Genomic DNA, 63,224 nt, shown 5'->3' with positions numbered 1-63,224 from the left:
TTGTAAGTGAATTGAAAACTGCCATCGTTTGTGAGGGAAATTTAAGACTGTATTTGTAAACTTGTTTGTAGATTTTTCTGTAAGAAATTTTTACTTAGATTTCTGTTGTAATCACTTACTTGCTGTATGGTATGTGATTATTAAATAATCTATTAAGAGTTAAAAATACCTGAATATTTCTCTTAGCCTGATACCAATACCTAAGACACATTTTCTAATAGCATGAAAGATACCAAAGCTATATATTTTAAGTATAAATAGTGTGAAATAACTGTTTCTGAAGCAGGTCCAGAAATGAAGCTGGTTCCTAAGACAGTTGTCTTTTTCCTGTTAGCCTCTCCCAGCTTTGGAGAAATAGGCCTTAGTCTAACTAAGCATATTATTAAGGATAACAGTTATATTTAAGGAATGGAAAGAATCAGAAATACTTCTTTTTTCATAAACTGCATCTTGGCAAATGCTATATTTTGTTGAAAATCGTAGCACACCTGCAACAACTGTTTGCTGTTATTCTGTGTTGATCATTTACTTTCAAAATAAGGACAGGAAGATGTTTGTGCTTCATTATAGAATCATAGAATAGTTAGGGTTGGAAAGGACCTTAAGATCATCAAGTTCCAACCTCCCTGCCATGGGCAGGGACACCTCGCTCTAAACCATATCACCCAAGGCCTCGTCCAACCTAGCCTTGAACACTGCCAGGGATGGAGCATTCACGACCTCCCGGGGGCAACCTATTCCACTGCCTCACCACCCTCACAGTAAAGAACTTTCTCCTTATATCCAATCTAAACTTCCCCTGTTTAAGTTTTAACCCATTACCCCTTGTCCTATCACTACAGTCCCTAATGAAGAGTCCCTCCCCAGCATCCCTATAGGCCCCCTTCAGATACTGGAAGGCTGCTATGAGGTCTCCACGCAGCCTTCTCTTCTCCAGGCTGAACAGCCCCAACTTTCTCAGCCCGTCTTCATATGGGAGGTGCTTCATGCCCCTCATCATCCTTGTGGCCCCTCCTCTGGACTTGTTCCAACAGATCCATGTCCTTTTTATGTTGAGGACACCAGAACTGCACACAATACTCCAAGTGAGGTCTCACAAGAGCAGAATAAAGGGGCAGGATCACCTCCTTTGACCTGCTGGTCACGCTCCTTTTGATGCAGCCCAGGATATGGTTGGCTTTCTGGACTGCAAGCGCACACTGAAGCTGGCTCATGTTCATTTTCTCATCGACCAGCACCCCCAAGTCCTTCTCCACAGGGCTGCTCTGAATCTCTTCTCTGCCCAGCCTGTAGCTGTGTCTGGGATTGCTCTGACCCAGGTGTAGGACCTTGCACTTGGCATGGTTAAACCTCATGAAGTTGGCATCAGCCCACCTCACAAGCGTGTCAAGGTCCCTCTGGATGGCATTCCTTCCCTCCAGTGTATCAACCGAACCACACAGCTTGAGGTCATTGGCAAACTTGCTGAGGGCGCACTCAATCCCACTGTCCATGTCCCTTCCCTCCCTGCACTTTTAGTTTGATAATAAATACTCTTCACATGGGAGCAAGTATTTTTCCTGCTTCTCCTTCCCCAGTTATATGTATGTGATTCATAGGCTAGAAGGGGTGTTTTCTTTCTGAGTTTACACTACTTTACTGAATAAGCAGCAGGTGGTGCTGTAAAGTTCCTGTTCAAACTTGTTATTCGAACATGGGGTGGGGGAAGAGAGTAATTAGAGAGTTGTTCAGAACACTAAGCACAATGTTTCAGCAATGTTTTTCAGCATTTCAAGAGTTCCTAAAAAAAGAAAAGTCTGGGAATCAACCACGGTCAAAGCACACAAATTGCAATCCCTGTGTAAGCTATAAGATTTGCTATTTGAGTAACAGGAAATGTGTAGAGATGTTTTCTACTATAACTTAAAGATAATATTGCTTGACAGAGCAAGTAAGTTGCCTAGGTGATTCCAGGTAAGTTGTAGATAAAAAGCCAGTTATTAAACTTGGGAGATGGAACTGATTTTTCAATATACTTATGTAGAATTTTGTGTTTAGTTGATCTAAACATGTTCTGTATTTCAGCAACATGTTCTGAGCTCTTCAGTCTTGCTGTATTTGAAGGTGGAAAAGTCAAGTTATCTCTTCCCTGCAGCAGTTCAGGTAAGTGATCTACCTCAGGTATATACCTACCCTGCTGAGAGTGCATAGGTTTTCAAGGCTGAAGGAAGGAGTACTTTGGAAAGCAATAAAATGATATTGGAGTTTCTTGATGTCATTGGGACGCACATTGTGGCTGCTGCCTGAATTCATGTAGTACCCACTTTTCGAAGTGGGAGAGCTACCACGTGTCAGATTTCCTTTATGCACCCAAGAATTAGAGCACAACCTGCATCTTGTGATCCTGCACTCTCTGAGCTGTGATGAAAAGCATTCTCTATTAATTTTATCTTCCCCTAAAATGGAGGCAGTATCAGCACATGTCAATTGATGTCAATTTTAAAGGGGAACCTGAACATTTCAGAAAATGTTTCCACATGACCTTGTTCTAACTCATTGTTTGGCAGTGTTTTTTGTATTCATCCATCTGTGCATCTGTTGATTAAAGGTCCTGATCTGTTACCATTTGTTAACCATATTTAGTGTCAGCTAATTCTGGGAACATTTATCAGTGAAATAGATAATTTCAGTTAAATATTACTTGTACTGTAATATAAGTAGTGTGGGCTAAGTTTCTGAAGCAGTTGCAGAAATGGAGCTGATGTATAAAACAGTCTGCTTCTTCTTTCTGTTGGTCTCTCTCAGCCTTGGGATAGATGGGAAATTTGCTCAGGGTTTTATCGCCATTGCAGGACCTCTACCCAGTGAGTTTGCAAATAGATTGTATTTTCAGGACCAAGTCCTATCCAAGAAAGATCAGGGCCCTGCTGTGGCTGAAGCCCATGGTTACCTTTGCCAGCAAGATCTTGTGGCTTCTGAGCTGCTGCAGTACTTCTCCCACCTTTGTGAGATCGGGGTGACACACTACAAAGTCTTCCTCTCATGGGCACACATTCTTCCCAAGGGGGATGCCAGGAAGCCGGATGAAGCTCAAGTGCAGTGCTACCAGAAGCTGCTTGAGACCCTGGTTGCTGCAGAGCTCAGGGGAGTGGTAGTTCTGCATCACCAGCATGTCCCTGATGCTGTGGCTGCACAGGCCATGGGTCAGAAAGCCAATGCTTTTGCTGACCTGTTTGTGGAATATGCTGAGTTCAGCTTCCGTGTTTTTGGAGACCTGGTTGATGTGTGGCTCACCTTCAGCAACCTGCCAGATGTCCTTAAAAGCCTGCCTTATGATGACCCCCAGTACGGAGCCTGGGCCCTAGCTGCAGCTCATCAAAGAGCTTACACCATCTACCATGAGAAATATGCACCAGCAGGTAAGGAGAATGGGGAGAGGGATTGTTTCTATGCAACCTTTTCACAAATATTTTGTGATGCGATTAAATGGCAACTGCTACATCCAATCTTTGTGTGAATATGCTATCAATGGTTTCAGAATTACACAGAGATCCTTGAATAACAGAGTCCTTCAAATCCCTTATGTTGATAATTGGTTTATAATTTACTGGTAATTGCATTTTACTGGATATTATTGCCAAAGTAGTTGGGGACAATATATATGTGTATGTGTGCATATTTATAGTTAATCTTTTAAGCATCAGGGAAGTTTTAAATAGCCTCCAGTTAATTTGAGCAGCAGAAACCAGTACTTCAAACCCACACGTTATAATACGTCTATATGCTTTTTCTCAGTTTTTCACAGTTGTCCATGTGCTCTTAATTTAAAGAGCAGCAGATACAACTGATTAACTGTTCATATAACAACAAATGTGTTGAATAATAAATGTGGGACTGAGACTTACGAAGAACCTTTGATCCCTGCACACTCATCTCATTTTTAAAACCTTATTAGTTATTTCCATGTCATTGAAAACTGGGATTGCAATTGCTACCATTTCAGCTAAGAGAGGAAGATCATGCTGTCCGTCAGCAGCTGTGCTATAATCTCTTATGTGTGATGGATGCAGGCTTTTTCATTAACACATGATGTGTTCCAAAGGAATACAGCTTTAGAGGTCAAGATCTAACTGAAGAGTCAGGTCAAATTCAACTATCAGCCTTCCTCCCAAAACATGGAAATCTTTGCAAATTTATTGATAAAATCCACTTAAACAAAACTGATCATGGTTTAAAATCATGTTTCTCATTTAATCAAAGGGAAGTTATTTTATTTAACTTTAAAAAGTTGATTTAAAAACTTAAACAAAGCAACATGAAACACAGTATTTACTTTGTTGCTTAAAATGACAATTACCTCTACCAATCAGTTGCAAATTACTTTAAAATTACTCAAAACCAGCCTTACTCTATTTTTTTTTGTGTGTGCATGTACAATGACAAAGTCATAATAATCTATCTGTTTTGTAGATAAGAAAGTATTTTTGTGTATTTCTTCCTGACCCACAGAGGAAAGACTAAAAAATTCCTAAATGTACCTCAAACCATGAAGAAGCAAGGCACAAGAAGTCTCCTGTGAGATAGCAGTAGTGTGAGGAAATCTGCAATGTCCTCTGTTTGACTTTCCTCATTGCAGACACTGGGGTTTTAAAGTAATTAAATCTTAACTGTACCTGTGTTACACAGAGCAAGAGAATTTCACCTCTCCTGTGGATGCGTGGGATATTCCAACCTGCTGTCCTCTGAGGAGTGCTTCCTTCTGGGCTGGAGTTTTTCTGTCCCACGCAGATAACCAGTAGAGCTCGCAGAGTCATCATTTAAAATAAATTAATTTATTTTTAGTTCTTGCACTTGTCAGGAGTACTTTGCAGTACAGCTCACACTACCTGGTGATAGCCCTAAGAAGTTGTCCAGCTTTGCTCCGACAACACGTCCCCCCAGGTTCCCAGCATCCAGCACAATGGATATAAAAAATAGCCACTGTAGAACCACCTCAAAGGCGTGAAAATAAAAGGTATTCCTTATAATTATGCATGGAGTGGAAGAGCACCCACTGGAGAGCTGTATTCAGATCCACCTTCCTGCAGCCAACAGTGCTCAGATGAGCAGTCATTGTAAGAGCTAGTGATAAAACTCCTTGAACTCTGCCTTTGAACTCCTACCTTCTTCAAATCTCCTTTAGAATCATGGTGGGTATCTGAAATCAGCCACCTATGGCACTGTCTGATGTTCCACATCTTTAAACATTTCCAACTGTTTTTAAAATAACTGAATGAACTGAAGTTTTTTATTTCCCCTTATCATCCTACTAAGGGACTGCCTCTTTCTTTTTCAAGATGGAAAGCTGTCCATTGCCTTAGGAATGGGTCATGCCTTGGATAGCGCTTCATCAGAATTGCTTTCAGTTTCTCTTCAGGTAATACCTCAGTAGGAATTATTTCCAGAATTTTATGAATTTGATATGATTCAACCTGTTTTTTTTTATGTATGGGATCAAGTGACCTGTGGTGAATTAAAATTTTAGCAAGTTGACCAACTGACCAATTTGTTAAATTTTACTTATTTGATTAGTTCACAGATTTTAAAAATGACTTCAGCATCCTTTCTTGGCTAGTAAGCACTGATTAAGATATATGGAGACATATTTGCTCTCATTATTGGCAGTTTTAGCAGTATCCATGCTTAAATGACAAGGTGTTTGCAAAAAGTGTAGCCACTGTAATTTTCTTTGCAAGTCTACTTAAAACACCACCAAAGGAATAAATACATTATTTGAAATAACTGCTATTTTAAAAATCTGCTTTATTATGTTAAAACACAGACTGAGCTGTGCTAAAAGTGATCTAGCTGCATGGGGATGGCATGAGGAGAACATAATCTCTACAAAGATTGTGACATCTTTTCTGTAAAGACCAAACTCATTGCTTGTAGTTATCTTCACCTGGAGGATGTTGATGTATGATAAAGTGAACAAATGACAGCACAGGATTTTTGCTTTTATTCACAATCCTTCAAAATTTAGTAATATGGTAAGCAATGTTGTAGGCATGCCATTGCAAGGATACCAGCAAGATGTGGTTTGTAGGGAGAGGGAAAGGGGTATTAGGTGGGCTGACTAAACAAGAAGAAAACCTTGGACTGAAAAATAAACTGAAAGCTTATCAGGTTTTTATTTTCCAACTTCATCAGCTGGCACAATCTATTCCCTTGAACTTGATGACTGCTAGTGGGATAATGCTTATAGTTTGGAATGGTTAAACATTTCTGCAGTGGACTTTCCCCAAAGGATCATTGATAAGGCCTATCTGAATCACATACTTGCAAAGGTTTCTCTGTCTGATTAATCATAGACACTCTTACTAATTAAAAAAAACCCTAAAATATTAATATTAAATTCATAAAATGCTCTCAAAATTTCACTTTACTGTTTAAATTTTACTTTGTTTAGAAAGAGAGATACAGAATACATCTTCCCATACAGTATCCAGTTTGTACTCGTCATATTGTCCAGAGCTCCCCTATAGCTGTATGTGTTCTTCAGCAACATAGCTTTATCAGACATTTCGCAATTTTATATGCTTTTAATCTAATACCTGCAAAAAAAATATATTTTATTTTAGGATTATTGTTTTCCTTTTCTTGTTTCCAGGATTCAGTAGATTTTCTGTCTCTCAGCCTTCAGTATGGTTGTGGAAACAAAACAGATTTCTACAAGAAATTGAATGAATTCCAGGTAACATTTTGCACGGTGTTAAATTATAGCAGCAGGTGACCATAAATATAAGGGGGATTTCATGTTTCTTGATGCATGTCTAAACAGTTCCAATTTGCTGCAAGAGGTCAGACAACAGCTAAACTAGGGAACAGCTTCATAGTATTTCCTTGCTTCTCTGTTGTTATTCTGACTTAAAAACGGGAGTTCAAGAGTGCTGAAAAAGATCATCTTGGTCAGTACTCATTACTGATGCATTAACAACTAGAATGGCATCATCGTTTTGTCCAGGTCTGAAAAACCTCTCTCACATCGTGTTTTACAAGCTGCTAATACCTATGCTCTTAGACACTACTGTATGCTAGCCTTCTGCAGTAGTCCCACCAAACTTCACAACTCCCAACTCAGTAAAGGCAGTGCTAGAAATGCTCATGAAGATGAGTTTGTGAAAGGATTACAGCAACAATGTCAGTTATAGGCTAGTACCTAATATTAAATCTCTGGTAGTTTAATGGATGAGCTGCATTCTTAATCATTAAGACCAGAGTAATCCAGCAGCTGTGCAGCAGAATGAGGAGCTACCCATGTGACTCATTCTCTTTAGGGTCCTGGCATGCTGTGGTTACTCAAAAACCTGGAGTGGGCCATTTATGGCAACAGATTCTTACTAAGTAAGCTCCCAGAAAAGGACGTTGATCCTTGTGCCTTTTCAATGACAGGTCAAACACAGTGGGTTTTGGGGGTTTGCTTTGATTTGCATTGGGCATTTTTGAACCAGAGAAAAATAGTAGGTGGTAGTTAATGCTTACTGTCTTGATTTATTAATTTAACTTCAAAGAACTGTATGACCAATTGTCAGTTTTCTAAGTATTTCCTATTCTGTGTTGAAAGTAACAAATTTTCAGACATGTCTCTGACTTCTGGTTTTGCAGAATGTCTGGAAGGACACAGACATCTTGGTTTTTAGTCTGAAGCTCCTTGATTGTGGTTCCGTGGAAGAGAATCCTTTCATACCAGTAGCTGCCATTGTCACAGGTGAGTGATGTATTTTGAGGAGGAGGAGAGGTTTTTAACTAAGCCCTTCGTGGCAAATTATAGAGGAAACTAAAAATTGTTCAACCCAGAACACTGCTATTACATGAAATAACTCTGGTTTCTTTCATTGCCTTTTCAGAAAATTAAGGGTGGATAGTGGGTATAGAGCCAGAAGCTGGAATCTTTCTCCCCCAAAGCTCTAAATTATTTTCATCAGCCTCAGAAGTTTATACTGGACATTAGGAAAAAATTCTTCCCTGAAAGGGTTGTCAAGGTGTTGGAATAGGCTGCCCAGGGAAGTGGTGGAGTCACCATCCCTGGAGGTATTTAGATGACATGTAGATCATGGTTTAGGGACAGGGTTTAGTGGTGGACTTTGCAGTGCTAGGTTAGCAGTGGGACTTGATATTTTTTAACATGAAATTGTAAATATCTAATAGAAACTCAACATGTTTGTTCTGAGAAAAGTACTAGTTATGAAAAACATGTTGTTTCTAAAGGTGTAACTGTATGTGCAAGTAGTGTCATGCAGTCCATGGCATCTATATTGTGACTAAGTCCATCATTTACCTTTTTTTTTTCAGCTATTAATAAAGAAAAGACACATATGATTGGGTATGATGTGACTGAATTCTTGAACTTCTCATCTCATCTTTTAAGGTACAACTTTTGTCCCTTAAATCAGATGGTCTCCTCTAGAAATGTGTGTGCAGGCAGACACAACACAATTCTAGTGGTGAAGTCATAGAATTATAGAATCATAGAAGAGTTAGGGTTGGAAAGGACATTAAGATCAAGTTCCAGCCTCCCTGCCATGAGCAGGGACACCTCACACTAATCCCTGTGACCCAAGGCTCTGTCCAACCTGGCCTTGAACACTGCCAGGGATGGAGCATTCACAACTTCCTTGGGCAACCCCTTCCAGCGCCTCACCACCCTCACAGTAAAGAACTTTCTCCTTATATCCAATCTAAGCTTCCCCTGTTTAAGTTTTAACCTGTTACCCCTTGTCCTATCACTACAGTCCCTAATGAAGAGTCCCTCCCCAGCATCCTTATAGGCCCCCTTCAGATACTGGAAGGCTGCTGAGGTCTCCACGCAGCCTTCTCTTCTCCAGGCTGAACAGCCCCAACTTTCTCAGCCTGTCTTCAGACAGGAGCTGCTCCAACCGCCAGATCAACCTCGTGGCCCTCCTCTGGACTTGTTCCAACAGTTCCATGTCCTTTTTATGTTGAGGATACCGGAACTGTACACAATGCTCCAAGTGAGGTCTCAAGAGAGCAGAGGAGAGGAGAAGGATCACCTCCTTTGACCTGCTGGTCACACTCCTTTTGATGCAGTCCAGGATACGGTTGGCTTTCTGGGCTGCGAGCGCACATTGAAGCCGGCTCATGTTGAGTTTCTCATGGACCAACACCCCCAAGTCCTTTTCTGCAGGGCTGCTCTGAATCTCTTCTCTGCCCAGCCTGTAGCGTGTCTGGGATTGCTCTGACCCAGGTGTAGGACCTTGCATTTGGCATGGTTAAGCTTCATGAGGTTGGCATCAGCCTACCTCACAAGCGTGTCAAGGTGCCTCTGGATGGCATTCCTTCCCTCCAGTGTATCAACCGAACCACACAGCTTGGTGTCTGCTGCTAGTTCCTGAAAGGAGTGGAAAGAAATGTCTTTTTCCTGAGCCCAGTCTCTTGCTGCTGCAAGCAATGTAATCCTCTTCCACTCTCATCCTTTGCCACCCAAATTGCACCTTCAAGCCAATAGATAAAAAGTACTTCTCCAAGCTTTCTGCTCTTTTCAAGAGGAAAATAGTTAAAATTAAGTAAATAAATAAATACAACAATGGCTTTTCTAGGGGACAAGCCAGCTAGGCCTACAGAAATGTGGGAGGTGTCATTGTGCAAGGAAACATTAAGGATTAGATAAGAAACAGGATGGATTAATTTTAACTTTTCCCGTGGAAACTTGTGAGATCTGTTGTAGCTTGTGAAGTTGCTACACATTGTGGGGGTTTTGTTTGCATCTTTGCCCTAGCTGTAGTGAATTATGAGAAACTGCCTGCAAGGAAATGCATTGGACGTATAGCCCTTGAGCTGCTCTGCAGTTAGCAATTTGCACTCCACCTTCATCTGCCAGCTGTATGGCAGTAGGTTGTACTGACCAGATGAGAAAGAGACTATACCCTAAGCAGCTTACATAGAATCATAGAATCATAGAATACTTAGGGTTGGAAAGAACCTTAAGATCATCTAGTTCCAACTCCCCTGCCATGGGCAGGGACAAGCGTCACACATCTGATTTGAAATCTGTCATATGTGACATGGGATTTACTTATCACCCAGTGTTAATAATTCTCTTCCTTAAAGTTCAGATTATCATGAGGTTGGCATCAGCCCAATTCACAAGTGTGTCAAGGTCCCTCTGGATGGCATTCCTTCCCTCCAGGGTATCAATTGAACCACACAGCTTGGTGTCATCGGCAAACTTGCTGAGGGCGCACTCAATCCCACTGTCCATGTCAGCGACGAAGATGTTAAACAAGACCGGTCCCAACACCGATCCCTGAGGGACACCACTCATTACTGGTCTCCAGCTGGACACTGGGCCACTGACCACAACTCTTTGTGTGCGGCCATCCAGCCAGTTCTTTATCCACCGAGTGGTCCATCTATCAAACTGATGTCTCTCCAATTTAGAGACAAGGATGTTGTGTGGGACAGTGTCGAACGCTTTACACAAGTCCAGGTAGATGACATCAACTGCTCTACTGCTGTCCATCAGTTCTGTAGCCCCATCATAGAAGGCCACCAAATTGGTCAGGCAGGATTTCCCCTTAGTGAAGCCATGCTGGCTGTCACCAAGCACCTTGTTGTTTTTCATGTGCCTTAGCATGCCTTCCAGGAGAATCTGCTCCAAGATGTTGCCAGGCACAGAGGTGAGACTGACTGGTCTGTAATTCCCCGGGTCATCCGTTTTCCCCTTCTTGAAAATGGGGGTTATATTTCCCTTTTTCCAGTCATCAGGAACTTCACCTGACTGCCATGATTTTTCAAATATGATGGCCAGCGGCTTAGCAACTTCATTCACCAGCTCCTTCAGGACCCACGGATGGATTTCATCAGCTCCCATGGACTTGTGCACATTCAGATTTTTAAGGTGGTCTTGAACCAGTTCCTCTCCTACAGTGGGCCCAAGGTCTTCATTCTCACAGTCCCTGCGTCTGCCTTCCAAGACTTGGGTGGTGCGGTCAGAGCATTTGCAGTGAAGACCGAGGCAAAGAAGTCATTCAGAACCTCAGCCTTCTCCAAATCCTGTGTAGCTAGTTCTCCTGAGAGCTTCCTGAGGGGGCCTATGTTGTCCCTAGTCTGTTTTTTATTTGCTATGTACTTGCAGAATCCCTTCCTGTTATTCTTAATATCCCTAGCCAAGTTTAATTCTAACTGGGCCTTAGCTTTCCTAACCTGGTCCCTAGCTTCCCAGACAACATCCCTGTACTCTTCCCAGGCCTCCTGTCCTTGCTTCCACTTTCTATAAGACTCTTTTTTCATTTGAATTTTCCTCAACAGCTCCTTATCCATCCAAGGAGGTCTCCTGACCCTCCTGCTGCACTTCCTTCTAGTTGGGATACAACACTCCTGCGCTTGTAGCAGGTGATCCTTGAAGACCAACCAAGAGTCTTGGGCCCCTGTGCCCTCTAGGGCTATATCCCATGGAACCTTACTAAGGTTCCTGAAGAGGCCAAAGTCTGCTCTCTTGCAGTCCAGGGCAGTGAGCTTGCTGCACGCTCTTCTCACTGTCTTGAGGATCTCAAGTTCAACCATATCATGATCGCTGCCTCCAAGGCTGCCCTGGAGTGCCACATTTCCAACCAGCCCTTCCCTGTTGGTGAGCACGAGGTCAAGCGTGGCCCCCCTCCTTGTCGGTTCCTCTATTACTTGCAGAAGGAAGTTGTCTTCTACACAACCGAGGAACCTCCTGGATTGCTTGTGCCGGGCAGTACCGTCATTCCAACAGATGTCAGGGTGGTTGAAGTCACCCATGAGAACGAGGGCCTGTGAGTGTGAGGCTTTTCCTGTCTGCCTATAGAGTGCTTCATCCGCAGATTCCTCTTGATCAGGCCGTCTGTAACAGATCCCCACTGTAATGTCTTCCATCGCTGTTCCCCCTTTAACCCTGACCCACAAGCTCTCTGTTGACTGCTCACCTGTCCCCAGACAGAGTTCCATACTCTCCAGCCTATCCCTAACATAAAGGGCAACTCCCCCTCCCCGCCTGCGAGGCCTGTCTTTTCTAAAAAGCCTGTAACCTTCCATTCCAACACTCCAGTCATAGGAGCCATCCCACCAGTTTCTGCAATGACTATTATATCATACCCCGTAGATGTGCACAAATCTCTAATTCCTCTTGTTTGTAAATGAGCTAAATGTAAATGTAAATGTTTGTAATATGAGCTGAATGGGAAGCAAACAATTCTTTTATCCTCTGTGTTTGGAAGTTCTGTGGCACTAGTATCCACCCTGGAGGTTATAACTTCTTTTCATTTTGTTTGCAGCAAAACAAATACTCTACAGGAGAACCCCGATGCTGTTCTTGCCCCTCGCTCCTCCTATCAAACAGTTTGGGAAATGTTTGCTAAGCAGTCTGAATTGGAGAGGGATTCTTTTCTGCAAGATGTTTTCCCAAGTGGTTTCCTCTGGGGCACATCCACAGGTGCCTTTAACATTGAAGGAGCCTGGGCAGAGAATGGGAAAGGAGAGAGCATCTGGGATCAGTTTGGGCACACAGGTCACGTCTACATGAACCAAACAGCAGATGTGGCATGTGACAGCTACTATAAAACCAGTTATGATGTTTATCTACTTAGGGGTCTTCATCCCCAAATGTACAAGTTTTCTGTATCCTGGCCTAGAATTTTTCCTGATGGTACCAATCAGACCATCAACTCCAAGGGCGTTGATTATTACAGTGAATTAATTAACAGGTTGCTGGACTCTAACATTGAGCCCATGGTGACTCTCTTCCACTGGGACCTCCCACAAGCTCTTCAGGTTCTTGGTGGCTGGCAGAATGACAGTATCATAGATACTTTTGTAAACTATGCAGACTTCTGCTTTTCCACTTTTGGGGATCGGGTCAAGTTCTGGATTACTTTCCATGAGCCTTGGGTTATCAGCTATGCTGGCTATGGCACCGGAGAGCATCCTCCAGGAATCACTGACCCAGGAGTAGCATCTTTCAAGGTAGGAACACAGGAATAACTGGGATACTGCAGCTGCCATTGTTGTGTTGTTTTCCTCTAACTCTGTACTTTCCTCCTTCTGTACTTTAAGCCTAATGTGGCCTTTGAGACAACTATTTGCTTGTTGGATTTATGATGCTTGCAAAAATTTGATTAGTTATGCTAGATGGATGCTAGATGGCATTATTTTTTCTATTGGGAAAGCCGGTGTTGATGGATAGCCAGATTCTTCTGTTTATTCCAAATCCACTGCACTCTCTGGCTATGGTTGTTTTGTCAAGGCTTTTTCTTTTGAATGGAGATAACATTATGTGGCAATAATCTGAATGCTTAAGAGTTCTTGTGCAAAGCAGTGTTACACATATTCCTCTGTGTTCTTTCCCCAGGTGGCTCACACAATTCTCAAGGCTCATGCAAAGGTCTGGCACTTGTACAATGACAAATACCGTTCTCAGCAGCTGGGGAAGGTGGGGCTGGTGCTGAATTCAGATTGGGCTGAACCGAAGACTCCAAACAACTCTGAGGATGTGAGGGCATCTGAGAGGTACCTGCAGTTCATGCTAGGCTGGTTTGCTCACCCTATATTTGTTAATGGTGATTACCCAGATATCCTGAAGTCTCAGATCCAGGAAGTAAACCAGCAGTGCTCCACAGCAGTTGCACAGCTGCCTTCGTTTACAGAGGAGGAGAAGTTCTGGGTGAAAGGGACTGCAGATTTTTTTGGTCTTTCCCATTACACTTCCCACCTGGTCAGTGCTGTGACTAATGGGACCTGCACACCAGACTACAAGAATATTGGGAACTTCTCCTTGCATGTGGATCCTTCTTGGCCACAGACCGCCTCTTCTTGGATCCATGTGGTCCCTTGGGGATTAAGAAGGCTGCTGAAGTTTGTGTCCCAGGAATATACAGGGTCAAAGATCCCAATTTACATAGCAGGAAATGGTATGCCGACAAAAGACTCAGGGGATCTTATTAATGACACTCTGCGAGTGGATTATTTCCACCAGTACATCAATGAGGCTCTGAAAGGTATGGAGAAATATAATATACATACATTTTTTTAAATGGCACCTAGTTATTCTAACCCTTCCATGGTGGTTAATTTTAAAACATCACTATTTGTGCAGTGATATGAGGTCAGTTGCCTATTTTGTATGTAGTGTGACCTCATATACTTCAGCCTATCTGGTGTCCAGATATGGAACTCTATTCTGTTAGATATGGGAGCAGGTTTTTCATATATGTGGGTTGATGTAGCCTGGAACTAAAATCAGTCCCTCTGCGAGAACAGCGTTTATACTTCAGCTTCCCTGAAGATGATTTGCCAGCAGGCAGGATCTCACCTGTAGAGATCTCATAGGTCAGGACTGTCTTTACTGATTAAGCAGATCTAACTGGCAGCATCCTGTACCATTTCAGGTTAGATTTTCAGGTGGGGATTTTTGCCTAAAAGACCATTCATAGATGTTTGGTTTAACAGTTACCCTCAGTTGTGGTGCTTATGTTGTGCTGTGCTGTGTTCAGAAGATGCATAACAGTGTCTTTAACTGTTCCTGTGACAGCGGTAAAACTAGATGGCGTTGATGTTCGGTCATATATGGCTCGATCCCTCATCGATGGCTTTGAAGGCCCAGTGGGGTACAGCCTAAAATTTGGGCTGCATCATGTGAATTTTGAAGATAGCAACAGACCAAGGACTCCCAAGGCATCTGCTTATTTCTATTCCAGGATTATTGAAAAAAATGGTTTCCCACCAGAAGTCTTGGACAGATTTACTACACCGGCAGTGTCTGACCTACCTGTGCCATCCAAGTTGCCAAATTTACCAGCATCAGAAGTTCCCTCCAAGGCAAAAGTTGTCTGGCAGAAGTTTTCATCTCAAGTGGACTTTGAAAGGGACACATACTTTTATGGGACATTCCCAGAGGACTTTTCATGGGGTGTGTCTTCTTCTGCCTACCAGATAGAGGGAGGTTGGGATGCTGATGGCAAAGGACCCAGCATTTGGGATAATTTCACCCATATCCCAGGGAATATCAAGAATAATGACACTGGAGACATAGCCTGTGATAGCTACAACAAGGTGGAAGAAGATATCTACCTGCTGAGAGCCTTAGGGGTAAAGAACTATCGTTTCTCCCTGTCCTGGTCTCGAATTTTCCCCAGCGGAAGGAACAACTCAATAAATAGGCATGGAGTTGACTACTATAACCGTCTTATTGATGGACTGGTTGCAAACAACATTGCGCCAATCGTCACTCTCTACCACTGGGACCTTCCACAAGCTCTCCAGGACATTGGTGGCTGGGAGAACAGCACACTGATTGACCTGTTTGATAGTTTTGCAGACTTCTGTTTCCAGACCTTTGGGGACAGGGTGAAGTTCTGGATTACGCTTAATGAACCCCAAGTCATTGCATGGGTTGGCTATGGCCTTGGGACATTTCCACCCAACATCAAAGACCCTGGCAGTGCTCCCTACAGGGTTGCCCACATCTTACTGAAAGCTCACGCCAGGGTTTACCACACATATGATGACAAATACAGAGCAAGTCAGGGAGGGGTCATTACTTTGTGTCCCAACATTGAGTGGGTTGAGCCGAAGACACCAAGCGACCCTAGGGACATAGAAGCTGCAGACAGGCACCTGCAGTTCCTGGTGGGGTGGTTTACACACCCAGTTTTCAAAAATGGGGACTACCCCGAGGTCATGAAGTGGAAAGTTGGGAACAGGAGTGAGCTCCAGAACCTGCCATCATCTCGCCTACCAGTTTTCACAGCAGAAGAGCGTGAATATATCAGGGGCACGGCAGATGTGTTCTGCTTCAATACCTACACCTCCAAAATTGTAACCCATGCAGTGACCCAGCTGAGGCCCTTCTCTTATGAGTATGATCAGGAAGTCTCAACAAGTGTTGACAGCTCCTGGCCTTCCTCCGCTATTTCTGACCAGCGGGCTGTGGCTTGGGGGCTGAGGAGGCTACTGAACTGGATCAAAGAAGAATATGAAAATCCCCCAATATATATAATTGAGAACGGGGTGGGGGTAAAGAGCACATCAGATGTTGATGACAATACCAGGATATTTTACTACAAAACGTACATTGATGAAACTTTAAAAGGTACCTGTGTTTGCTATTGTTCTGTTGGTGTTGCATATGTCATCACCTCTCTAGATTGCTGCTTACTTCATTCCTCTGAAGAGTAGTTTTAAAAAGTGGTTGATGTCAGCTTTCAAATATTCTGAACATGATATAAACATAGTGTTTCTTTTTCTGATCTCCTTTGCATGGCCATTTGTACTTTGTATCCTCCAACTATGAAGAGTCTCTTAATGATCTTAGTTGATAAATGCCAGCTTTATGAAGCTAGAAGATGGATGTGCTTGCATGTGAATTCTATGGAGTTTGTTTAATGTATGATTTTCCATTTCTTTCTGATCTTTCAGCTTACAATTTGGATAATGTTAATCTGAGAGGATATAATGCTTGGTCTTTTATGGATGACTTTGAATGGCTGAATGGTTATGATACCAGATTTGGATTGCACCAGGTGGACTTTGACAATCCCAACAGGCCAAGAACCCCAAAGCGCTCTGCTGTGTACTATGCAGAAATCATCCGCAATAATGGTATCCCAATGCCAAAAGAAGATGAATTTTTATATGGAGAGTTTCCAAATAACTTTTGGTGGAGTGTAGCAACTTCAGCATATCAGGTTAGGAAATGGATTTTTAAAGTGTCTGTGGACAGTTAATTCATTTTGTATGAGACAGCTACAGCTTTTTTAATGTGACGTTTTACTGTAATTGAGGGTTAGTGTAGCAACTGCTGTAAAAGGGAGGAACTTGGAGATGTTTATAGGGCATAATTATACCACAGGAATTGAGACAGGAGCATGGAATTCAGAAGAGTCAGCCAACATGAAGCAGCAGGTGAACAGAAACAATGCCTGGTCTGTGACACTGTGCTTTGCTAATATGTCTTGCCTTGGGGCCCAAGAGGTCTTACTAGTTTGATACAGCAAAATCATTGCTATTTTTAGTCTAGCTGATAAGTCAAGATATTGTGTAATGCTGCAAAGACTAGCAGGCTGAATTCTTTGCTGGGCCAAGACCTATATTTGGAGTTTACTGATAGTATTCCCCTATCTTCAACTACAGGTTGAGGGAGGGTGGAGAGAAGATGGGAAAGGACTAAGTATTTGGGATCAGTTTTCTCACACTCCCTTGAAAATCAGCAATGGTCACACTGGAGATGTAGCTTGTGACAGCTACCACAAAATTGAGGAGGATGTGGAAATGCTGAAAAGCCTCAAGGTGTCTCACTACCGCTTTTCAATCTCCTGGTCCCGCGTTCTCCCAGATGGGACCACCAGATACATCAATGAAATGGGACTGAACTACTATGAAAGGCTTATTGATGCTCTTCTGGCAGCTAACATCATGCCTCAGGTAACTCAAAATGGAACTTTCAAGTAACTAAAAGATGGCAGAACCCAAGTCTGATGCTCAGAGCATGTGCATGTGTTTCCATCCATCCCTCAGATAATGCCTTAGCAAACCTGTGCCTTCATGGCAGTGCTCTAGACCGGTGCAATGGATGTACCGGACCACAGAGGTGTTCTATTGGATTGTATTTCATCAGAGACTTGGTGCAGGCACAGCAGTTCTTCACTGACACATTCTTGTGATCACAAGGTTGTGGTGGGTTTTGGTAAAGGCTTCACCTTCACCATCAGGCAGTCTTAGAGTTCAAATGATTTCCCCACATCCTCAGGAAACTGAAACACTGGCAAGAAGGTATTTTATTTGAGCACACAAGTGATCACTGCAAACTCAAACGCCATTAGGAGCAGGTAGCTGCAGATCAAAGCATGGTTTATTTATGTTCATATGAGGCTAGCTTGGCTGTGCTTATTTCAGAAAGTAAGAGTGACTGGTTGAGTCCTTTCTCTTGCTGTCTTTCACTTCAGGTAACTATCTACCATTGGGACCTCCCACAGGCGCTGCAAAACGTTGGGGGGTGGGAGAATGATACCATAGTTCAGAGGTTTAAGGAATATGCTGAGCTCCTTTTCCAAAGACTGGGAGATAAAGTGAAATTTTGGATAACCCTCAATGAACCCTACAACACTGCGTATTTTGGTTATGGCGTTGGAACAGCTGCCCCAGGTAAGACCACTGGGTATAACTTCAGAGCCTTCACAGCACTGTAGGCACAGCTGTTTCATGCTGCAGCAGAGTAGATGCTAGGGACTTGCAAAGGCAGAGCAAGAAAGACGGTGTGGTAGGAGGATACATGGGTCTGCTGTGGTGTGGTGAAGAGGTCCTGCTTTCACTTTGCCTGTCACCTCCTAGACCCATCTTCTTTCCACTCCTCTAATCCAGTGCTCCTCTGCAACATCCAGATTACACTTGCTGCCTGGAGCAGACCTATTTTCAGACCAGCCCCAGGGACTGTAGAGATGGGTTAGGGCTGGAGTAAATCCAAGCTTGCCTGTAGGGTAGAAGGATGTGGAGGGACAGGAGCTGGCCTGAACACACAGCTGTCTGCTCTCCACACTGGCAGCATCTTCAGCTGTCTATACTGAAGCAGTGATTTCATCCCAGGGCTGGGCCCAAGGGCACCAGAGGCTGCACACTTGCTTGTTTACTAGTGGGCAGTCCTGGCTGTTCTGGGCATTGTGTTGGCCTGGGAAGCAGCCGATGAGAACACTGGGAACTGCTGCTCCACCGCCTTTGCTGTCTCTGTCTGCAGGCATTTCCATTCGACCAGGGCGAGCTCCCTACGTGGTGGGGCACAACTTAATAAAAGCCCACGCAGAAGTCTGGCACCTCTACAATGAGACCTACCGGGCAAAGCAGGGAGGTTTAATCTCTATCACCATCAACTCTGACTGGGCGGAACCAAGGAACCCACACAACCAGGAAGACATCAATGCTGCCAGACGATTCTTGCAGGTACAGAGACACCTGGTCACAGCTCTTCCTGCTGTCCTGGGTTTGTTCATGGTGACACCCCATCTGTGGGTGCTGGAGATACCCAGAACCCAGGTTAGCATCTCACTGGAAGAAAAGGGTGAGCCAAAGGTATCACTGCAATATATCATCCTCTTCTAGTGGCCAGTAAAGCTGCAACGGAAATGAGACAAAATACGGCTGGAGTGACAAAAGCTCATTAAATTTACGGCCATTAAATGGGCATCCCTGGGTATCTCTATGTGCCTGTCCATTATAAATTCAAAAGCAGCACATGAAACAGAAACCCCTTGTTTTGATACATAATTTACCATTCTCCCTTGTTTCCTGGCTTAGTTTTTCTTAGGTTGGTTTGCTCATCCCATTTTCAAAAGTGGTGATTATAATGAAGTGATGAAAACGAGGATTCGGGAACGCAGCCTGGCTCAGGGTCTGAGCCAGTCCCGGTAAGAGCTCAGGCACACACCTGCCTCTCTTTCACCTGCTGTACTGAAACCTGCGTTACTGGTAGTTGGGTTGAATTTCAATGATTCTATTTCAGTATTACTGTAACTAACTTACTGTATCCTCACAGAAAAACTCTAGTGTACGTTTTTCCTGATCCTTGTCTTTACCTCCCTTGCAAACTAAATTTACTAATTGTCCTGGGTTCAGCAGCAGCAGTCATTTTTCTCCTTCTCAGTAGCTGGTGCAGTGCTGTGTTTTTGACTTTCAGCCTGGGAACAGCCCTGATAACACCGATGTTTTTAGTTACTGCTCAGTAATGTTTACTCTGACCAAGGACTTTGTGAGTCTCATGCTCTGCCAGGGAGGAGGGGAAGCCAGGAGGAAGCAGAGACAGGACACCTGACCCAAACTAGCCAAAGGGGTATTCCATACCACAGCATGTCACACCCAGTATATAAGCTGAGGGCAGTTACCCAGAAGGGCTAGATCACTGCTCAGGTCAGGCTGGGTATTGGTCAGCAGGTGGTGAGTGGTTGTATTCTCTTCCCTTGTTATTTCCGTTATCATTATTATTATTGGTGGCAGCAGTAGTGGTTTGTGTTACACTTTAGTTACTGGACTGCTCTTATCTCAGCCTGTGGGAGTTACATTCTTTAGATTCTCCTCCCCAGTCCTCTGGGAGCTTGGGGAGGAAGAAGAGGGGTGTGAAATGAGTGTCTATGTGGTTCGGAGTTACCGGCTGGGCTTAAACCACGACACTAACATAACCTGTCTCTGGGGTGGTAAGTTGGCAGCTCAGGAAATGCTCTGCATTAGACACAGTGCTTTACGTGATGACTGGGGTAAATGTGTTTTAACTTTTCTTAACATATGTACTGAATTTGAGCACTGAGAACTCACTGGTCCCTCCAAATTATGTTTCTTATTTTGCAGTCCCATGAATTATTCTTAACTTTATTGTGGTAGTAGTGCTCCAGTGTGAATGTTTTTTCTTTTCTCTCCCTTTCAAGGCACACACAAGGAAAGTACTTTTTTCTCTTAACATTAACAGCAACTTAATGGGGTGCATTAGATCTGGGCTATTCCTGGTCACTCATTTGTGCAAATGGGAATGACCACTTGTTTTGTGGTATGTGCTCTGCAGCAAAGGCAGGTCTCTTCAAGATTTGAGTTATGCTTTTGTATATGCCTAAACCACTTGCATTCTTAGGCACTTTCTTTGACATGCTATTTCTTTTCTGGTGGTTGCTGTCATTAATAACAGAACAAAGTCATGTGTGTTGATTTATGAGGTAACGTGCCCAAGCATCTCAATATTCCAGAAGAATTATGGTACCTTGCCTTTTGTTTGTGGTGCTGGTACCAGGTATACCAGCATTACACAAGGTGTGTTCAGTGTGGATCTCAGAGAGAAAGCTCACAAGTTTTTTTTCCTGTGCAGAAGCCAGAGTTTATGAGACAACAGTGTATTAGCCTCTGCCACAACCTACCAAGTGCTACTACTGCCACACAGAGAAGAGCTCCTCTTGTAGCAGACACCTGTTCCCCTGCTGCTGGGAAGCACGTTAGCAGAGGTGCCTGGCTGTGTCTTCAGTATACACAAGCAGGAGTACAGTGTTTTGATGGGCTCATGACAGCTCCCCTGAGCAGGGACAGGACCCCCTGGATGTCGCTGGCTGCTAGCAGGCACTGTTTAATGCTTACTTCTGTCAGAGCCAGTTGTGCTTCTGCAGGATAGTGGGCTTGAGACTGGTCACTTGTGAACACTGCAGCTCTGGGTCTCCACGGGGGTTTGTGACAAACTCCATAGGTGAGCATGTGACAATGAAAATGATTATCACGATTTCCTCCCATTTCCACAGTCCTTACTGGGCAAACATTGTTTCTTGTCTTATAAAGCAGGATGTTGGTCAAACTTCTTGTGTGACTTTGAGCAGGACTTCTAGCTATCAGGTGTCTCTCTTCTGGTCAGAGAAAGGTCTGTTCTGCCCCTGAAGAACATCAGAGCAGGCAGCATGAGCTGCATAGTCTAGCAAAAGCTGAATTTAGACAACAGCACTGGGAAGGGGTAGAAGCAAAGGAAGGGGAAATCCTGAGAAGACACACAGTTTGAGGGGTTTATGCTTTTCTCTGTTTTCTGTTGCAGGCTTCCAGAATTTACTGAAAGTGAAAAGCAAAGAATTAAAGGCACATATGACTACTTCGGCCTGAATCATTATACTACAGTATTAACATACAACATGAACTATCCTGCTGGTGTTCTGTCATACGACTCTGACAGGTAAGATATGCACATCTGGAGCCTGGGCCAACTGAATAGTGTAAACTATTAGCGCATGGTGCTGTGAGACAGGTATTTTAACCAATACTAACAAAAACATCCACGAGAGGTACATGTGGTACTGTTATTTTCACAAAAGGCCGGCACCAGCCTGTTTTACAGACCTGATGATAAATATGAATGCTAAAAACAGGACAAAGAACATTAGAGGATCTACTAAAGGAAGGACTCTGCACTTGTGAGTCTCCCAGTGGTTTGGGATCAGCTGTCAACCATATTTATCGTATCTCCTGCCCCCAGTCTGCAGTTTGATTATCCTGGGTTATTGATACTGCTCCATTTGCTGTTAAGCAGTCATTAGTTCCCTAACCACAGCACATAAATATAAGTTCAAAGCCTAAATGGCTGAGTCACTTCATAGTTAAATATACACAAGTCAAGGTATTTGTTTAGGTAACAATTTCTTTCCCCAGCTTACAAAGATAAACAACAGGAGCTCACTAGTTTTTCCTATGAGAATTGAGGTAATGGTGGGACAACATAGGCTGTTTTCTGAAGCCTTTCCATAGAGAATAAATTAAATAATTATACCTTCCCTTTGCTGCTGCGTCTCCACTGCTATGGTTTAGCCCATAGTAGGACACTGGGCTCAGTTTTACATTCCTGTATGTAGCTGTAAACAGCAATTTTGTGTGCTCAAAGACTGCGTTATACACACTACAAAGATCTGGAGCTAACATCACATCCTCAGCCATAGCTGGTTTAAGCAGAATACCGTTGTGAAGCAAAGTATCAAAGTGTTGTCTAGAGGCTTGGGAGCTCCAGCACCACCCTCACCTGCTGTCACAGCCTAACCAGCTTGCTACAGTCTCCCCTCTGGTTCAGTGTTCTACAGAGCTCTGTTTCTCAGCCCTGCAGCAAAGATGTGCCAGGCGCAGTGGCAGGCACTTGGGACTGGTCCCTTGATCAGCAATTCCTCCTTGCAGGGGTGTAGCTTCAGTAACAGACCGCAGCTGGCTGAACTCAGGTTCCTTCTGGCTAAAGGTGACACCCTTTGGTTTCCGAAAGCTCCTGAGATGGATAAAGGAAGAGTACAACAATCCTCCCATTTATGTGACTGAAAATGGGATCTCGGAAAGGGGAGCCTCAGACTTCAATGACACTTGGCGATCACGTTACTATCGGAGCTACATTAACGAAGCACTGAAAGGTGAAAATGATTATTTCAATCTGATCATCCAAATCTCTAGAGAGCAGAAATGTCTTGCCTTAAGACTGTTGTGTATAAAACAAGTTGGGAAGAGCTGAAGCAGCACTGTTATTACCCCTCACACAGGTTTACTCTTATCTGCTTCTGAGAGCCTTTGGGTTTAGCAGCAACTGCCCATGGATAGCCATGACATTGCAGGGAAAAAGTGGTCTAAGGGAATAACAAACCCTGGGTTCAGAAGGGTAACTGCAGCTTTGTTGCATAGCTGCATCTGGCAAGAGAAGGTGCTACTATTACTTGAGGAATACCTATTTTGATTTCTAGTTTGACTACTGCCATGTCAAAAAGTTCAACTTGTTTTAAACAGTTTTCAGTTACAGCACTGATCATACATATAACACTGGAGAGGGGCTTTTCTAACATACTGGGTGCTGCCAGGCAGATATTCAGAATGGGGTCATTTACTGTGGTTTAGCAGTGAGGCCACACAAGCACTTAAAACAATACTTGTACGCTGATGGCTTTTTTCCTTTGTTCCTAAGCTTTTGTTTATTGGACACAAGCTTTGATTTTTGGACCAGGCAAAAGCAGTTTCCAGCACTGGCAACTACCCTGGTTGCTTGTTAGCCATAACTTGGCAGCTGACCTATCTCAAATCACCCAAGAAGCAACACAAGAGGGGGGAATGGGGAGACAGCGAAACCAATGGTGCCAAAACAGTAATAACCCCACTGTGCTTGGCACCCATCTTTGTGTCACTGCTGGTCTAGTGGTGACATCTCCAGTCACTCGGCTGCACAACCAGTCTCTTCTTTCTGGTCCTGGTAACAGCCATTGTGCTTGATGGTGTTGACTTACGAGGCTACACCGCATGGACACTGATGGACAACTTCGAGTGGGCAGTGGGCTTTGATGAGAAGTTTGGGTTCTACCACGTGAATTTCACAGACCCTGACTTGTCGCGGCGCCCCAAGGCCTCTGCCAGGTACTACTCACAGATCATAAACTGCAATGGGTTTCCAGACCCAGCAGCTGGCCCACATCCTTGTCTGGAACTGGAGCCTGAAGGTAAGCGACACAGCGGAAATTGTGCTTTTTCTGGTTTGTATGTGCATCTGATTCCAATCCCAAAAGATTTCCATAATGTAAAGTCTTTACAACACCACCATCTTCTGCAGTATTCTTTTTAAGAGCTCTAGTGGTGCACTAACTGATAACTGGTTTTGTTGTGACTGAAGACATTCACATGGAATTATGGCACTTTCATGTGCCAAACCAAACAGTGACTAAAATTTTGTGTGTTCCTTGAGACATGCAGCAAAACAAGTTATTCCATTCCACAAGTTATCCCACATTTCACTTTATCAAACTGCCCAAGATGTTTTCCAAACCACACACATTCAGTATCCCCACACCGTATTTTCCAAACAATTCTGAATACTTTATGTCAGTCAGTGTTTTGGGTAAGCCTTTGGAAATACTAATTCTTTTGTCATTTACATTTTTTCTGAACTAGAGGTGTGCACCAAACAGCAAACACTGCTACCATGGGCTTTTGGGGATAACCATGGCTGCTGAAGAACACTCACCTCTCCTGGGGTATTGACAACCGCACTCTTGGCCCCAGCTATGCCTTTACTCTGAGCTTGAACTGTTGTCAGTCACTGATCCACACCATTATGGCCATGGCCACAGCACTGAGCCCCAGCACTGAGCCCCCTGTAGAGGCAGGAAGTGGCCATGCACATACATACATGCATGAAGGAGCTCACCCAGGCTGTGTACTAACACCTTCTCATTGTTTTCCCATGGACAGTGCCACCAACAGACACCACACCAGGACCAGCTGCCAGTGTGCTCTTCTTGGGATTAGAATTAACATCACAGAGAGCAGAAATAGCACTGTATGTGCTTTTTGCTCTTTCGGGAGTTGGAGCATTGGGCTTGGCTCTTTTTGCATATAGGTACGGAAAGTTATCTAAAAGATCCTGTAAAAGATCACACATGGAACTTAGTAAACTGTAAAGCTTCCAGTTACTTATTAAAGTGCTTCATTTTTTATTGAAAGTCTACAGCATGAGGGGAAGAAACCTAGTGCTTGTACTGCAGCAACTGTGATTTGCCCTATAGACGGCTCCCCACCATTTTGTTGTTTGCTCACCATCTTCAAAGTACAAAAATAAAATGTAAGTGGCCCTAATACTGAGTCTTCATATTTGAACAGTGTGGGATAATTAGATTTCCTTTAACTAGAAATGTGAAGCTGCACAGAACACCTGTAGTATTTAGGTCTCTAACACAGAGATGCACAGCACATGGTACAGGGGAGAGGTGGTGATGCCCATTCCTCAAAAATAGCAGCTACCAGGCCCTTGTTTTGCAGCCCTATGCAAATTTTCCATTTTACCAGATAGAGAGCCACCTTTTTTTTTTCCTGTACCACAGCCTGGACCCCAAACCCCATTTCAGATCTGTTTGATGAGATTTTAATATGAACAACTCCCAGGTAAGGTCATTTCAACTGGAACAAGAAGAGTTCCATTCTATTCTCAATTTCAATGTACGATCCTATCTGCTTGCTTCCTTGTGACACAAGTACTCCTGAGGAACTTTGCAAAGGAAGACAGTTCTGTTTTCTGGAAAATAGTTTATTGAGTGCTTGGGAATTAAAAACTACAAGGTTTTGCTTGCAGTTGCAGAAGCAAGAACAAAGTTAAACATAAATTAGTTATCTGATTTACTACCTATAGTGCTTTTGAAACCCTCATTTTAATCAGTCAGTACCATGACCTTTATATTAATATCTGGCTCTTAAATTTATGCAGCAGAATATTTATAGATTTAAAAAGTGCCTTTCTATGGCAGTAGGATAATGATTATGAAAGCTGATGAAGATTCTCAGTCTTTCCACCTTCTTGCTTCTAGGCCTCAGCTACATCCACTCAATGTTTCTGACTTAGGTGACTTTATTCCATACTCCACTGTAGGAATAAGAATGAAGTAACTCAGTCAGGGTAAAATTAGCCCCACTTGACCTGAAGCTTTAGTTGACTTAGGTCAAATAAGGGGAGAGAAGAAAAAATAACCCTAAAACAGACAGTGATTACCGCAGTTGCTCAAAACTACATTTGTTGTGTAGAATTTCCATTCCAGGTATTGTTTTCATCTTCTCCATCATCTTGAGTCCTCAGTCTATATATTTTTCCTTCTTTTTTGAAGTCTTCCCCCCGCTTTTCCAATACTCGTTTCCTGACTGCTTGCCTAGGGTACAAATGACAAATACAAATGAGGTTTGACAGTTTCACTGGTAGTAATTACACAACAGAAGTGAACGCAATAAACAAAAATCATGCACCCTCCCTTCCCTGGAAAGTACCTGTCACTGAAGTGCTAGGTGGTTGCTTCATGTGAAACAGCCCAGCAAACCAAACTACCAAAGCAAACCCTGAACTGTCAAAATCAGTCTTCAGTTGTTCAAGTTTCTTTACAACCATACTATAACAATTCAACATCCAACTGCCAATTTTTTTATCTTCCAACAGCTGAAGTGGATACATTTGTCATTGCAGCTGAATTCCCTATTCATAAATGAATGCAAGGCAGTACTTTTTCTACTCTCTAATTGGAAATCTAAGCAAACAATAAGGAGCTTGCTTAATCACACACATAAAAGAAATCCTGGCTGGCGGTGCCATGCAGTTTACCAGACACCAGGTTATCCCTTTTAAGCAAGTGGAAGGGTGGTGACCAGAAACTGTAAGGAGAGGGCAGCAGTTAAGAGACAGGTAGATATACTTTAGTGAGACAGACAGTTTAGTTCCCCACTGCACTATGAGAACGACTCCAGCAAGCAGTTTGAGAAATAGCTGCTTTTGACAGTTTGATTACCTGCTTTGCTCAATGCTGCTGGATGCTGAAGGACTGGGATGGTCTGGCTGATGAGCTGATCTCACAGCAGACTGCGAAGGGGGTGGACTTGTAAACAGGAAGTTGCTAATAAATCTCCAAACCGCTAAGAGGGGATAAAGTATTGTGCCCAAGAACTTCCAGAGATCACCGCCAGATGCCTGAACCACAGAAGTAGCAGGTCTTCCTGCCTGGTCACCAACACATAAAGCAGTATCGTCAGATATCAAAATCGTGTTCTTGCAGACAGAGTATTTCATCCATAACTTAGACGCAGCTCAACAGACACAAGAGAACTCCTTTGGTTACACATTAGAAAAATACCTATGCCAGTGCTTATCTGCTTCAGAAAAAGTCCTCCTCCAATTTAGTTCTGACAAAAATGAAAAGTAATTTTGCAATCTGTCTTAGACACAGAAAACACCAAAATTGAAGCCAGATATTATCATGGCCAACCATAAGCAAATATACAGCTCAGTACTGCTGCTTGTAAGAAAATGAGGATCAAACAAACCAAAGGCCAACACCTACCGGCAGCAACACAACTGAAGCACTGGGTGCTAACTCTAGTTCCAGTAATGTCTTTCCGTAATCTTCTTTGGTAAACTCCCTTCTGGGAAACATTGTCGCCAGTGAAAAACTGCCATAAGCATTACCAACTGTCTGTGAAAACATAAAGAAATCTTTATTACAGTTCACTTTCAAACAATTGCAGATCTGCCAGTAGAGTTACCTTGCCAAGAGTTGTATATCAAACTATCACTTGTCTTCATATAGAGCAATGACGGATTTTTCACATCCTGCTATCTTACTAACAATATGCTGCAGTGATACAAAGGCAGCTGGTGGCACTAGAGAAGGCTGCTACCAAAATCCCCTTCAAATAAATAAAAAAGGAAAGCAGCAGATGACAATTCCACCACAATCAACAACTAGTTGATGCTACACCAAGTTGTAAACACCATGTAGCTGAGAAAACAAAGCACCAGTTTACCTGTGCAGCAAACTGCCTTGCTTCTTCTAGCCGTGCTTCAGATGGGAACTGGTTAGTAAAGGAAGATCCATCTGGAAGGCGGAACTGAATCCTGGCTATTGCACTGCAGAACACATTGTGGAAACAGTCAGCAAATGAACAGACTGCAGCTCCAGAGGCTTTAGCTTGGTAGTACAGAAGTGTGGAAGAGACAGCCAGCCATCCTGGTTATGGCAGTGCAGATGAGTTTTAAGTTTGATCCACAGTTGATAACTACCTGTTTGTATCTCACAATTCATTTCCTCTGGCTCTTATCAGAGTCCAAGGCCCATCACCATCCAAACAAAGTATTTACAATAATCATACCAAAAAATGAGAAAGTTAACAAAATACAAGCCATCTTTTGTTTATGTAGTCTGTATTACTTTTGATCCTTTATTTCCAGAGGTTGTACCATGAGGGCACATATGTTTAGGCTGGCTTGGTAAGAAGTAATTCTATATGCAACTAGGTATGGCCCATCATTACTGTTTAGGTTTCAACAAAACCCATGCCTGCTCTCTGTTCTGGGGCAGAACTAGACTCATAGTGGCTCCACAACTCCGCATAAGGTCTCTTCTAATATGTTAGAATATTTCTTAAATCAGCAGTGTTGGGCAAAGCAGGAGGCAGCTCTGACACAAACAGCTGTGAATCCAAGCCAAGTGTACACACAGCCATGGTTGGCACAAATGCAGTTCTGACATTATCTCATCTGTCTAGTCATTATCTACCACATTCCCACCGCACCTAGTTTCCCACCGAGCCCCATTATATCTGGTATTTACATCAAAGATCAGATATAAAAATCTCTAACTAAAATAATGCATAAGGAAACTGGCTAGTGTGACATTATTAGGGTTGAAGGATGAAAAGACAACAGAATATTCATGTAAACAGCTACAAACAAAAATTATAAAAGAAAGTCAACTTATGTCACTAGATAAAACAGTTCAACATGGCATCCGTAAGAGATTAGAACATATATGAAATCTCTTAAAGTTTCTTTACCTCTTTTCCCCAAAACATACACTTCAGTCTCTACAGCAACTCACCTTCGCTCCTTTTGAGCTGCTTCTTTCCTGGCCTCTATTTCAGCCCGACTAGCCTGAAGAGCTGCTGCTTTTGCAGCTTCTGCTTCTTCCTTTGATTTTGCAAAGCGAGCTGCTCTCTCAGCACGATCCTGTGAAAGGACCAAACAAAAACCTTAACCTTTAGAAGAAACTGTTGTTCAAGTTTGTTAAAACAGAGAGCTAGGAACTGTAATCAGCACCCAACTACACAGACATAAGCAGGCCATGTGGAGAAAAGACAGTAGTGCTGCAAAGAATCGTCCACTGCCAAACTGCACAATCTCGTGCCATTATTCAAGATGACACTTGACATTAGCCAAGATGAGACTTTTCAATGAGTCACTTCCTGTTACTGGATTATCTTCCCATGCAAGTTCAACAGACAGTGAAGATAAAGGGAAAAGTCATATGACAAGTTACATAATTACAATTCCAACTGTTCTAGGCCAAAACCTCATAAGGAAGAGGTATTTAATTTATTACAAACTGTTCACATCCATATACACATATATACAAACTTAGAAAATAATCCTCCCCACCATTCCGAGATCAGTGTTCTTCTGCATGTTCCACCATTAAATATTTCCTGTGCTTCTGTTCTAGAACCACAATTAAACTGCAATTACCTCAAGCAATATGACAGAAAAGTTGGTATGTTCATTCAGATAGTAGAATATGTAAGCAGAAGTTTCATTTTATACACGAGAAATGCTACATAAGCCTCAAACACATAAATGGTTACGATACAAAGCCACGGGGCTCCAACCAGAAAAATGGACAAAGTTTTATCAAATGAGAAAATTTATCGGCCTAGTACACTGATGGCCATTGTGAGAGAGAAGCAGTAACAAGCTATCCTCCACAATTAAAAATTTACCATTGCAATCTGTTGTCTTATACGCTCTCTCGCAGCCCTGTCTTCTGCCTTTTCTCTGTTCCTTTCCTCTAACATACGTTTTGTCAATTCTTCTTCCTGGCGCCTTTTGTACTCCAACATTTCTTTACCAGTTTTTCTCCGTTCAATTTCTTTCTTAATTTCTTTCTGAATAAACAACAGAGACATTAGAATTGGACCACAAAATTGCCTCAGACAAGAGTAAGATGAGACTGAACTACATTCATTTAAAAAGGAATTAAGCATTTACTCAAATAAGGGTATAAGAAAAAGCAAGTGCCTTTACACTTTCGTTTTACCTGTTCTTCTTCTTTCCTTTTCTCTTCTCGTCTTTCTTCAAGCTTTTTTGTTATTCTAGATTTAAAAATTGTGAAAATTCTTAAAATTGCAGTATCTTATTAACATTTTAAAATGTTAATAAAGCATTTGCAAACACAGAACACACAAAAATGAAGATGGACTGTAACATGGTGCTAACACCTAGTGTAACAATAAGGATTCATTCACATACCAGTGTACCACCCATAAAAAGATGAGTTGGTGATCACCAGATCACCACCTAGTTTCCAACTTTTAATAAATTCTAATGTATTCCTTCTGTCCTTTTCCACTATATAAAAGAAGAATCTTACATATTCTTACTGTTGAACTAACTTGTAAAACATACAATAAGCAAATACTACTTATGATCTGTGGTAACAGAAACACTAAGTGCTTCCCTCTTCTTAGCTATTTAAGCCATCTGGTTTCTTTTGCACATCACTTCCTAAAATGGAAAGCAAGTAATATATACCGTTGACATAGTTGCACATGCATCTGTCTCATCTATCCACAAAGGCCTCTTAGAATAAGGACTGACTTAAACTATAGCAATTTAAAACGTATTTTAAGTCTGGTGAAAGGTCAGGGATGACGAAACAAGGAGATAAGTCAGCTAATCAGAGAAATTTTGTTTGTATGGTAGCTGTTGTGCTTTTTTAAAAAAAAAAAGGTAATTACCAGAGAGCTTCGCCTCATTTTTCCCCTAAAAGAAACGCTGCAGATGTATGCAAATATGGCATAATTTAAGATTAATGCAGATTTTAGAAAGGAACTTTGGCATTTATATTAATAGAGTCCATTTTCTTCTTAGCTGTAAGTAAAAGATTATATTTATTGTCTAAATGAAAACTGAAATTAAGCATGAAAAAGTTTTAAAATAAGGATTATTTATACTGCTAAACCAGCTTCCTAAGTACATGTTAATGGGTTTAGATAAGACATTACAAATAGTGTCAGTCTTACAGATGCTGAAAAACAAGTTTATACACAAGGTCTTTAAAAGTCTATTCAAAATCAATCAATTTAATGAACAAACTCTGTACCAAACTAGATGTTTCTGGTCACTATACTTCAAAATGCCAGAACTAGCATTGCTCATCTGACCTCATTACTGTTCACTGACCAAAAAAGTCTCAGAATAGGATTCCTCTGGCTTTTTCAATATCCCAGACTACAAGCAGTAATGAAATAGGCAAGAAGAAATAAATCAGATCTCTGTACATCTCTCTACAAAACATAAGTTAGCACTTTGTTACACCTGTTTCAGGCGCTTTCAGTTCAAGGTTCTCAGTCATTCAAATATTAGAGTAATTTAAAAGATGGTTTTGTATCAACCCTAGTATTGTCACAGACTTCTAAAGAAAACTATTGCCACATAAATGTGGGACGATAACAGAATAAGGACCTTACAATACATCAGGAAGTCTGCAAAAGACTTACCTTTCTACTTTGAGCGCAAGATCATTAACAGGCTGAGCTTCACTCACTTGCTCATCTGAAGAATTAGTTGATTCCTGGCTTGTTTGATCTGAATTTGCTCCACCTTCAAGTGATTTCCAAGAAAGCGATGTGCAAGAGGAAAAAGAAATAAAAAAGTTAATAAAAATTTCTTAACATAAAGTGTTAAGCAGCTTGGACATCTCCAGGAGATAGGAGGTTCTGCTATTTACTCTCCCACCCCCCACCAACAATTTGGTTTCAGGTTACTAACTTTTTCCACTGAATCCTTTCTCAAGAAAGTTTACACAGTTTTTGTTGTGTTACAAACCATAGCTTTCTCTCTCATTAAAACTGATCAGAATGACAAGTTACTCTTCCCTCTAGACTTGCAAGAAGCATTTTGGAATACCCATGTTTTTCCTTAACAATTCCACTCAATATATTCCCTTCATAGCCTATAATAAAAGAACTTACAAAAAAAGATTTCAAAAGCAAATTAGCTATTGTTTGTGTAAAAATACTAACCGTTACTAGCAGAAGGTCTCATTGTCTCAGATGTGACAGACTCAGGGGAGTCACAAAACTCTGCTGCTCTGGACTGTGTGTTTTCTGGAGCACCATCAAATTGAGAGGAGGGACAGGGAGTTGAAGAATGACTTCCATTTTCAAAAGGCTGCCCTTTTACTGTGTGCATCTAAGAAATTGGGGGGAAAAAAGCAACACTATGAAATTTTGAATGTTTTCCACCGATTCAAAGGCCAAGACTTAATTACTTTTAGAGTATCGGTCCTATTTAGAATTAAAATTATCACATATTGTTGAGTATGATGCAAGCATGCATTTAATATTTTTTCCTAATTTTAGTCTTACACTCAAAATCAAACTGGTAAAATGATTTACATTTATATATATACATTACATAATATATATATACATAGCATAATTTTATAAACCCACATTACAAAACAGTATTACAAAACCATGCGTGAACTGAAAGAGTAATCAGTATGTTGTTCCAGTTTAGAGTTCCTGACATATTTCTTCAATGCTGTAGGTGTTACACAGATGATCTAAAACAATCTGTGAAACAAAATAACATAGCACTTCCACATGGTGCTTTCAAACGTCTTCAATTAGTGTGCTGAATTTAAGTTTGCAGGTTTTGCTATTGGCAGGATATAGAACCAGTAATCTGTACTTCCCCAAAGCACATGTGAAGGGCCAGGGACATCTATCTGGAGCCTGGGAGCACACCCAACTCAGCCTGAAAGATGCAGTCTGTTAGCAAGTGTTACCTGTTTAACTTTATGGATTCTTGTAACAAGCTCTTCAACTGAAATGCTGCCAGCAATTACTTCCAAAGGGATTCCATTGTCTCCTATAAAAAAACTGGATGGAACGCACACTACAGGATCTGCACAGCAACAGTTAAGGGCAACAAATGACAAAACTTTATAAAGTGAAAAGCAAAAGTCTTTCTTTTAGAAGTATCTATCCCACTATTTTACCTCCACCTGGTCACCAGTTGTCAGTACCAAGGGAGGAAGAAAAAAGGACACTAACAAAAATGCTAGTAAATATTACATAAACTGATTGGTATTTCTTCTTTTCTTTGTAATGGTTTAAGCAAAAATATTTTTCTCCAACACAAATATATCCTACACCTGCTTATGTTTTGACTTGGAAGATTTTGTTTTAGTGAGACATCTTATGTAGACAATAAATAATTCTTTACATCATTAAGAAAATCCAGTTAAGGTACTGAATTCCCTTTCTCAGCATCATACAGTATTCCTGAGTTATATGCAGCAACCTACTTAAGATAGGCAGACATTCACCTAACTTCATACCTGTGTACCTGATAGAACCCAGTTCACTACCTATTTTTTCTCCTCTTTAATTCTGAGGAGCTAACAATCTATACATTGCTTGTTTTCTAATGCTGATTAGTAATACCAAAGGGTTAATGTGTTTACATAAAGCTTTGGATAATCTTCTATTTGGAGAATTACATAGGATTACCATTAAACCCCCACCAACTTGTTCACTTTCTCTAAGAACTGACAGGAAGCTGAATGCATAGATGGCATTTAAGTACACAGCTTATTGCATATTTTTGTGCTGCAAGAATTGGTTTTAATATCATTGCTTGTAAATACTTATCTCAAGAACAGTATTAACTTGTAAAGAGCAATTATCTATAATCATAATGTAGCATCTAAATTGATCTCAAAGGATACAAATTTGAGAAAACTGCAGGCATGCTTCACTGTTTAAAAGAAAAGATTCATTTATGAGGAGCAATCACTTCGCAACAACTTCAGATTAAGTCTTTCATCATAAAAATAACTGTCCTACTACCACACACAAACCTATTTAAATACTTGAGAGAACACTAAACCCAAATTTGCATTGCATCTTCTCATTAACATTTTGCATAAGTGTTCACACGGTGACAATCCCTGGTTATCAGAGTTGACTACATCAGACAGCACTAAGAAGCAATTCAGGAAAGAATAGCTGTTCTATGGATTGCAAATAATATAGTAAGTCTAATAAAATGTTTGCAGAGCATGTCAAGGTAATACTATTTTGGCAAATGTCACAGCACTTCCTGCACAGGACTGGAGCGCTTAAATGTAACAAAAAATAGCTCAGTAATTTACTTAGGAACTGCAATGCTTCTCTATTCTATGTGTTACAATAGAGACAAACACATTTTCTCTAGGGCTTTAGAGATTTTTCTCTTTCTGAATTCCTGAGTTTTAAAATCCATTATGTAACTTGGTCAATCAAGAACTGCCTCAAGAGTACTCACATTTTGATTCTAGCTTTTTTACATAACTTTTGTGTCTGTTCCTGTTGCAAAAGGACAACCTCAAGCATTCTTTTACTGGTACTGAAATACAGTCCAAAATACACAGTGACTATTCTCAGAACACAACAGTAAATTTTGAAATTTGGGATTTTCTCAGGTTCTTGTGGCTCCAGGAGTACTGAACTCATGCTCTGGAACCTTTTATTTAGACTACTTCCAAATAAGGCTGAGGACTTCAAAAGCCTCTTACTCCCATCACCATCAATGAAAGACTCTGCAAGAGACAAAACTAGGATAGGACCAAACCTTTTGGTGTCAATCTTAATAGCAACAAAACCATCTGAGGCAGCTTCAGTCACCTTCTCATCTTCCCACCTTGCAGCCATCTCAGTAGACTGTTCATCCTCACCTGCAAGATACAGCACACATGTGAAGCTAAGGCCACCACAAATTACTGGTTTTGGTCTGATTCTAGCTTTGCTTCAACTGCTTAAATCACCTTTGAAAAACAATTATTTTCAAATTGGTTGGGGTTTTTTTATATAACCTGGAACCAATTCACTCCAGCTGATTCACCTCACTAACAGACCCAAACCCTAAATTACCAAAAACCTTCCAAGCCAGCACGTATGGAACTTTTGCAGTAATTCAGCTACATGGTGAGCGTGTCCAAGGGAGCAGAAGCAACTGGGCCACACACACAGAACAGCAACAGAGGAACTGGAGATGATGGCAAGTCCAAAGACTGGCTTGACTGCATCATCTCATTGCACAACTACCAAAGGACCTCATTTTTATGTTACAGGGAGTATGCTTATGCTTTAGCGTTTTGCTTCAGATTACTCATGATCGTAATATGCAAGGAGATCCCATGGCACAGAGGGAACCATTGCTTCTCCCCGGCATTAAGCTTGACCTGCTAACATGCTAAAACTAACTGCTTACCTCTCATTATAAATTTAATTGCAGCTGCTAGTAGGTAAAACTATATTTCTTGCTTCTTGTAAATACATAATTCAGCACAAGGTTTCACAGTTCAATAGTGTTTAAAAAAAAACAAGGAAAAAAAAACCACAAAAAAAATAATAAACCAAAACCATTTATTTGGATTATTTGTAACTTGGCTTTGTATTCCAGTTCCTAACATGAACAGCAGCAGTACAAGGGTAGGAAAAGGAGTGAGGAGCAGAGAGTATCAAGAATAACAGAAGAGGAGGTACTTAAGAAAGGAAAGGTAAAAAGGTGCTTTGAGGCCACAGATTCAGACGTATTATTTTAATCAGATGAAACACATCAATCGTATGTTTATATTCCAAAGCACCAGTTCAGTAAGGATGCAGGTCAGTGAATATTCTGATGATTAACCATCTTTTGACACTAAACTGGCCTGCAATCCTTACTTTATCTTCAATCTGTATTAATTCCTAGCAGCTTTGAATGAACTGTACTCTTGCAGAATCTGAGTCACAAGTATAGAAGTATAGTAGTCCATTATTCAATAACAACAAAAAAAACATTTATTTGTTTCATCCCAATTGCCATTTCACACAGTATTTTTCTGTTATTATAAATCAGGAGTCACACGTGCAGTCTGCCAGCGAAGCACTGCTGCCTCAAGGCCACAACTGGCCACAATGCTTCTCAGAGAGATGTGTATCAGAAATATACCAATTCTGGAAAAGTGCAATCATATGTATTGATTTTCCCTGGAAGTACTAGAGCAAGTAAGAAAGTATTGATCTCTACTACTACTATTCTAATAAGTAAGTAAATATCTAGGATATTTTATGTAGGGACCTTTGCTCCGCCTCCAAGTGCAATACTTCCAACTGTGGTCAAGGGATGCAGCTGTTCTGCCAAGAGTGGTTGGGCCTCCTCCACCATTTCCACATTGCTCACAGACAGCTGCTTCACTACACATGTTTTCAAGAGGACATGTGCTCATCAGATTAGGCTACTAAAAATATCTAAATACCTGCCGAACACTAAATTCTCCATACAAACAACTGCTGCAGAAGAATGCTGGAAGACACGAAACAGTTCAGCGACTGTTCACAGTACAGTCAGAGAGATGTGATCCATGAATGAAAATGCTGACAATACACATTTTATAAAGCTCTGTGCCATGAAGCAGTTTAATATTATGACTGCCCACAGAATACTTGCTTATTCTCATACACCTTTTTGTTTTGATAACCCTTTCTCATCTGGGGATTAAGGTTGATTTATTACAGTTTTGTAGTAGGAATTGTATCAAAAATGACCACTGCCACAGTGCCAGGTCACAGGAAAAGCAGCAGCAAAGTCACAAGAGCCCAAGCTGAACAGAACCTGACAAAATTCGTAATTCTGCTAAACACTGAGTGATCACAACTGCCTGAGAATTCTAGTTCCCAAGAGTCTCCATTTCTTATGTTTCTCAGACAAAACCATCACTTTAGCAGAAAGACTTGTACACAATTCACAGTCATACTTGCTTATCTCTTAAATTTGGTAAGATAAATTTGGATATCCCATGAATTCAGCAGGAACTTTAATATACAACTGCATCACCAGAATTTGTTATGAAGGTTTTAAAAACGGAGCCAAAAAACGTTAGGATTATAGCTGCAAACAAAAATGTTAAAGAAAAAAACTGGTTGAACAACAGGCAATCGTAGTCAAAAACACCAACCACCTCATTGTTAAGAGAAATAGCCACATTATTCCTTGCTTGACTGGGAAATACTCTAGAATCAGAAAAATAACCCAGGTTTTAATTTCCTAATGACTGTTTAGACAAGTGTAGTGAAGAGGAACTGACAGATGGCAGTAAACTCCACATATTATTCAATAATTTGTGAAGTCTGTATCTAATAGCTACCCTCCATTGTAGACACCCTCAAATTACATTCCATTTACATTTTCCATCTCGCTATTTATTTTTAATTAACTTATTGTCCCCATATACATTACTGGGCAAAGTATACAAAACAAAACAAAACCACTGAGCACTTCCAAAAGCATGTTTTCCTGCTCAGAAAGATGCCTTCAAATGCTTGTTTCCAGTGTCTGTGTGCAAGCGTGTAGTGCAGGGACTCGAAGTTACTAACAACTGTGCAGTTCTACCCAAACAACAAACCCCATCACTGCTGGCATAAAAATAGACTCTTCTTTCAGCACTCAGCATCCTTCAGACACACCTGCTTCCACACATAGTGAGAAAGTGTGCTCTTAGGCTTCCCAATTCCCTTTCCTAGCAGGCATACCAGAACTGCTTGGCAACCAGATCACAGCTCACAGGTGCCCTGACTCCACTGTTCCTGGGCAGACCACAACTTGTCAGAACTCTCCAAGTTTTTCATTTTGGAGATAATGGCCATTCAAAGTAACACTCTCCCTTTTCCAGAGCTCATAAGATCAAACAAAACAAAACCAATCCTTACAGCATACTACATCATCAAAACTAGGTTACATTCCTGCAACCGTAAATTTACCTCTATGTATCTACATATTCCTCCATCCACCTAGTCAACATCTAAAAGAAAAGGCCGGGTTTGTGTACAGTATTACTTTCATAAAAGATATTGGAAATAAAGTTACAACCCCTGAAACATACGTATCAAGTTGAAAATACTCATAGGTATTGAATTACTACTAAAAAAATCTTTGTGGTGGGTTGACTCTGGCTGGATTCCCAGTGCTCACCAAAGCTGCTCTATCACTGTCCTCCTCAGCTGGACAGGGGAGAAGATACAACAAAAGGTTGTGGATTGGGGGAAGGACTAGGAGAGATCACTCACCGGTTATTGCCATGGCAAAATAAACTCGACTTGGGGAAATTATTTAATTTATTACCAATCAAATCAGAGCAGGATCATAAGAAGTAAAAGATAAACCTTAAACCACCTTCCCCCCACCCCTCCCTTCTCCCTGGGCTCAACTTCACTCCTGATTTTCTCCACCTCCTCCCCCACAGCAGTGCAGAGAGACAGGGATCAGGGGTTGTGGTCAGTTCATCACACCTTGTCTCTGCCGCTCCTTCCTCCCCAGGGGTGGCCTCTTCACACTCTTCCCCTGCTCCAGCGTGGGGTCCCTCCCGCAGGAGACAGTCCCCCATGGACTTCTCCAGCATGAGTCCTTCCCACAGGCTGCAGCTCTTCAGCTCTTCATGAGCTGCTCCAGCACTGGGTACCTTCCATGGGGTGCATCCCTCAGGAACAGACTGCTCCAGTGCAGGTACCCAAGGAAGTTTCTTGTTTACCACATAGCTTTCCATTTAATGTACACAACATGCTAAAATCATTTTATTATTGACTATGAAGGCAGAGAGCTATCAGGTAGACACTACAGATAAACACACTGAAGCGTGTTTATTAAGAAGGAAAATAAAATTCAAAAATCCAATGGTAAAAAGCTTCCGCACCACAGCACCCACCTGTCATCATGATTCATGGGCTTTAAAGAGACATCTTAAAGCCTGCACACGCTACCCCATCTTATACACCATGACACAACCATGATGTGGCCTGACATGATCTTGATTTCCAGTGTTTACTATCCAGCAAAAAATACATTTCTCCAAGTATAAAGAGAGTTGTGTCAACAAAGGAACTTAACTACACTTTACTTTCCTGATCATATCCCATTTGGGAGTGAACTTCTGAACTTTTCCTTGAAGCCAAGTGAATCCCACGGTCCAATAATTCCTCAGGGAAAAATACCAGCCACACATTTAGAGTGGGTGTTTTTTTTTTCATGAGACATCTGAAAAACTTCAAGCCACGAGCACTTAAGACAAAAGTAACAACTCAAGAAACAACACACATAGGTACATAAAAACACAAGAAGAAAGTTAAAAAGTCTGTCTAATGTTCCCCCTTCCCCATCCTCATTTTTCCATGCAGAAAAGCACCAGACACAGTGTGAGTTTCTACAGCTTTCAAACACCATTCATTTACAAAACAAGCACTATAGGTAAGCTAAAAGAAAAAGGACACTGCACAAACAGCTGAGTAAGTTCCAGCAAGTAAGAGCTGAATGCAGGTTTATGCAAGGGTATAACAAAGGGAAAAGCGAAACATGGGAGCGACTAATTCCACTGCTCCAGAGCGGTGCGTAAAGCCACATGAGCTACAAGGGCACGGCTGGAGAAGGCGCTGGGGCACCTCCACGGCGGGCCACGCACAACCGGGCCCGGCAGCAGGACTCGTCCTGACACAGCAGAAATCACGGCTCAGCGGGAGGCGGGGAAGCAACAGCTGGCGAAGGCGCTGCGGAGCCTCACGCAAGCTCCGCCCGGAGGCGAGCGAACAAGCAGCGCCGGCTGACAGGGCCGCGGCGCTCTAACAGGGCCTCCCCCAAAGGGAAAGCTGCGGGACGCAGTACAGGGCAGCGGGCGGGACGGAACAGCGCTCGACTCGGGCGCAGCTGCAGCCCGGGGCCGTTCCGGCCGACCACAGGGACAGCTCCGCTGCCCAGAGGCCGGCCTGAGCGGCGGTTGATCCCGATCCCCTCCGGACCCGACTGTGTCAATGAGGAAGCGTGCAGGACCCGGCGCCCAGCACCACTCCCAGCCGCGGCCGGGCCGTACCTGACACAAATACGACGAAAACCGAGCTCCGCTGCTTGGCGGCGGCGATGGCGGCAGGGATGGACCCTCCGAACCACATCATGGTGCCGCGAGTCGCCTCCAGGCGCATGAGTAACGACACCACCAACGGCTGACCGCGCGCGTGCGCTGGCGGCCGCGACCCGGCGTCCTCGTCAGATTGGCGCCTGCGCGCTGCTCTCGCCCGCCCTCGACCACGCTGTAGGTGCAGCAGATTCGCCGCGGCTGGACGCCATTTTGGCGCGTTGGCGCCTCGCCCGTCCTGAGGGCCGAGGCGCTGCCCCCCCTGAGCCGTGTCCGTCCGCAAAATGGCGGAGGCGGGCTCGGGGCGGCTGCAGGGAGAATAGGGTGTGCACAGCGCAGTGCCTCTGAGGCAGGGTAGCCACAGTTAACCTGGCCTGGGCATCCCCCCGGAAAAGTCAACAGTGTGACGGGGGGAAAATGATGGGGAAGGTAACTGTTTGGCAGCAGTCCATGCTAGCTGCGTCAAAAACTAGAGTGTGGTATGCACAGGCCTTCCATGAGAGGCCAGGACTAATGCGAGGAATAGTGATGGACTAAGGAAAGAGTTTCTTCAAACTATACATTGCCTTAACTTACAATAGGGAACAGGTATGTTCTTGTTCTTGCCAGTTAAGCTATAACCCAGAATAGAATAGGTAGCAGAAACATTATTTAAAATCAGAGACTCTTTTCCCTCAAGATGACTGTCTGACAGGAATTTGTTTCAACTAGTTTCTGTAAGACTTGAGGTTGCCAGCTGGGGAAACCGCTAAGGGTGAAAAGTGCAGTGAGGAAGACTGCTTACTTCATCTTGAAGACCCCTGCCCCTGACCATCGGAGTGCAGTGCACAAGCGCCAAAAGGGAGGAGACTTACGATAATGAGTGCCTAAACTAATTATAATATCCCCGCCGAACTTTTGGGAACCTAATGAATATTATGTTTGTGTGTAATAAATATCCAGCTTGTTCAGCGAGTTAGGAGGAGCGATCCCCCTCGCACCCACCACCACAATAAACATACCTGCTTTATAACTCTTTGTGAGTTACGAAGTTCTGTTCCGTTGATGCGCGGATTGACTCCACAACTCGTTAAAGTTGTAAAGTAGGTATGCTTTTTTATTCAGCACTGAGACACACGGGGATGATTCCTCAAAGTTGTGCATGCCTCAGTGTTGTTCCCTCTACATTTATGAGGTTGCACCATACGCCTATACATATTCATGTCCTATCCCCGCTTCATATTACACTGAGCTGGAAGGTCCTTTGTGCCTGCACAGTGCCCCCTCTGGTCATGGGCAGGGGTCTCAAGATGAAGTAAATGAGTGCTCCTCCTGTGGGTAGGGGTCTTCAAGATGAAGTAAATGAGTCTTCCTCTTGAACTTTTCACCTTTTAGTCTTCACATATGGCCTTAGGGTTTGGTCCCAGCCATAAACCATCTGCTTCTCCCCCTTAACAGTAGATTCAGACTCTGCTTTTCCTTACAAATAGCTGCTTATCAGTAGAATCAGGTGTCTGCTTTTCCTTGTCAATAGAACCAGGTGTCCGCTGTTCCTTATCAATAGTTAGTGCCTTTGTTCTGCTTAGTAGGCATGATAGGTACAGACAATACCTTTGCTTAAGCAAGCAAACTCCTCTAACCCCCTTGTACAGCCCCCTTGTACAACACCCCTGTACAACACCCCTGTACAACACTCCTGTACACTGGTCAACCCTTTGCATCACCGTAAATCAGGATACCTTCCATGCTCCCTAGTGAGTCAGGCTGTGTGAGACCGTGATGAGGACAGTGCAGTGTTCACAGCACAACCGTAGTAGGGGGACAGCCTGCAAAAGCAGACAGCATCTTTAGAACCATGAGACAGCTTGCGCCCAGGCAGTCATGAAGGCCAACAGCATCCTGGCGTGTATCAGCAGTAGTGTGGCCAGGAGGGCTAGGGCAGTGATCATGCTCTTGTAGTCAGTATGACAAACACAGAAATGTATTGGCTTTCGCAAATCATAGGTGTTGCTATGTGGATATAACTGAGTTCACAGTAACAGAAACAAAGCTCGCTAAGGACACAAGATTAGACAACAAGTTGAAAATGGCCAGAACTCTTGAGCAAAATGGAGTCACATAGCAAAAGAATGTGTAAAGGTAAAAGAAAAGGGGGGGCACTACTTGATGTGAGGAAAGCTAGTGCCTGGCAAAGATAGGGTTAAAGTACTCTTAGCTTAACTTAGGTCGAAGATGAAGAACAATGTTTGTGCTGCAAGTCTGTGGTGAGATAACAGGATTTAGTGGCCCCACTAAACATGAGTGAATTATTTCTTCCTGTCCTTCTACTTATCAGTGCCTCCCGAACATCTGATAGCTCCTCATCTGTATGTCCAGTTTTGCTTGCAATAAATTTTGTACAAAGGTTATACTGTTCTAAAACTATCAGAAAGTTATAGATATGGCTGGTTTCAGCTAGTTTTGTGATTACTGGGGCATCCAACTGTGCCAGAGGTGACAAGTACCGTGAGGAAGACTGCTTACTTTATCTTGAAGACCCCTGCAGACATGAGGAAGACTGCTTACTTCATCCTCAAGACCCCTGCTCACGACCACCAGAGAGCAGTGCGCAGGCGCCAAGAGGAGGAGTCTTATGATAATAAGTTCCTGGAGCTAGTTATAATATTCCCCGCCTATACGCAGGAATTATGAATATGTATATGGCTAAGGCAATAGTGAAAGTATATAAACCTGTAACAAGTGCTAATCAGTGCGCCTCTGGCTACAGTCACATGCCCAGCATTGTTGCTTTTGTTTTATTGACTTTGTCCCTCAATAAAACCCTGTTAGCTCAATTAGAGGATGTGGGGTCCCACATGGACTCTGGTGGGGTATAAGCCAAAGACCTTTATTGCTTCACTAACAGGCTTTTTATGCTATTGTTCTACAAGCATGTGTTGTCAGAAACACTCTGATAGGGTACTGCCTTGTGTTCACATGCTTCTACTGCTATACTGATTGGTTCAGTGCTACTGTCCATGAGCTCCTTCAGTCGCCAGCCAAGTTCCTTCCCTCCACCACAAGCCCCCTCCTCTCCTGCCCTCCTCCACTTCAAGGACACAAGGCCAGCTCATCAAGGTTGAACTCGCTCTGGCCCTTGTACTGTCCCACAAGAGGAGTGAGCTCATATTGTGAGCTCATGCTGAGTGAGTGCTCACTCAGCACTGGTGAGGCTGCACCTAGAATCCTGGTTTCAGTTCTGGGCCCCTCACTACATGGTCGACATTGAGGTGATGGAGTGGGTCCAGAGAAGGGCGACAAAGGTGGTGAAGGGTCTGGAGAATAAGTACATTTAACAGTAATGAGGCCAAGGTGATTTCTTTCGGGTGCTCTGATGATAATATTTTGGGAAGTATGCTGCACTGGAGGTTTTTCTGAAACAGATCTATCTGTGACTGTATTCTGGGGAACTACTGAGGTAGATATTGTCAAACATCTGAAGGCCAAAAACTAACCCAGTCTCAACCTGGAAAGCTTTTCACTGTTGTATTTTGTGTGACCTGGAGTTTAATTAGAACTAGGCCACTGGATAATGACAACTGAAAAACCTACAAAGGTATAGAAAAAAGAGACAAATCAGTGTTAACAATATACAGAAATTATTTTACCCCTTAAGATGCAGCATGAAGAAAATGTGTCACAGTAACCCTGCTCACTGGGTAAGCTTTGCATACACATACCATGCTTCTGCATGTTTCTTAAAGAAGTAACCATCAGAACACTACAGCTTTTCTGCCAAGATGGTATTTTTTGTATATTTTCTTTCTTTGTGGTACAAAACAGATTTAAGAACAGTGGATGTTATGAAATTAAACTGTAGATCTTCCGTAGATTAACAAAAAATGCCTCTTATGCATGTGCACATAGAGGAACTGGTTTTTTGTTGGTTGGTTGTTTGCCAGTTAGCTGTCGAGTAATTTTGGAAAATCAAATGCAACAGATCATTTGGGGTTGAAGCAGTCCATTTTGCAGCCAGATTCTAGCATGCCTTCCACCTCTATTGCAGCTGTGTCTGAAAAATCTCACTATGGTCAGCACGGTGTATTACCTTCAATCCTTAGCCTAATTCATCTTCTCAGTTAAGTGGGGCATGGGAACTGAACTAAGAATAAACTTCACTGTTAAGCATTATCCACAACAGCACAGTTTATTTTTATAATTTATACCAGTTTTAAAAGCATACACCTAGCAGTAACATACAGATAGCTCTTTGGTTTACAGCACTAGTCTTATCTGACAGTCAAGTTTCTCTTCAGAAATGCACAAACAGCTCATTACAGTTGCATGCATCCCATAGAACAAACAGGCTCATGTGCTTTACCAGTGAGACTGAAAAATGAAAAAAAAAAGCCACAAACACAAACGTGTTTGTGCCCTGGACCAGATTTTACTGTTTAATCATCTCTTCAGCAAGATCCATGGTCAACATGACAAATCTTGACAAACAGCAAACATCACAAAACATCAAGGAGTTACAAACAGGATAAAAAAACCCTTGTTATTAAGGGGCTGCCAGAGTCAGGTCTAAACTCCAGCCCTGTCAGCCTCATCACACAAGCAGACATTTAACTAAGAGGAGTCTCATACACATTGTAGTAAGAACATGATTGCCTACATTTCAAGTCAGCCAAAGAAACAACTTAATTTACACTGGATCTTGCATCTGAAGTTTCCAGATATGATTAGTGACTTTGGTCACAGGTTCCAGAATAAGAGAACTTAAAGGGACTTAATTTTCATAATGTTCTGGAAATTAGGCCATTTTAAAGGTTCTGGTCTAAACCCAAGAAATAAGGCTTCCAAAATGAAGTCCCATTGACATTGTGCATGTTATGTTTATACTTGCTGACATTACTAGCCCAAAATACTCAAACCCAAAACATTTTAAATGTGAATAGGGGCTGGACATCAGAGAGGCAGGACATCAGCCTTTGTGAAGACTGAGCTGTAGAAATATTGATGGGATTTTAAGTAAGTCCTTTCTCAGCTGGAAATACATAAAAATTCCAGCTATTATGATTTTTTATCACCTGTAGCTTAAAAGTGGTTTGATCAGTTTTCTCCAAAACTTCATATAAACATTCTTTCCCTCAGTGCTAAGTACAGGAAATTATAGCCTGCACCAATTTTCTAGGGAAAAAGTACCCCGGAGCTAAAATAGCTGCTTATAAAAGAAGTTACTATTTTAAGTAAGGTTCCCTTTCAGACATCCAAACAATTTAGGCCAAAATCAACTCAGAACAAGTCAACTGTGAAGTTTTAAGGCACAAGTGAGTGTTCTAAAATGACAATATAACTATTTATTCCCCCTTGAGAAGGAAATGGCTTGCTTTACTAGATAGGAAATGGGCATGGAGCTGCTTGAATAACCCAAGAGAAAAACGGTCTTACTGTAAAAGGCATTTGCATATTGAAGAATCTTACTTGATTCATTAAGCTAAACGATTCTTCTCATACTTTGACAAAACCACACTCGCATCTAAGTAGGGCTGTCCTGTTCCACCTGGATCCTGAACCATAATGTGTGTTCTGCAGAGGGCCAGGATGGGTGCAGACTGGAACACCCAAACACTAGTCTCCAGTAGACTGCAGGGCTAGATTGATTTCTTCGTAAGTGTTCCGCTACTCTTCTTTGGATGTCATCTTCTAAGTGTGTGCGAGTCATAGAAAAGTATTTCAGATTACAACAGGTTAAGTTTGCTCAGGGAGATGTCTTGGATAAGGTGCAAGATGCCCATTACCAAGGTTTCACTTCATCCAGTCCTACTGAAACCTGACATAGTTTGGCAGCCATATGGAGGCTACAAATAGATTCTCAGGTGTGCTTCTGATCTACCTGAATCTGACCTGAGGTCTGTGTAGTTTTGAATGTTCCCAGAGTGTGAAGCATAAATGTCTTATTTTGACTATTTTCACTGTAGTATCATGAATTGAATTGAATGGTCACAGTGCAGGGATGCATTTTACACAGTAATATAACTGTGTGTATTAAAAATTGAAATCAAGAAATATCAGCCCTTGGTGTAGTAGGCAATAGGTTAGATTTGTTTAGCTTTTCTGGTTATTCTTCCAGTACTTTTTCCTCAGCTTTACAGGTTAGGTATGTTCCCAACCAAACTAAATCTATCAGATTACTGCAGTTTAAGTTCCCACTTAATTCCTTTTGCCACTATTCCCTTTAAAAATGGCTTTAATGTTCAACCGCTAAAGTACTAAAGATTGATTGAGAACACACTAGTTTTACCTATGTTTATTTCATGCCATAAAGCACACTTATTTGCTTTCTAGAACACGATCCAAATCTATGGAACAAATCTTGTTGCAAGGTTTTTGTAGCGTTCCTAAAGCTTGCATGTTACAAGGAACCAGAAGGGGCAGAAGTGTAAAAGCCAGGAAGGTACAAATGGCCTTGGTGAGGTGAGCTGGCACCATGTCTGCTTACAAAAGACAGTGTGAAATGGCACAGAATCAGGAATGAGTACGACTGTGAAGCAGAAATATTTGGATTCTGTGCCTTCTGTAGACATCAGAGGTCTTTGACGCTTCCAAAGTCATCTCAGTTGTATCTGTGTGGCTTGTATCAGCATGTCCAGATTGAAAAAAAGTCATTGCTAACATGAAAGAAAAGGTACTCAGAAAGGGTGACCTGCCTGTAGTAATTGTAGGTATCAGATTCAGGATTAGACTACAACTGGTTTATTATGTTCTAATTTTTACTTGTAGAGCAGTTCACACATTTACAACTTACTTGATAAAGAGTTCAGGATTTGCTGGGCCTTGTTCCTCATCAGTGGATCCCTCTCCTCTTTCTGCTTGGATTGCTTGTGTTCTCCATGCTTACCTCTCTCATTACAGATGAAGTTTACCAAATGAAGCAAGTCATGCAGCATCCTTAGGAAATAGTTTTATTTGATGTTGGATTTAGTTCTTAGGTTATTTCAAAAAAATATATGGAAGCTCTCAGCTATTGTTTGTTCTTCTACATCTGTGAAAACTGTCCCCGAATGTGTTAGCTACAGGAGGCAGTTACCTCTCTGGGCTGAGACATCTGTCATTACAGACCTTTAATCTGTTAACTGCTTTTACAGGGTTAAAACCATAATCTTAAACTAGAACAGGTAAGCAGGAGGCAGTGATAGACCCTCTGTGTTAGCTATGTTATCTTTATGCTGTTCAGAGGAGGGAATACTGTAATCTGCATAAGATGGGTTCTTACCATCTTTGTCTCTGGGCGCAGTAAATGACAGCAATCCAACCTGAGGAGGAAATATATCCCCTTATTGAAGTAGTATATTCAGTCTAGTAGCATAAGAACTCAAATGCTGAGAAGCACCATCCTTTTGCAAGAGTAGATAGGGATAAGTAGGTTTGTCTTTTAGTTAAGGGCTTGAATATGAACAACTTGCCCTCTGTTTTAGGGGAGTGTGAGTTTACCTTTAGTCTTCTAAATACCTGCTGGTACAGCATTTTGCAGAATCAAGTCCAAAATACCTGATTTATTATGCTACATTAGTCCCAGACAGGTTAGTTTTTGTCCAAGTACTTTGATTCATGGAATGATTTAAGAATTGAGCATACATAGGACTGACTGTTCTTGCCACTTCATGTCTGGTTGCTCAGGGACAAGATTTTTTGTATAAAAGATGAAGATAAATGCTGGTTTAGGCACCTACATTCTTTACTTTTCCTCTGTAAAGTATGTTTTTAAACAACATTTACCTTAAGTTTCCACTTACAGAAGTTACAAACGCATCTTTTGCAGAGCAATAGCCTTAAGAAGAGAAGTAGCTGCTTGTCTACACAGCAAATCTGTGCCTGTGCTAAAAGTAAAAAACCAGGAGCAGTCCCTTATGATGTCTTATCAATTCCTCCCACTTTTCATTCATACAGGAAACATCTAAAAATGTTGATGGGCAGGATAACATAAATGAATGTGTCAAAAGGAACAGCAATAGTGGTTCTTTGAGAAGCTCTAGTATTTGTGTTGGTTTTAAATTGTTATCTCATATTTGAAGGGATACAAACCATTAACATGCGCTCATTCCCATTTCAGAAGGCTCCCTGGAAGTTTAAACAAGTGCACTGGAAAAGTTTGTGTTTGTAAACATTTATTTTCTGGAACTGGAAAAGGCTTGCATCAGCACACATTGTACAGCCTTGCAAATTACACAAATTGAAAAAAGTTTGTTTCATTTATGTGCAATGAATCTTTAATGTCCAGTGAGCATCTGCAAATGATGAAAACTTAAACCATTAAAAAGGTTTCCAGCACTTACCAAACACAGTTATCTTAGCATGAAAAGGAAGAGAAAGATATCCATACTGGTGGGACACAAAGTGCAAACATTTTGTCACTTGTGAAGATACATTTTAGTTTCTTCACACTTTTGCTAAAAAGAAGAAATATTAAAATGTGATTCAGTGAACATTCTTTTTAACCTATTCATATTCCCCTTTAAATAATTATTAAACTTGCTGGATCAGAAGTGAATCCTTCAAGGGTACAACCTACTTGTAATTTCTTTTGACATTGCTTGAATGAATCTCAAAAGAAAATGACTATCTATGGAGTTAGTTGCTAAAATTATATATATATATATATCTCTTTTGGGGTGGGGGGGCGGGTGGGGGGGTGGGGAAACCCTGAACAAAACCACAAGGGACAAATAACAGGTTAACTTGAAGATTTGGGATAATTTGCTAGAAAAATGAGTGTAAGTTCTTGAAAATGGTTCTCTTTTCCCCTCCACCACTCCTCAGGTTCCTGCCTTGGAATGGACAGCTGTGTGCCAGTGTGAAAAGGGATTATAAAATACAAATCTGAATATGGATTTTTATGAGTGTTTGCTGTACAATAGAACTTTGGATCTGATACAAGAATTCAAAAATATAAAACAAAATTACTATAAAAGTAGGGGGCATTTCAACAGCATTCCTTGTAGAAGGCTGCCTGTCTCCAAAATGATTCTTTGCTATTGTTTGGAATTAACTCTGTTTTTTTTCCTTCATCTTGCTGGATCAGTGGGTTATTTATTCTTTAATGACTAATGTCATACGACAGAACATCCCAGGAGTCTCTATGAAGAGAACAGAAGCCCCTTGACATCGAGCCAATCAATGGAGAGGAGGACATGGATGTAGTAAAGGCTGAGTGTCCACTGATGTAACTGCTACTGAGAACTAGCCCTTTCCAGAACATGAGAGTCGTAGTGCTTCTTGCTGGTTCTCAGCCTGAACTTATTCACTGAGGTACTACTTTGTTTCTTCAATGCATTCTGAGCAGCTGACATTGTAGGGAACGTAGCTAGAACCGTGTATGTGGAAGCCAAGTCACTAGATTTGGATGACTCCGCATTCACACTACTGTCTCCGCTGCCACAGTAACGACGATGGTGCTGCTGCTGCTGCTGCGCTTGTAGACACTGCGAATCCCTTAGCCACCGAATCTTGGCACCAACTTTAAAAAGTTCTCCAAATAGTTTTTCTGCTTCCATACGAGTTATGCCTTCCGGCAGTTCAGTAATTTCTAGAACTTTTCCCACAACTGAAACAGGAAAAACATTCAATCTAAATTGGTCATTGTACTTAATGATACAACAAACACAATGGAAAATGAGTTATTTCATACTTGTATCTCCAGATGGCTGATAAAAATACACAGACATTCCAGTTCTAGCATTCTGGAGAGCCTTTTGATTTCACATTTAGCACTGCTTACAGTTACAAGCATACAAATAATAGATGAGAATACAAAGAGGGCCCTCAAAAGAAAAGGAGTGGAAAAATAAAAGGATCACCTAGTTTTACAGCAGGTTTGGAAACTCCCTACAGCATCTCACTGGCTTTGCCTGTTAAAGCTTCACACATCACCCACCATGCTAACAAACTAGTCTGTCTGCTCTCAAAAAATCCTCTCCCATCGGTTGTTAGAAAATGCTGATTTATCTGTAACTTTCTGCAGTGCTGACAATAGGTAACGCAACAAAAATTATTTCCAGTAAAGATATGAAGATAGATGAGGTCAGGTTTTATTTGGATGACATCTTTACCAACTCTAAGGAGCTAATCTGTAGATTTCCCAATACATCCTCCAAATCAATATGCTTATTTGTATTAGAAGGAAAGAAAGAAAAAAGAAAAGGTGAGAAAATTAAAAAGAAGGAAAAAAAGGAAAACCAAAAATAAAGGGAAAAAAAAAGGCACAAACTATTTTGTGGTTTATGTTTGATTTTATATCTCAGGCAAGTAAAAGGAAGCAGGGGTATGTATATTTAATATAACTACTTAATGTAACAAAATAGAACTTACATCCAGTAAACTGACCAACTTGCTTTTCGTTTTAGTACTGTCCAATCCTGATCTTCTCTGGTCTTTCTCCACGCTTCATAACTACACTTTTCTCATTTAACCTCCCTCTTCCCCTCTCTCCAAATCAAGTCTTCTTCTCCAGCCTTGTTTCCAGTGTTTGCCATGTCCATGTCTGTGCAATTACTCTTCTTTCTGTCCCTTTTCTCACCTGTGCTTGTTACATTCCCAGCCCATCACCATAATCCATTTTTCTGGAGAACTGTGTCAATGAGAATTCTATACCTGGTTCTCCTGCACCAAGATCTGTTGAAGCAGCCTTCTTTGCTGGTTTCTTTCCCCTGTTTCCATGTCTGTTTCCAGGCTGACACTGGAAAGATTGACATAAATGATGTATTTTAATGACAAAGCACTAGGTTAGCTGAGTGAAAAACAGTGCAGAGGAATTTCTGGAAAATAACCTGTGCTACCGTGGTACAGGAAAGATTTTAATAACCACTTTTAGGGTTAGAGTTTAGCAATCCTGCAATCCTTGGCTTTAGAAGAAAGGAAGGAAATGAAGGAAGAAAAAAATCACCATAAATATTCTTGGAAGAATGCACCTTCCCCTCCTCCCCCACCCCAGTGCATCACACCTGGCTCATCTTGGGTAGAACTGAGCAAGGTAGAGGTAGGGAGTCTGTGTCTGTCCCAAAAGTTAAGGAGATGGCAAAACTTTTTAGCTTTGCAAACACTATTATTTTAGGTTTTTCCTGTAAGAAACAAACACACTCTTTGCTTAGGAATACTTAGGTACATGTTTGGGGTTTTTTTTTGTTTTGTTGCTGCTCAAATGAAAGAAAACCCTTTTAGCAAACGTTCTCTCTGTGATTTGTGGAACTGCTGGCAAAGTGCAGTTATAATCCATCTAAATAATCCATAATCTACACTGTGCCTAAAGCTAAATTTCAGGAAAATGTTTTTCCCTCTTTTTAATATACTACAAACAAGAAGAATGGGAAGTATCAACACTAAACAGAGCCATTATTGGAAAACAAGCACTTTCTACTCAATTACTCTGCTAATGCAATAATGTATTCCCCATTCATAGTGGTTATAATGGCAGTCCTGATCCCCACCCCCCGCCTCAGTGTTGCCAGGAGATTGTTCTCTCTAATACCTGTTCGCTTGTTACTTGTCCTCGTAATAAAGATGGCGGATTGTATTGCAAGGGTTGGCCAAGCAATGGGTATCGGGCATCTCCTTAAAGAGAAAGATAATGAGAAGGGTTTCTCTGTTGCATGCAACTTTCCTCCAAGTTCCTCTTACGACACAGATCTTAAGATATTCCTTAAGAGGAAGCAGAATAATTATGCACAAAATAGAGTATTTGGCTAGGCTAACAAAACAAGGTTTGGCGTGATAAGTAAAATCTGAGTCAGTCACATTCTGTTCAGAAGATGAAAAGGCACAAGCTTTCTAGAATGTAGGGATTACACTGAAAAACACACTAGAAGTTTTCCTTCATTGTCATCTTATCTAAATCCTCTCATTTCAAAATGAGTTTAGTAAGGCTAAAGCTACTATCAGTAAACTAATTCAATCATTTTCATGGTTATATTAGAGCCAGGTGCATCTTCACATTCCTATTTGTTCCAGTGATTCACATGAACAATGGAATAGAAGCTTTTAGTAGTCAGAGAAGATTCAGAAAGTTGAGAGGTATGCTTTACAGCAGGCAGCCTGGAAGATTGACATCACTGGAATACAAAGCAACGACAAAGACTGAGCTGAGCAACGACAAAGCAGATAAGACAAGGACAGATGAATTAAAGTTTCCTTTGTCAATAAGCAAGAAATACAGAACTTTCACTAAGTTTTGCCTTGAAGGAAATGTTTCTGTAAAACAGCCCAACTCATTTTGAGCTTTGGAACTACACAAGGAAATGTCTGCCCTTGATGAAGTTTTTTGTTTGCATAATTTTTTAAAACATTATCACCTATCACATCTCAATGAAAACTCCCCATTTTCTGGTTTTCTCTTAACATGGCAGCAGAGGACTGAAATTCTACAGGGAATTTTTTCTTTGTGTGGGTACTATCTGAAATACTAACTGAAGCAGCAACAGTACTGACTAGAGACTTTAGTCCATTATGCTGGTTATTCTACAGAGGAATGAATTCTCGCTTACGCAGTGGCTTGACAGTACAGCATCAACCAGTATGTGAGTCTGGCAGAACATTCAATCTCAGCGTCACATTCTGTATCACTTCCCCCAAAAGATACTATGTTCACCTAATTTATTAAGGTCAGCTAGTCAAACAGTAGCTTTCTGATAGTGTGTGTTGTTCTTGATTTATGGTTAAAACTTAAAGCTGAATTATATCAAAACTTTATTCGGTTTTCATACTGAAATCAGAATTTCACTTAAGAGAAAGCTAGTGGGTTATAAAAGCTCTTATAATAACAAGATGATCAAAAGCTGTTGAAAATATAGGGAATGGTATCCGTGTAGAGAGAGAAGGTGAAATTTTACATAATGCTTTAATGGATAATTCTGATGATCCTGCTCCAATAGTATTAGTACTAAAGTGAGCCACAGTTTATCAGAAAATCCTCATATAACCTGTATTTGAAAACATTCAAGTAAAAACAAAACAAACCCAACAACAAAACAAACATACACACATTCTAGTTAAGTAAAAATATACCTTGTCCAGGGACAAAAGGTCTAGAAAACTGGGGCACAATAGAAAGAGGTGTTAACGTGGGACGGATGTTCTTCATGTTTGACAGCTGAACTGGTGCTGGTGACTGGGCCGGTGAGGTGACAGGACTACCTAGTTGAGGACTATGCTGCAACTGGAATAAACAGCAAGTTAGTGTTTTAAACAATCTAAACACCTACAGCACTCAATGACTAAAGTCAAGTTAAAATCACTAATAGTTAAAATCTTAAGTATTATTAGAGAAGATATTTTATTCCCCTAAAAGAACTTTCAATAAAATATTCAAATGCTCAAACTTAAACAGGGGAAGTTTAGATTGGATATAAGGAAGAAATTCTTTACTATTAGGGTGGTGAGGCACTGGAATGGGTTGTCCAGGGAGGTTGTGAATGTTCCATCCTTGGCTGTGTTTAAGGCTAGGTTGGACAGAACCTTGGGTGACATGGTTTAGTGTGAGGTGTCCCTGCCCGTAGCAGGGGGGTTGGAACTTGATAATCTTAAGGTCCTTTCCAACCCTAACTATTCTATGATTCTATGATACTAAAATATGCAAATTTTAAGTCATCCTGGAAAACAAAACAAAACCATCATACCTGTGCAGCACTGTCTAAAGTGCTAAGTTCTGTGGACTTCTGCCCCCTTTGATGATCACAGTAGTATTTATTCTGTTTCCATGGTGGAGGTGAATGGTTCCGAGGCTGAGGATTGTTAGGTATATTTAGCTGCATCATTACTACTCCTCCACCTGGTGGTGGTGCTACTGCTACAAAGACAAGAAATAAATAGGATACCGTTAGTTCATACTTTTCAATTGTAATTTTGGCAGAACAGATGTGAATTTAAAAAAGCAAAATAACATGAACCGAATGAAACTCATTATTGAGACTGTTTTTTAAAGCAATTATTTCATTTAATAGTAATTAGAAGTATTTAACATTCACTGTAGCTGCTGCCAGAGCAATGATTTGAAAAACGTGATATTAAGCATAAACATTCTTTATTTAAAAATAAAAGTCACCTAATTAGTTTTACATGACATACAGCAACACTGACTCAAACTATTTTCTCTGATCGGATGGCGCACATTGGAAAGACATGGAATCAATCTGTTGTCTGAGGCCAGACTTCCTTCAGTTACAAGTGTATATAGGAACGTTTTCCTGGGCAGAGACTGCAAACAGAGCCCCACATCCTGTACCACTGAGAGTCTTGTGGCTACAGAAACACCAAAGTCATGGGAGAACACCTAAACAGCCAATGCTGTTCTGTAACGTTTTACATAAGGGTTTGTGATGAGAGGCTGCCTGAGAGGAGCTGTCTTCCCACTTTGACCTGGTGCTGTGTCAGGTAATTTATATAACATCCTATTTACTTGTAAATGGTTGTTAGCAATTTCCTTCTCTGCTCTACCCACTATTTACAGCATTTCTCGGAAACCACAATTAAACACATGCTTTAAATACCATTTAATCATCCACCTTCACAGAGGGAGTCTACACTCTTCTCCATTTACTACCAACATTGTAGTATCAGTTAAGAGCAATCACATACAGCTTATAAAATGCATTCATGTTGCTTTTTTAAAATTTTATTTTAAATGGGCTGTTTTCACTACCTCGGGGCTACACAAAAAGCAACAGACTCCTTGGAGAAGCAAACCAAACAATGGAGAATAATGAACTCATTAAAAGGACATTAGCTTTTGTAAATTGTATCCTGAAATATTTACTGTATTGATACTTAGAGTAGCAATGTTTTGACATCTGTACTTCCCTTTGAATGGCAAGAAGTTCTACCCATGTGTTCCAGATTGAAATGGAAGCATCAGGTATCTGGCTAAGTTTAACAGAAGGTGTAAACGAAGAATCCCTGGTCGAGCCACATTGCAAATATTTCTATTTTGTTACATGGCAAAATAAAATATGACTCTGTTTATAGATGTCTTTTACATAATGAAAATATACAGCACAACAGCTTCCAAGTGGCAAAGCCACAAACTTATGTAATCCCTGTATGTAAACCTGAGACATATAAAACATCTATATACACATACATTTTAAAAAAGAAAATTGGTTTCATTTTAATATTTTATGCATGCATTTCTAATCATTATTAATTTTATTGGTTTACATCTCAGTGGTTTATACTATTACAGTATTTTTTTCTGCAGCACTCTAGCATACTCTTTTGAATTATCTCTATTCTGAGAACCGTGCACCCAATAAAACCATGCTTTTCTTTCAAAACCACCTACAGCACCATTTGTAAACAAGTACCACAATCTGAAAATGCTGTTTAAACTGCAAAAGAAAGCTTTGTACATCCAGAAAAAAAAGTTCTTTCTACTACTTCTAGTTCCACAGCATTTCAGTAAATTAAAATAAATGTAAATCTCTTCCTAAAGAAGCATCCCTACAAAATAAAGTGTCACAGAATGCCTAAGTCAGTTTGCAGACACTATCTCCTGTCAAAACCTACAAGGGAAACACAGCAGAAACCTTTGAAAGGCTTCCCAGATTTACAGTCTGGCTTTTCCATATGAAAAGAAACACAACGCTGCTGCGTATCAGCGTATGTCCTCATCTCAGTGGCTTTGATTCATCATCTCAGTATCTCAGTATCAGCATGCTTTTCTTTGTTCTCTCAATATTTGTTCTCCCTCTGTTTTAAAGGGCTTCCCTCTTCCCCAAATCTCTTTAAATCAGAGTTTAGCAGGTTTGAGCAATGCCTTCAGATTCCTAAAACTAGCACTTCCAGGACAGATTAGGAGCATAGGAGAACAAACTAGTGTGGGACCAATTTTAGGCACCCTGAAATGAGAGTCTTCCAGAATTAAAGCCAAAGAAGCCTGAAGCAAAATGGGAACAAAACCAAACCTGCCCATGAACTCTGATACACTGCTAATCGAGCTGTCTTGCCACTTAACTGCATGTTATTTGTTTACTAATAAAGAGGGTCTAAAAATATCTTACGCTAAATGTTTGTTAGAAACACCACGTGTAGGTCACTGACCTCGGGTTGTTTAATCTGTTGCTTGCTTGCAAAATACTGAGGTAGCAGTATTTGAGATTACCCCTTTTCAGCCTACAAAAGCTCTAACATACCAAATTCCCTATTAGGAAAATATGGACTGTACCACTATGATCACAGGATTGTTCTATAACCTCTTGTTTGGAAGCTAACCTGAGTGCTCTTAATTTCCTAACCCATCTATAAATTTTTATAGCTGGAAATTCAGAGGTTTTAAGTGTTTGGATATTAACACTTATAAACATTCCATGAATATGACAAGGCTCTGTGTCACCACTGTTTTCACATGCCATTGAGGCTGCTATTTATACACCTTCATAGATTACCCAAACATTTTGCAGAGCTAAACATTCCAAACCTGATTTAAATGCTTCTGCTAAGTGATGCCTATCTGCTGAAGGCTGCCTCCAGGATGCCTTCATGAAGTTGGCTATTGTTTCAATTAAGTTCCAAGTTGTCATTTTGAAAGTTACAATAACAGCAATTCAGCTGAAGTATTATAAAAAAAGTACTTGCGGAAATGGCATTGAAGTTGCAGTTGATCTAGCAGTTAGCCATGAAATCAATCTGATAATTTACAACAGATTTCCAGACAGAATGGCTTAGATTAAAATCCCAATAAAATATACCTTTTATTGGCTGCATGATGGAAAGACCAGTGGGCGAACTTTTATATGATGAGGGTGGAGACACTATGCTGTAGTGCACAATGGAAGCAGCCTGTTGTGGCTTTGACTTTGATGAAGGTGGCAGTAATGTAGGAGGTGATGGCTTCTGACTTGAATGGTTGCTATAAACTATGAAAGTAAAAGCAGTAAATAAGGCTACCATAAGAACAAAACCAAAATGCCCCACACACCTTTGGGGTATTTAACTTAGATTTTCAGCAGGTCAAAAAGCTACCTCTCCTCTATCCAAACGCAGAACACACAGTTTTCACCTTCTTCTCAGGAATTCTTAAGAAAATTGCTGCTCCTATCCCATTAAGTGAAATATAAAATGCATCTTGAGTAGAAGAGCCTAGCATGCTACTTCCAAAATGTACCTTGCTCATTCTATCAAATGTAAACCCAGATCTCAAAATTTCCAGACCCTTGTAGCTATTCAGGAAAACACGAAAGTCATTCTGCTGACAATGTATAGTTCCCCTGTCTGTCTCAACTCACAAGGAGACATGCAAGGCATTACCATGTACGTTGCTGAATTCTAAGTAACTTGTGAGCTTTCAATGATAAACAAATTGAAATGTCAAGTCAACTGTTTCCAATATGACTTCAAAAATGGAACACAGGAGGAAACATGATACAGTCGCTAATTCTAAATCAAACCCTTGATAGCAAATATCCGGTCACCCAGCATATTAATAGCTACACGTTTTCAAAGTCTTTCAATAAAAAACTTTATTCCCCCAACCTGCACACTGCTGTCCTTGAAGCTGCTGTGAGTTGCATGGTGATGATGTTCTAGGAAACTGTATCTGCTCTGATCCAGGAGGCTGCAAATATCCTACTGATGAACTGTAATAGTAATAATAAAAAAAGAACATGAATGATAGACATTTGTGCTACACTTCTATTTAGTAACAACTGCATTTGCTATCTAGCTTGAGATGCTAATTTTAGAATCAGTAATATTCCCACCTACCGCCAAATCCACTCATTCTTCAGAAGCCTGAAGTTTCACATGTCTTCCCTGGCAAAAAACCTATAGCCCGCACACATTAAGAGGCTCTACTAATTCACCTATTTTGATATACTGCTTTTATATCAGTATTGCTATATGGGTATAAAGACATGAAGAACAATAATAAAACAAAAATTTGTTGTCTTGCCCAGTTAGCCAGAATTAGGTCTCAGTTAAATGATCACCACAGAACCTGCTACGAGGATTCTGGATGGAGCTGGAGCCTGGTCCCATGCAGCTGAGCTAGCTTGTTCAGGACACCAAAGGAGCACACTTCTGCTTCAGTGTAAAGTAATGCTGCTTAAAGAGATGACTGCCTTTCTGTGGCTTTTCCAAACAAGGCATGGGAGAAACCACCTTTCATTTGTTTGTAATACGTAGGAAAACGATAATTTTAAAAGTTTTTTTATGCCAGGTATTTTTCAGGGCATTCACAGGAATTCACCAGGTAAGTAACAGATATGGGGAAGTTCTATCATACCACTAACCAATCATAATTGCCAGAGCTAGAATATCAGGTTGGTGGACAATAATCAGAATGGTGCCTATAGAATCTTGTACTTAATTTCTGTACTATAGACAAACATTCAGAGGGAATGAGGAAAAAAAAAAATTACTTCAAATGGTGGAAAAAAATTAGGTGTATTCCTTTTGGATTTACCATTTTTACCTACATTGTCACAAGAAGTTGGTTCCATCCTTTGTGCCACAGTTCAATTACTTAATATTAAAGACTCACATCCACTAAAGCAGGCAAAACTCAGTGAAAACTTTGTATCTACATGGCATCTGTGATTTCACACAGCTGCTCCTGTCTGATTACAGCTTTCAGTAGTGACTTGAAGGTGAGAGACTACAGAGTTCCTGCAGACCAGTACGCTGCCTTCCTTGCCAAAGTGCTGCAACATAACCATCATGATAAAAGCAAGATGCTGTCATTAGCTGCTAGTCTGCTCTTAATTCCTAACAAATGTTTCCCTGTTCAAAATAGGGGGACATTTAAATGATGCAAAAGTCAATCAAGTACCAGAACTTACTTCAAAAAAAGTCTGGGGTTATGCCTACCTATGACTTCATTGAACATCAAGTATAACTACAGAAGAAAAGAATAAAGAACCTTCAGACACAAAAGAATTCAGGTTTCAGTAGATGAAGCCATGCACTGGTAACACAAATACTATTTATGTCTCTGCACTTACAAAAGGATCAAGCAAGCTTCATACTCTTGCTGCTTGTTTAAAAGCTGCAGGAAAGTTATTTTAAAACAATGCACATAATTAAAAAAATAAAAATTTGTAGTAAGCATTAACTATAATGAATTCCTGCCCATCTGTTCTCTCACAAATACTCAGATTGTGCTGGGGACACAGCTGCATACACAGGGAGATCTGTACATGTAGACCAGGACACCAAGACAGGTGAAAAGATAAAACAGAACCCCAGAAGTTACTTACCAAACAAAAGCTGAGCACATGAAAAACGTTCCTACACTTGTTTCATAGCCAGCTTTATGCCAGCAGTCCTTGCTAGCAACAGAGGAAATAAATCCAGGAAGAAGGGAGGGGTGCAGGGAAGGTGTTTTAAGGTTAGGTTTTCTTTCTCAGTATCTTGCTCTGATTTGATTTCATAATAAATTAATTTCCCCAAGTCCAGTCTGGTTTGCCCATGGCTATAACTGGTGAGCCATCTCTCAAACCACAGCCTTTTGTTCCATCTTATCTCCCCTGTCCAGCTGAAGAGGGCAGTGATAGAGCAGCTTTGGTGGGCACCTGGCATCCAGCCAGAGTCAATCCTCCCCAGGAAACAACTTTTCCTGACTAACAGGTACGTCCCAATTAAGCCAGTACTGGTTATTTTAGTTAATTGCATAAGAACAAAACTAAATAGGTAATAAAGTGTCCATAAGCCTGCCTTTACACTGCCTTTTAATATAGGCAATACTACAGTGTAATAACTGTTAGTTATTACTAATAACTAACTGTTATAATAATATATAAATATATATTATATATAATATATATATAAAGTAATAACTGTTAGTTATTACTAGGCAATTAAGCCTATTTTCTGAGAAATCAAACAGCCAAAAGCTCACCTTAAATTATTCTGTTGACCTGACGGAATGACACTATAGTAAACTGGCATTCCTGTTGCGGGCAATCCTTGACTTGACTGATTAGGAATTATAACAGGCTGTTGATATGTCTGCTGGGGCACTGCTTGGGAACCTTGAGGCACCGAAACCTGCAATTGAGAACACATTAACACTTTCTTTTGCAGACAGTGCTTTTTGCTGCCTCCTGTCCACCACCTAGTTCATATAAAAATTAAACCCAAACAAACAAAAAACCAGCCCAAAGCCAGAAGCTGAAACTTCTGCTGGAGTTCTCTAAATCCAGAAGACTAGCGATAACAATAGTTGAAATGACAGTGCTTTATTAAAGAAAAATGTTATCTTCTTTCCCCAGAAATTGTTGATTCTGAGGGACTCCATCAATTAACAAAAGAGATCTTCTGTACAACAGAAAGCAGGGTGGTGGGGATGGAAATTGTTCTTCACCATCCTCTGAATTGCAATTAACACAGCACTTGGTTCTTAACAGGACTACAATTCGCACACTTGCAACAGATTTTCTTCTCACTTCAACTGTGGCACGTTTTGTTTGGTTGGTTTTGTCAGCTCTGACACCTACTTGCAGCTTTCTACCATTGGCAAAGCAAAGCACTTCAAAAAAAAAAATAAAAAAATCACTCAAACACGCAGAAGAGTGATTAGAAAGTTAAATGACCCACCTGGTAAGATGGCACTGAAGGATATGGAACAATCACACCTTGAATTTGATTCCCAACGCTGTTGTGTTGGCCACTGACTAAATTTTGATTCTGAGACTGCTGAACTCCAACTAAACCCTGGTAGTTTTGCTGCTGGTTGGGCAGGATCTGGTAACCTGAAATTATACATTTAAATCTTACTATGAAATAATGACCGTATTTTATACACAGTTGCCTATGTGGAAATGTATCTGTAGCTTTTTCCAACAGCTTTTTTTAATCTGGCTTATCATGCATATAAAAAGAAGCCAACATTAACAGATTTACTCATTTGGATCCAGTATGAAACACTGTACATACTATCTGCAATGCTGCTTTCACATGCTTGCAATGTTTATTTACACTCTATGTGAGTTACATGCATTAACACCTTGATTTGATAAGTGAAAGCTGAAAGCATTTGAGAAAAGCATGCTAGGTAATATCAAAACCAGCAAATTGTCTATTAGGATGAACAAGGCCATTCTAGGGCCTTTATAGTTTTGAAATTCTAGTAATGCTAAATTCTCCCAGTAGCTCAGGTGCCCTATGGATAAGAGCATCTTGACTATGATTCAAAATTGAATTGTACTTCAACAAAATTTGTGTAAGGCATGTGCGCAAATATTCTGTAAAAGGGCATTTTCTACTGAAATCTGTAATGCTGAAAACAACTGGCAACTTAGAAAAATCTTCCATGTAAAAGGTATGTTTGTATACAGTGGAAACCATTTTATATTCAGAGTTATCGTGGGGAAAAAAAGATTTTCATGTTCACTCCTCTACAGCGCCTCTACAACTATTTATTACTGTTTAAACTGCTATCTTTCAAAAATGGCATAAAAACAAATCCCCCAAACTCCCCCAAAAACAGAACAAACCCCCCCCTCCCCCAAACCAAGCATGCTGGATGAGGCTTTGAGCAACCTGGTCTAGTGGAAGGTGTCCCTGCCCATGGCAGAGGGTCCGAACTGAGTGATCTTTATGTTCCCTTCCAACTTAAGCCATTCTATGATTCTGTGAGTGCCCCCCCCCCCTTAGTATACAGTAGACAATTGCCACCATGATCACACACATGCAGAACACAAGTAAAATTCCTTCTGTCACATTCTGTTACACAGGTATGCACTACTTACCACATCAGCCAAAACCCGTAACTACCAGTGTTTCTGAGACAAAGCCAGTTACTGCTCCAGAATAACAGAACTGGGCCTGTCAAGATGCACTGACAGCACTAGGAGTCCGTTTCTGAATTGAACACATTCACATTCTACTGACCTTGACATTCCCCGTCCTCCCTACCTGGGTGTGGATCTATAATACACCAAATCTAACTGCAAAAACTCACTTGGATTTTTTCTTTTTTTTAAACTATGTTTAAGAAGCGGTGTGTTCTAGTCTGAAAATCAGTCAGTTAACACAAAACACATTTTTGTAAACAAACCCCAGCAGCACTCATTGATGGTATACATACAGGGCACAGTGAACACTGTGAATTAACAGTCTCAGCTGGCTGTCTTTATGGAAATAGCAACAATGAAGACTTAAAAGACTGTTAATATAATCAAATATTGTTTCAGAATATGAAAGGGAAGAAGGTTCAAATTTTAAAACCAAGAGACATATTCATTAGAAACACACAGCGCACTATAAATATTTTCAGAGTACTAGAAAGAACTTCAAAACAGTGCGTGCTTCAACTGGGAATACTAATTAGAATTTCTAAGAACTCTTCAGTTTGAACTATGCACAAAAATCCACTTCATCTGTAATAAATAAAAAGCTTTGTTACAAACGGATCTATGGCACTGAAAACGCAGCAGAACGTGAAGCTGCGGTAGATGACATCCAGTCAATACAGTTGCAACCTAAACCCCTCATTTCCCAGAAATTGCAATGTAGCTGTGAATATTTCTCGGCTTTTTCTGGCACTTCCAGAGACAGACATGATCAATTTTGCAAGCAGAGAGAACTGGAACAATATGAACTGCCTGCCAAGAAGGTTCCCCACAGCATTCCAAAGAATGCTCTCTTTTTAGCTTCACAGTTTCACCTCTGCCTAGAGAGTGGTCTGACAGAACTGCAGCACTCAGCAGAAAACCCACACCTGCCATAATAGCAGATTGTCTCATTAAAAAGAAGCTGAAACAGGAGATAAAAGAAGCGTGTTTCTTAATATTTACACAATTAAAAAGAAATCACTATTCATAGAAGTTCACTTACTGAATACAGAAATACATTTTCTGAAGAACACATTAAGAGTAAGAAACAGCCTTTATTCGGGAACAGAAAAGCAAGTACAATCACTTGGTTGACAAGCTGTGAGTATAGCTTGACAACAACTAATGCAACTATAGCTGTTATTACAACTGTAATAGTTTTATCACTGGCTATTGTGAAGCAGAAGCCAGCTGTACTTCAGCTGATACTCTTACAGTAATTGTAGTTCAGATAAGATTTTTAATGAGCATGTAGTTAGGTCTCATGGTAACTGGACCTTCATTATCATGGCAATCAGAAATGCCTTTTTCTTAAGGAGAGTTTTCTTCTCCCAGTATCTTTTGGGCAACCAAAGCACTCTTATTAGAAGTTAGCCCCCCAGATATTTCACCTGAAACCCCTTTAAAAAGGAAGCCAGGAAGCAGCTGAAAAAGAGACCGGTTCACTGTGAGAAATGTAAACCTCTCAGACAGTGTTACGGCCCCGAAT

The 63,224-nt window shown here is 41.1% G+C and overlaps 3 protein-coding genes across 18 annotated transcripts in view; 1 reads left to right on the top strand and 2 right to left on the bottom strand.

Moving 5' to 3' along the window:
* Window positions 1-2,731: 2,731 nt before the first annotated feature.
* On the top strand, window positions 2,732-25,080 carry LCT (lactase). Its single transcript, XM_061354353.1, has 17 exons — window positions 2,732-3,398; window positions 5,316-5,395; window positions 6,629-6,712; window positions 7,624-7,726; window positions 8,311-8,386; window positions 12,273-12,960; window positions 13,346-13,991; window positions 14,525-16,084; window positions 16,411-16,679; window positions 17,125-17,415; window positions 17,937-18,135; window positions 18,722-18,924; window positions 19,279-19,388; window positions 21,536-21,670; window positions 22,657-22,880; window positions 23,712-23,948; window positions 24,697-25,080. The coding sequence occupies exons 1-17, from the start codon at window positions 2,732-2,734 to the stop codon at window positions 24,903-24,905; spliced, it is 5,781 nt and encodes a 1,926-aa protein (XP_061210337.1). The 3' UTR covers window positions 24,906-25,080.
* A 427-nt stretch (window positions 25,081-25,507) lies between these two features.
* Window positions 25,508-40,006, bottom strand: UBXN4 (UBX domain protein 4). 4 transcript variants are annotated; one of them, XM_061354347.1, is made up of 13 exons: window positions 39,918-40,006; window positions 34,705-34,754; window positions 33,768-33,796; window positions 32,823-32,941; window positions 32,053-32,221; window positions 31,528-31,630; window positions 30,066-30,120; window positions 29,749-29,913; window positions 28,854-28,981; window positions 27,781-27,883; window positions 27,318-27,449; window positions 26,769-26,977; window positions 25,508-26,141 (listed from the first exon to the last, which is right to left on the bottom strand). In XM_061354347.1, exons 2-13 carry the CDS (start codon window positions 34,746-34,748, stop codon window positions 26,003-26,005), a joined length of 1,395 nt encoding a protein of 464 aa, XP_061210331.1. In that variant the 5' UTR covers window positions 34,749-34,754; window positions 39,918-40,006; the 3' UTR covers window positions 25,508-26,002. The 4 variants fall into 4 exon arrangements, with proteins under 4 accessions (XP_061210331.1, XP_061210328.1, XP_061210329.1 ...); XM_061354344.1 differs by having other exon boundaries at window positions 34,652-34,754; window positions 39,918-40,001; XM_061354345.1 differs by having other exon boundaries at window positions 31,528-31,615; window positions 34,652-34,754; window positions 39,918-40,001.
* An 8,598-nt stretch (window positions 40,007-48,604) lies between these two features.
* Window positions 48,605-63,224, bottom strand: part of R3HDM1 (R3H domain containing 1) — a 90,475-nt gene continuing 75,855 nt past the window's right edge. For 10 of the 13 annotated variants that reach the window (XM_061354321.1, XM_061354324.1, XM_061354328.1 and 7 more), the window contains 9 exons: window positions 60,498-60,652; window positions 59,800-59,948; window positions 57,435-57,538; window positions 56,651-56,818; window positions 53,585-53,754; window positions 52,974-53,124; window positions 51,442-51,524; window positions 50,568-50,652; window positions 48,605-49,521 (listed from right to left, as the gene is read on the bottom strand). In XM_061354321.1, the coding sequence (XP_061210305.1) occupies window positions 49,148-49,521; window positions 50,568-50,652; window positions 51,442-51,524; window positions 52,974-53,124; window positions 53,585-53,754; window positions 56,651-56,818; window positions 57,435-57,538; window positions 59,800-59,948; window positions 60,498-60,652 (1,439 nt within the window). In that variant the 3' untranslated portion in view covers window positions 48,605-49,147. The remainder of the gene's footprint in view (window positions 49,522-50,567; window positions 50,653-51,441; window positions 51,525-52,973; window positions 53,125-53,584; window positions 53,755-56,650; window positions 56,819-57,434; window positions 57,539-59,799; window positions 59,949-60,497; window positions 60,653-63,224) is intronic. The other 3 variants (XM_061354330.1, XM_061354329.1, XM_061354332.1) reach the window with 1 other exon arrangement.

This window comes from Neopsephotus bourkii, unplaced genomic scaffold, assembly GCF_033783945.1.
Source record: "Neopsephotus bourkii isolate Nb327-2 ecotype Australia unplaced genomic scaffold, CSIRO-AGI_Nbou_v1 NB_730, whole genome shotgun sequence".
Classification (NCBI taxonomy): domain Eukaryota; kingdom Metazoa; phylum Chordata; class Aves; order Psittaciformes; family Psittacidae; genus Neopsephotus; species Neopsephotus bourkii.
Note: the sequence above shows the minus strand (reverse complement) of the source record. Positions and strands in the feature narration are given on the sequence as shown.

Excerpts from the sequence above, each read along its gene's own strand:
- LCT (XM_061354353.1), top strand. The coding sequence starts at position 2,732 with ATGGAGCTGATGTATAAAACAGTCTGCTTCTTCTTTCTGTTGGTCTCT. Across the intron at positions 12,961-13,345 it reads CAGGAGTAGCATCTTTCAAG|GTGGCTCACACAATTCTCAA; the intron begins GTAGGAACACAG and ends TTCTTTCCCCAG. Across the intron at positions 17,416-17,936 it reads CAGCTAACATCATGCCTCAG|GTAACTATCTACCATTGGGA; the intron begins GTAACTCAAAAT and ends CTTTCACTTCAG.
- UBXN4 (XM_061354344.1), bottom strand. The coding sequence starts at position 39,999 with ATGATGTGGTTCGGAGGGTCCATCCCTGCCGCCATCGCCGCCGCCAAG. Across the intron at positions 27,450-27,780 it reads CAAGGCAGTTTGCTGCACAG|ACAGTTGGTAATGCTTATGG; the intron begins GTAAACTGGTGC and ends ATGTTTTCACAG. Across the intron at positions 26,142-26,768 it reads AGCAGCATTGAGCAAAGCAG|GCAAGCAGTCAGGAAACGAG; the intron begins GTAATCAAACTG and ends TTTGTACCCTAG.